Consider the following 72,089-nt stretch of genomic DNA (forward strand, 5'->3'; position numbering starts at 1 on the left):
GCCCCTCCATTGGGTATGCCTAGCACAATTGAGCTGACAGAACAATCACACTGCGTAATCGGGCTAACACAGCAAAACTGCTTCCACATGAGTTGAAAAAAATAGAATTACACTACCCAACCAACTCCTCCCTCCGACATACCCTGCATTGTAAGCTCAGATCTGCCCACCTTCCATATTCCAGAGCCCCAGTCACCCAAACTGTGAAATGCAAAACATTGGTGTTAGTCTGCACCGCCCAGTGAGACCGGACACATAAACGTGTAAAAAACTGTACATACCCCTGTGTTATCACATATCATGTCAATATTTCTACTTGTTCATGGAGGAGCTCCCCGTCGAAGGAGAGGCACCGGCGCCCTGCGCAGCCTCTCAATAGTGAAAATGTTTGATAGGCGCTTGGGTTTCAGGGTGTTAAGTATGAGATCTTCCAAGAATAATTCAACACTGGGAACCTCAGCACCCTCAGGGACCCCCACAACCCTGATGTTGTTCTTGTGTGCCTTCCCTTCCTGATCTTCCAGTTTGGCGTTCATCATGACATTTTGTTTGGTGAGGTATTGTACTTGCTCCTCCAGCCTTTTGTTAATGGACTGCAAGGTGGTAATGCTAGTTTCAGCATTCAAATATTGTTGACTTTCTCCAATATTTTCTTAAGGTCAGTTCTCAGGAGTGTAACGTAGACCATCACAGCATCTAGTTTTGGTTCAATGGTGCTCTTTAAGTCTTTAATGATGGCCATTATCTCCAAGAGAGAGGGCTTTGACGCATCTGGGGAGGCCTAGCGGCTGAACATTTGTCCATCTTATTTGATTGGGAAGGTGTCCTATTCCTCACCATTGTGCCAGGTTAATAGATCAACGTCCTCACTTGGTCAGAGTCACACTATAACCCTAAAGGAGTCCGTATCCTCTGCCGATGTCAAAGTGGGGGCCCTGTCTACCAGCAGAATACCCACTATATGGATGTGGGTGTCACGACAGGCGTCTGGAAATGTCCCCCTATAAAGGAAGGATCAAAGTACAGAGGAAACTATCCCCCTCTTGGCAACAGTCCAGTAAGGTCCCTCAGGGCCCAGCAAAACATTTCTGAAGCACCCTGCACAATGCAGCATTCACACATCCCCTTCAGTTCTAGTATATCTCTTGGCTTTGGTCTGTATGGTAGGGGCAGGAGGACACATCCAGCATCACCAGCCCCCTACTCACAGCCACAGTTGGGGGATCAGGGGCAGTATAGTCAGCAAAAGAGGAACCTTTTACTCTGCAGATCACCGTTTGCCAGGCACTTGATTGGTCACGTGGCAATGTGTCTTTGCCGCCAGATCACTGGCACTCCTCTCCGAGCGGTCACCAATAGATACAGGTCCTCCCGCAACGCTGCCAGTTCAATCCTGTAGCTGATACACAATAAGCCCTCTCCCACTGACCTCTCCCTTAGAGATATCGAGCTGGTGCCCGTACTTTTATGCACTTCGGCTTTGGCGGTCCAGCTGCTTTTGAGGATGGGGGGCGGAACAACAGTGTCTACGTGCACTGCAACTGGTCCCCAAGCCTTTCAGTCGGGCTTGTCTAGTAGCCTAACCCTGGTCTTTGTGCAGTGCTGCAGGTGTCTGTCAGGGCCTGGTCCCCGTGCATGACCTAGCGGTCTCAGTGATGAAGGTGTGACCCTGCGTCGGGCACAATGCAGTCCGCCCGGTCTTGCTAATTTTGCAGCTGTCTCCCAGGATGAAGTGGCCTGCCTCAAGCTACCCACTTAGTGATGCTAGAGAGAGCCCGCTTCACAAGGCCAGTTATGGCCTGAGGGGAACAGAGGTTTGGTGGGGTTTCATGGATCCGAGGTTGCAGAGCTCAGCTAGTGACAAAGGCAGTACTTAGCCACTCCCCCCCACCCCTCCTGTCATAAACCATAACAGAGATTATCATTTATCACTTCCACAGTTGTCAGGTCATGGTCTGGGGACTAGATAACGTCATTCAGGAAATGTTCAGCATACTCCTCCACTGATAAAAGGAGGTTATTTAATTTTTTGGAGTATTGCTTAGGAAAGCCCATTCCATAGTTCTGTATTCCCCATCTATGTGTACATTTGTTTATTAATTTGGTCTTGATTTGTCTTCTATAGTCATTAAATTATGTGTTTAATTGATTCCTTCTTATTCCTCAAGCAGGCAGTCCTTCCAGAATTTATATTCTCTTATTTATTTCTACCTTGTTCCATATGCCAGTAGTCAGTTCCTCAAGCATCTTTATTTCTCTTTATAACCAACTCTCTGTACTTCGATAGGAAACTAGGAACTCCTGAAAACTAAACACATTTAAGAGTAAGTATCTTTAAAACACATGTGCTCTACCGCATATTCCAATGTTTTGATTAACTATCTCAGGCTTTGTAACTGTGTACTCTTTTGTGGAAGATGAGTATCATTTATATTAGACTTCTGTAGAACTGGAAAATAATGAATGTCATTAACATTCAGTGCCTGTTATACGATATTCATAAATATATGCATGCACACATTTCCTTTCAAGAATCCTTTCTGTCCCTTTCAAAAGACTTTTATTAGAATACACAACCTTGGCTTTAAGAATTCAAATTACTATTCAAGAAATAGTTCAAAAGTTTGTTCTCATGTTCTCATGAACACATGACTTCTGGATACTTCTCTGTAATCCCTAATGCCCATGTAACAATTTGTGAGGAAGCAGTAGGTCTTAGCAACTGAAACTTGAGGTCTACATAGCGCGGTCCTGGCCCGTAGTACAATTTCCTAGCAAAGGACGGTGTGAACCATAAGTAAGTTATACCTGAGGATCCAAGATAGTTGCAGTCTCTCTACATACACTGGAGTCTATGGCCTTCTGGGAATCATAATTCGCTGTGTACCCAAAGGGGCTCAACGTGAACGTCTTCAGCCTTGGTCAGGACAGTTCCAGCAGTTCGTGATGGCCGCCTCTCAAAATACTGCTTCCCACACACCAACCACTCTAAGGGGTAAGCATTAACTCCAGGCCTCCTTTCTCAATAAAAGTTTCATTTTTCCCAGGGTGTATGCGAACTGCAGTGGTCAAATGCACCAACTATCACCCATGCTACGAAATGTTTCACCTCTGCCGAGAGTTGGCTGGAGAGCAGCTCTCAGAGCTTACCAGAGAGTTCATGCATTCAGAGGAGGAAGGAGCACTCCACACACTGCCGTCGGCACGTTGGAATCCAAACCCAGTTCATGTTTGCTTGACTGTTCTGTTGTCTTACCTAAATATTGTCTCAAGTATTAATCCAGTTTGTATTGCTTCAGTTTGGTGGTATTCTGGTGTTTGAAAAAACATTTACAGAACATCAAAAACAAATACATTTGGAGTTCTGAAGACCTCAGCAACATCAATTGCCTTATGAAGCTGAGAAGTGTACGCTTGAGAAGGAAGAAGTTCATAAACTTGGAATTCAATCGAATGCCATGGGCATTCCCACGGATCCCAAAGTGGTCTCAGCTATTCTGGGTTGACCCACTAAAGTTAAATAAAGCTCACTGTTTCCTTGAATTTGCAAACATTTATCAATAATTCAGAAACAACTTTGAAAAGATAACTTGTGATACGTTTTGTAAGAGAAAGAAATGAAGATGGAAGAAAGAGTTTTGTCGGGACAGTCATGATGATGGAGTCTTTTGTACACTCACTAATGTTTACTCAAGTACCACGTTTGTGTAATCTTGATTCCTCAATTAAGTTTATTGACAAATGCATCTGAGAGGGCAGTCTGAGTAGTTCTGTTAAAAGAGTGAAAAGATGATGGACAAATCATCCTGACTTACGAGACTGATCAGTACTCAAAAGGAAATTCTTAGTTGTGAATATAGCATGTACTCAATGTTGATATTTTATGATGGGCAGTACTGATCCATTTGAAATCCAAATGGATTACCAACATTTACAGTATCTGATAAATATTCAGTGCAGGAATAGCCATCAAACTAGAGGGGCATTTTTCTTTGCAGGGTGCAATTTTACTGTCACGTATAACCCTGGTTCAAAGAATGCTAAATCACTTCATTATCCTGAGTCATCACTTACGTTCAGTGTGTATTCCACCTCAAGGTATTTTTGGAATATTTGAGTCTGTTTTTTTTTTTTTTTTTTTTTTAGTAAAGTCGAAATGGTTCGAGAACAGATAGACCCAGAGGAATTAGATGAGATTCGTCTAAAGGCCCCCCTACTTCAACAACGTTCCTTGCCGGCAAAACAAGCTACTTCAGTTACTACTAAGGAATTACAGTTGCATGTGATGCAAGTGCATCACAACCTTGTCCCTTCTGGTTATAGAGGAGTTAAGACTACTTTGGATTTTAGTTTTACAGTCTTTCTGCTGGCCAGCTCCTCATTCTGTTGACCAACAATATGTTATTTCCTGTACCTTTTTGTGCACAGTATAAATACTTGTATTCTATGCTTAATTGATTTTTGTAGTCATTAGAAGTGGCTTTTGAACGTTGGCTTACAATTTCTACAGATTTCTTTTAAACAGATTTTATTAGTTTAAATATACATTGCACAGATGACAACAATGCAGTCAATGATAACTGCTGAATACTATTTTGCCACAAACAGTATTACAGCCTTATACAAGGAGAGATGAAGCAATGTTCAGGGTCTTCACCATTGATGGAAGTAATACAATACTTATCATTAGAGTATATCACAACCAAGGTAGAGCACACCCCATTTAACTGACAAAAACTTGCTGGGAGATACCATGTGGGAGGCCATTGTACAGCCGGTTGTTCAGGAAGGGAAATGATTCTAAGATAAGGTGGATAATCTACTCGTAGAGATTGTGGTCGGTGGGGGGGAGTTGAGAGTGGCATGGAATGTGTGACCCTATTGAAATACAGTAAGGAAGAGGGTGGTCAGGTACAGTGTAGCTGCATGCATGATCAGTCAGAGTAATCTACCCCACTAGCGTTATCTAGCTGCGGACAGTCTTGCAGGAAAGCATCCCATGCTTGAGCATGGTCAAGGGGCTTTCCAAGCCATTGCTAATTGAAGGGCGGGTCTATAAATTTACCAGTTCGATAAATTTAGTCACAATGCATTTCAACCACTGAATGGTAAATAAACGAGAGGACAGAATAGTGGGGATTTCAAATTCGGTCACTCATTGGCCTTGGCAACATATTGGGTCGTAGTAGCCCAGTGATGCCAAACACCGTGTGCATGAAATCTACCACCTCAGGGAACATTGCATTTATCCTCCCCAGAGTAAATATGCCCTTTGGAGGAAATAATGTTGGATAAGTCGGAGACAAGTGTTTCTTGTCCTTCGTGGTGTGGGTAGTAGGATGTTGGTCCAGTAGGATGTTGGTCCAGTACGTGTCTGTGATTGGGGTGCCCAGATCCTCCGACCAGCTAGTCTGGAGTCCTCAAAGGTCCACCTTGACCTGCTAAAGTAATGCATTATATAATAATAATTATATAATTATATAATAATGTGATTGTTTGAGTTTGCCAAACGTTGTACAGATGGTCTGCAGGGAAGTGGTGTACTGGCGGTGTCTAGCCTCCAATGAGCCCGCAACATGTCCCTTACTGAGTCATAGAGAGAGAGGAGAGAGTGCACATGGGGCTAGATATAACATAATGTATGGAGAAGGATGCCTCCAATGATGTCAGTATGATACCGCTCCGTATGGAGTAGTAGGCGAAACAGGGTATCTTGACCGGGAATATCCACAGACTCGGCCTCTGGTGTAACCCAGCTGCCTCCCTCCCCCAAGCTGCCCAGACTAATTTGGCAGCAAGTAATAAAAAGTAGCATGTTCCGTGTCCGGGCTGCTAGGGAGGCGTAGGATCTTTCTCCTGCTGTGCTTTTCTGGATCTTGGATACGGCTGCAAGGGAGAGCTGGGAAGAATGGAGATGTCTGTTGGGTACGTAGAAGGCGAGGCGGTGGTTGAGGTATGCCGGTCCTCTGTTGTGCTGTGCCTTGTAGGTGTAGATCAGGAGTTTGTATGTGATGTGCTTGTTAACTGGGAGCCAGTGTAAGTCTATGAGTTGGGAGGAGATGTGACTGTGTCGGGGGATGTCCAGTGTGAGTCTGGCTGCTGGCTGCTGCATTCTGGATTCTTTGTAGCCTTGATTGAAGTTTCTTGGTGATGCCGACATAGTGTGCATTGCCGTAGTCCAGTTTGCTAGTGACAAGTGTGTGGGTGACTGTCTTCCCCGTGTTGGAGGGAATCCATTTGAAAATCTTCCACAGGAGTCGGAGGGTGTGGAAGCATGACAAAGAGACGGCTGTGACTTTGCGGGACAAGGACAGTGAGGAGTTCAGGATGATGCCTAGGTTGCATGTGTTGTCCATAGGAGTGGGGTCATTTCCCAGTGTGGTGGGCCACCAGGAATCATTCCAGGTGGATGTGGTGGAGCCAATTACAAGGATATCTGTCTTGTCCGGGTTGAGTTTGAGGCTTCCATCCAGGCAGTGACTGCTCTCATCCCATTGTGGAAATTTCTCTTGGCCTTTGCAGTCTTTGGACGGGGAAAGGATCAGTTGGATATCGTCGGCATAGGAGACTATGGCCCTCATTACAACCCTGGCGGTTACCCTGGCTGCTTACCGCCGTGCAGAAGACCGCCAACATACCGCTGCGGCCGAGGAAATCCGCTACAGCTATTACGACCCATAGCTTGGAATCCGCCATAATACAGACACCCACACAAGTCCGCCACACCAAAGGTCAGTGATAAACTGGCGATGACAAAACCTCGACCATCACACCAACAGGAATACGCCCACACTATCACGACCCATGAATCCAAGCGGCGGTCTTTCAACCGCGGTATTCCATTGGTGGTACACACCACATCGCTCAAAATACACACACATATACAAAACACAACCACATTGGACAATTCGAAATACACACACCTGAACACATACACACACCACACCCACACACCAAATCCAATATAAAACACACACCCACATCACCCAGAAACCCTTACTACCAAAAATTTGAAAGAAGGCCAGAGAGAGAGACTAATACAACACAAGCACCCACAGACAAACAACACCATCACTCACACAACATCCACGCACCTCAAACAACACACAACACATCCCCTCACACATCACAACACACACCACCTCACACATCACCCACACCACATCATGGCACCTCAACGACACCCCAGGTTCTCTGAGGAGGAGCTCAGGGTCATGGTGGAGGAAATCGTCCGGGTAGAGCCACAACTATTCAGATCACAGGTGCAGCACACCTCCATTGCAAGGAAGATGGAGCTATGGCGCAGAATTGTCGACAGGGTCAACGCAGTGGGACAGCATCCAAGAACAAGGGGTGACATCAGGAAGAGGTGGAATGACCTACAGGGGAAGGTGCGTTCCGTGGTCTCCAGACACCAGATTGCTGTACAGAGGACTGGGGGTGGACCCCCATCTCCTCCCCCACAACTAACAACATGGGAGGAGCAGGTCTTGGCACTACTGCATCCTGAGGGCCTTGCAGGAGTAGCAGGTGGACTGGGCTCTGGTAAGTCAAATCTTTACTACTATATCCCCCACCCTACCTGCATGCCATCACATACTCCCACATTCACCCTGACCTCCATCACTCCAACACCTCACATATGCCCCACTATCACAACCCACCCATCCCAATACCAAGCCCTGCATGCAACACCAAAGCATGGACACCCATCACCAAAGCATGTCCACTACAGATACCCACACAGACCCCAAACCAACTATCACACAAGGACCAAGACAAGAATGCAAGCACTGGAGTACAGGGTCACTCACCCATTGCACACGATGGCACACACAGATGCAATAATCATGCCTTTACACCCCTGCAGGACCCCAACCTAACGTCACCGGACAGGAGGGACCAGACATATCCAGTTCCCCCACAGTAGAGGCCCACAGTGATGACAGCAGCTCTGCACAACTGGATCAAGATGACCAGCCCAGCCCATCAGGGACCTCGGGACAGTCCGTTCCCCTGACACTGGCACAAGCCACCACAGACACTCCCCCCTCAGGAAACACCAGCACAGCACCCACCCAACGGGCCCATTCCTCTGTCCCCAGGACACGTCAAGCAGCAGTGTGCCCACCACTAAAGGGATCCCAGGCAAACCCTCCAACCCAAGAAAACCAGGGAACTCTGGGCAGTGGCAGCGGGCACACGGTTCAGGGGACAAAGGCTCAGGAAAACAGGGAAACTGGGAGGACTGCTGTGCGACAGGGGGAGGACAGGCCCAGGGAACCCACTCTCCACGAGGCTATCTCCAACATCATGGGAGCTTACCATCATTCCCAGGAGACAATGGCAACGGTACTGGCCAAGTTTCAGGAGACCTAGCAGCTGCAGGAGGAACACTATCTGGGGATCAGGGAGGACTTAAAGTCCATAAACAACACCCTGGTCACCATTGCAGGGGTGCTGCAAGACCTTGTCAACACCAGGAGGGACACTGTGGCACAACAAGGGTCCCATGACACTAGCCTGGACGATGAACAGCCCTCCACCTCCGCCGGCGCTAGTGGACAGGAGGCAATGCCACAGGAACACGACACCAGCACGCCACCCCCTGCAGATGTAGAACCACCCCGTAAACGGTCCCTGTGATCCAGGAACAAGACAGAGAACATTGCCAAGACCCCCGCCAGGAAATGAGACCCCCCTGAATGTCATCCTTCTGTCCCACTTTGTCACCCTGTCCATCCTTCAACTGCCATTGCTCCACTTCCTATGCCCCCATGGACAATGCACCTGTGAACCAAATAGACTGGACTCTGCCATGGACATTCCTTCACCAGCACCCTTGCCCATTTTACAACCCCCTCCACTTACTTGCACATAAATAAACACACTTCAATCACAAAACAATCTGGAGTCAGTCTGTGCTTTCACAAACGTGTAATTGCAATAACCATGGAATATAGCAATGTCAAATTACATGTGCACATACCGATGTAACACAGCTGGAGGGCTGGAGGAAATACAAAGTGGGACCCACATCTGTGAAATGGAAAGGCAAAGTGACAAGTCAGGGTCCATACACTGAGTGAAAATGACAGACTTATGCTAGCTCCAACAATAGTATGAGATGTGGGAGTCAATGACATCTTCTTACCTGTGTCTCACTGGAAATATTGCATGATTATGTTGTTTCTGTTGTCGATATCCTCTTCTTCTGCCTCCTCTTCTTCGCTGTCCATAGGCTCCACAGCTGCCACAAGACCACCAGCTGGACCATCCGCCTGCAGAAAAGGCACCTGCCGTCGCAAAGACAGGTTGTGCAGCATACAGCAGGCCACGATGATCTGGCACACCTTCTTTGGTGAGTAGTAGAGAGAACCACCTGTCATATGGAGGCACCGGAACCTGGCCTTCAGGAGGCCGAAGGTCCTTTCTATCACCCTCCTAGTTCACCCATGTGTCTCATTGTAGCGTTCCTCTGCCCTTGTCCTCTGATTTCTCAATTTGGTCAGTAGCCATGACAGATTGGGGTAACCAGGGTCACCTGCAAATGTCGAGGGACAACTGTTAGACACACACTAACCCCTAGGGACAACCCCATACCCAGACAACTATTCACACTGTATAGGGTCCTTGTCCTCACCTATTAGCCACATACGGTGCCTCTGGAGTTTCCCCATCACATAAGGGATGCTGCTATTCCTCAGAATGTAAGCGTCATGCACGGAGCCAGGAAATTTGGCATTCACATGGGAGATGTACTGGTCTGCCAAACACACCATCTGCACATTCATCAAATGGTAGCTCTTCCGGTTTCTGTACACCTGTTCACTCCTGCGGGGGGGGGTACCAAGGCCATATGTGTCCCATCAATGGCACCTATGATGTTGGGGATATGTCCCAGGGCATAGAAATCACCTTTCACTGTGGGCAAATCCTCCACCTGAGGGAAAACGATGTAGCTGCATATGTGTTTCAGCAGGGCAGACAACACTCTGGACAACACGTGAGAGGACATTGGTTAGGACATCCCGGATGCAATGGCTACCGTTGTTTGAAAGGAACCACTTGCCAGGAAATGGAGTACTGACAGGACCTGCACTAGAGGGGGGATTCCAGTGGGATGGCGGATAGCTGACATCAGGTCTGGCTCCAACTGGGCACACAGTTTATGGATTGTTGCATGATCAAGTCTGTAGGTGACTATTACGTGTCTCTCTTCCATTGTCGACAGGTCCACCAGTGGTCTGTACACCGGAGGATGCCGCCATCTCATCACCTGCCCCAGCAAAATTGCCCTATGGACGAGAACAGCAAGCAGAGAGTCAGCCAAAACTGAGGTATCACAACATGTCATTTGCACACATTTATTAATCCGCAATGTGCCTGTTACTGTGTGTATTCAAGGCCTACATTGGTGTGACGCAGTTGATATTGATGCCATGTGGCCCCCTGAAATGGCGGCTGCCTGACCTGTGAGGTGGGACAAGGGGAGTTGAGGTAACTGCGCTGGCGTTGTACACCGTTGCGGTAGGCGGTCGAAGACCGCGGCGCAATGCTGCATTGGTTAACATTGGACCCTATGGGTCCAAGGAGCTAATGACGATGTACACCGGCGGTGACGGTATGCACCGCCGTGGACGTGACCGCCATTTTCTGTCTGTTCTCTCACTTGATACCTGACCTTCCATAGGAGAGGACCTACCCTGCAATTGCTGCTGTGACCTCAGTCTGGAAGCGACCATGGCTCATTTGTTTGGGGAAAGGGCCCCTGCCTTCACTTCGGAGGAGTTGGCGAAACTAGTGGATAGGGTCCTCCCCCACAACACACAACTATACGGTCCTCCAGGCAAACAGGTGAGTACACTGTGAGCCTGCTGCATGGGCAATGCCTGTTTGGAGTGGTGTGGATGGATGATAAATGGGTGGGGGGACTGAGGCCTGTATGTGCGGACGGTGAGTGTATGTGCGTCAGGGCAAAGGTGGGAACGTGGGCCAATGTGTATGACGGTCTAGACGGGTAAAGATTTTCCTTTTCCCCTGTACTGTTCCTCTAGGTCAGTGCCCACTAGAAGAAGGATATTTGGCGTGCCATCACCAAGGACGTCCGGACCCTGGGGGTCCCCCACAGACGGAGCACCCACTGCCGTAAAAGATGGGAGGGCCTTTGCCACTGGAGCAAGAAGACGGCGGATGCCCAGCTGGGAATGGCCTCCCAACGTGGGAGAGGTACCCGTCGCACCATGACCCCCCTGATGTTCTGGATCCTGGCGGTGGCGTATACGGAGTTGGATTGGTGCTTGAGGATATCACAGCAGCCACAAGAAGGTAAGTACACTCTCATTCAGCTGACTCTGCGCGCATTGCGAGGTGTCTGGGTGGGGGAGGTGGGCTGTGGGTTCCCCAAGGCCAGGGCGATCTTGGTAGGCAAGGTCCCTTGTGAGGCAGGCTAAGTGGCACCCCAACCCCACTAGTGGTTACTGCCATCTGCACCTTGTCAGGCTCCTGTGACTTCCATGTGTGCAGCAATCGGGCTCAGGCCTTGTACCCCATGGGCATGTGAATAATCTAGGAACTGTAAGTGCATGGCGTAGTGCAGAGGGCTGCTGTGTCTGTAGTGTCCACCAACGGTAGTGGTGTTGCATGCACTGAACATGTTTTTCTTCTGTCTTCCCCCCCACCTTTTTGTGGTCTCCCTGTTCTTGTGTGCAATAGCATCATCAGGCAGAGGAGCAGTGGCACCGGAGCAGGAGGGAGCTGCATCCCACTTGGCCCTGGACGGCGAAACAACGGAGTCTGAAGCCACCAGTGGGATGGAGGGCGAGGGGAGCTCCACGGCAGGGACAGGAGCAGACAGCAGTGACAGCGACTCCTCCTCTGATGGGAGCTCCCTTGCGGTGGCGGGCCCCTCTGTGTCCTCGCACCAACAGGTACAGCTGCCACCCCCCCTACCAGCACCGCCCTCCCAGCAGCCCCTCAGCGTGTGTCCTGTGCCCGCTCACCCAGTAGGGTGGGCACCTCCTTCGCCCCAGGCACCTCAGGCCCTGCCCCAGTCAGCCCTGCTGCCCTCAGTAAGGAGGCTATTGACATCCTGAGATCCGTCACTGTTGGGCAGTCTACCATTCTGAATGCCATCCAGGGTGTTGAGAGGCATTTGCAACAAACAAATGCATACCTGGAGGGCATTCATTCTGGACAGGCAGCCCAACAGAGAGCATCTCAGGCTCTGGCCTCAGCACTGATGGCAGCCATTGTCCCTGTGTCCAGCCTCCCCACTCCAACTTCCTCCACCCAGACCCAATCCCCTGTACCTCAGCCTATCCCAAGCACACCATCAGACCAGCATGCACACACATCAACACACAAGAGTGGCTCAGGCAAACATAAGCACCACACATCCCACAGGCACTCACACAAGCATCATACCCATGCAGACATACCAACATCCAATGCCTCCACTGTGTCCCCCTCCTCCACGTCTCCCTCCTCCCTCCCAGTCTCGTTTCCACTCACACCTGCATGCACTACATCTTCATCCACTACCTCCATCACCAGCACGCCCATCACCACACACCGCTCACGTGCACTCACCACCCCCACTACCATGCACACATCCCCTGTGTCCTCCCCAGTGTTTCTGTGGGCCCTCCTCCCAAAGTACACAAACGCAGGCACACACCCACCCAACAGCCATCCACCTCACAACAGCCTCCAGACCATGCACCTTCACCGAAATTCAGCAGACGTACACCTCCTACAACCACTACCTCTACCTCCACTCCCAAACCCCCTCCATCTACCCGTCCCAGTGTGTCTAAAAAACTTTTCCTGGCTAATATTGACCTCTTCCCTACACCTCCCCCCCTGTCCTTCCCCTAGAGCCAGGCTTTCCAGGTCTCAGCCCAGCACCTCAGCCACCACATCCCCAGCCACAGTGGTGCTGGCAACTGCGGGTATTGGAGTGCCCCAACCATCAGGGCTGCCAGTGTGCCACGGAGCGAGGGCAAGGACATTCCGCCACCTGCCAAAGTAAAAAAGGTGCCCACATCCCAGAGGGAGAAGCCGAAAACACCTGCCACCAAGGTGCCAGGGAAAACAAAAGGGGACAAGACAGCTGCGCCACCATCAAAGGTGGGGAAGGGCCAAAAACTGAAGGACAGGTCAGGAGAGGGCATGGTGGCACCAACTGAGGGACCAGTGTCACACCTTCTGTCCACGTCAACGCCAACCTGTACAGCGGACAACACCGCCACCTGCACCGGCACAGAGCCCGCAGCCAGCACCGCCACCACAGAGCCTGCAGACAGCACCGCCGCCACAGAGCCCGCAGCCAGCACCGCCGCGACTGACACCGCCGCAAGCACCGCCGTGACTGACACCGCCGCAAGCACGGCCAGCAGCCCTGCGACATCCTCAGACAGTGGCACCACCGCAGACATGGCTAACAGCCCCAGTGGTCAGTCGTCCGAGGCTGGTGGTTAGTTCATGGACCATGGGCAGCTTCCATGAAGCATCACTGTCATCACAGTTGTCACCTGCATATGGAATGCAAAGCCGCAGCAGTGTGGGGTATGTCTCTGCCTCCATGGCGTATCATCCTACCTGTACCTCGGCAATCTCGTGGCAAACACACCCAGGCGAGTGTTTTGTTCTGGCAACAATGCACGTGGAGCACTCTGGGCACAAAGCCCCCTCCAGAACCAGTGGAGAGATACATCCACTACCTCAGTCCTTGGCAAGATGAAGCACTCTGGACACACATCCCCCTCCAGAACCAGTGGAGAAAGGCATCCACTACCTCAGTCCTTGGCAGGATGAAGCACTCTGGGTACAAATCCCCCTCCAGAACCAGTGGAGAGATACATCCACTACCTCAGTCCTTGCAGGATGAAGCACTCTGGGCACAAAGCCCCCTCCAGAACCAGTGGTGCATCACATCCATTACCTCAGTCCTTGGCAGGATGAAACACTCTGGGCACAAAGCCCCCTCCAGAACCAGTGGAGTATCACATCCACTACCTCAGTCCTTGGCAGGATGAAGCACTCTGGGCACAACGTCCTCTCCAGAACCAGTGGAGAAAGGCATCCACTACCTCAGTCCTTGGCAGGATGAAGCACTCTGGGCACAGTGCCCCCTCCAGAACCAGTGGAGAGTGTTATCCACTTGAGAGACTGTGGCTTTGCACTCCCCAGGATAAAGCAGTGGGCAAACTACCCACTGAAAAGACTTGAGAGACTGTGGCTTTGCACTCCCCAAGATAAAGCAGTGGGCAAACCACCCACTGAAAAGACTTGAGAGACTGTGGCTTTGCACTCCCCAGGATGCCGCAGTGGGCAAACCACCTGTGAGAAGGTAGCCTCTTTCTAGCCTTGTTACCCCCACTTTTGGCCTGTTTGTGAGTGTATGTCAGGGTGTTTGTCACTGTTTTCACTGTCTCACTGGGATCCTGATAGCCAGGCCTCAGTGCTCATAGTGAAAACACCATGTTTTCAGTATGGTTGTTATGTGTCACTGGGATCCTGCTAGTCAGGACCCCAGTGCTCATAGGTTTGTGGCCTATATGTATGTGTCACTGGGACCCTGTCACACAGGGCCCCAGTGCTCATAGGTGTGCATGTATATGTTCCCTGTGTGGTGCCTAACTGTCTCACTGAGGCTCTGCTAACCAGAACCTCAGTGGTTATGCTCTCTCATTACTTTCAAATTGTCACTAACAGGCTAGTGACCATTTTTACCAATTTACATTGGCTTACTGGAACACCCTTATAATTCCATAGTATATGGTACTGAGGTACCCAGGGTATTGGGGTTCCAGGAGATCCCTATGGGCTGCAGCATTTCTTTTGCCACCCATAGGGAGCTCTGACAATTCTTACACAGGCCTGCCACTGCAGCCTGAGTGAAATAACGTCCACGTTATTTCACAGCCATTTTACACTGCACTTAAGTAACTTATAAGTCACCTATATGTCTAACCTTTACCTGGTAAAGGTTAGGTGCAAAGTTACTTAGTGTGAGGGCACCCTGGCACTAGCCAAGGTGCCCCCACATTGTTCAGAGCCAATTCACTGAACTTTGTGAGTGCGGGGACACCATTACACGCGTGCCCTACATATAGGTCACTACCTATATGTAGCTTCACCATGGTAACTCCGAATATGGCCATGTAACATGTCTATGATCATGGAATTGCCCCCTCTATGCCATCCTGGCATTGTTGGTACAATTCCATGATCCCAGTGGTCTGTAGCACAGACCCTGGTACTGCCAGACTGCCCTTCCTGGGGTTTCACTGCAGCTGCTGCTGCTGCCAACCCCTCAGACAGGAAGCTGCCCTCCTGGGGTCCAGCCAGGCCTGGCCCAGGATGGCAGAACAAAGAACTTCCTCTGAGAGAGGGTGTGACACCCTCTCCCTTTGGAAAATGGTGTGAAGGCAGGGGAGGAGTAGCCTCCCCCAGCCTCTGGAAATGCTTTGTTGGGCACAGAGGTGCCCAATTCTGCATAAGCCAGTCTACACCGGTTCAGGGACCCCTTAGCCCCTGCCCTGGCGCGAAACTGGACAAAGGAAAGGGGAGTGACCACTCCCCTGACCTGCACCTCCCCTGGGAGGTGTCCAGAGCTCCTCCAGTGTGCTCCAGACCTCTGCCATCTTGGAAACAGAGGTGCTGCTGGCACACTGGACTGCTCTGAGTGGCCAGTGCCACCAGGTGACGTCAGAGACTCCTTGTGATAGGCTCCTTCAGGTGTTAGTAGCCTTTCCTCTCTCCTAGGTAGCCAAACCCTCTTTTCTGGCTATTTAGGGTCTCTGTCTCTGGGGAAACTTTAGATAACGAATGCATGAGCTCAGCCGAGTTCCTCTGCATCTCCCTCTTCACCTTCTGATAAGGAATCGACCGCTGACCGCGCTGGAAGCCTGCAAACCTGCAACATAGTAGCAAAGACGACTACTGCAACTCTGTAACGCTGATCCTGCCGCCTTCTCGACTGTTTTCCTGCTTGTGCATGCTGTGGGGGTAGTCTGCCTCCTCTCTGCACCAGAAGCTCCGAAGAAATCTCCCGTGGGTCGACGGAATCTTCCCCCTGCAACCGCAGGCACCAAAAAGCTGCATCTCCGGTCCCTTGGGTCTCCTCTCAGCACGACGAGCGAGGTCCCTCGAATCCAGCGACACCGTCCAAGTGACCCCCACAGTCCAGTGACTCTTCAGCCCAAGTTTGGTGGAGGTAAGTCCTTGCCTCACCTCGCTGGGCTGCATTGCTGGGAACTGCGACTTTGCAAGCTACTCCGGCCCCTGTGCACTTCCGGCGGAAATCCTTCGTGCACAGCCAAGCCTGGGTCCACGGCACTCTAACCTGCATTGCACGACTTTCTAAGTTGGTCTCCGGCGACGTGGGACTCCTTTGTGCAACTTCGGCGAGCACCGTTTCACGCATCCTCGTAGTGCCTGTTTCTGGCACTTCTCCGGGTGCTACCTGCTTCAGTGAGGGCTCTTTGTCTTGCTCGACGTCCCCTCTCTCTGCAGGTCCAATTTGCGACCTCCTGGTCCCTCCTGGGCCCCAGCAGCGTCCAAAAACGCCAAACGCACGATTTGCGTGTAGCAAGGCTTGTTGGCGTCCATCTGGCGGGAAAACACTTCTGCACGACTCTCCAAGGCGTGGGGGATCCATCCTCCAAAGGGGAAGTCTCTAGCCCTTGTCGTTCCTGCAGTATTCACAGTTCTTCAGCCTAGTAAGAGCTTCTTTGCACCAACCGCTGGCATTTCTTGGGCATCTGCCCATCTCCGAGCTGCTTGTGACTTTTGGACTTGGTCCCCTTGTTCCACAGGTACCCTCAGTCAGGAATCCATTGTTGTTGCATTGCTGATTTGTGTTTTCCTTGCATTTTCCCTCTAACACGACTATTTTGTCCTTAGGGGAACTTTGGTGCACTTTGCACTCACTTTTCAGGGTCTTGGGGAGGGTTATTTTTCTAACTCTCACTATTTTCTGATAGTCCCAGCGACCCTCTACAAGGTCACATAGGTTTGGGGTCCATTCGTGGTTCACATTCCACTTTTGGAGTATATGGTTTGTGTTGCCCCTATCCCTATGTTTCCCCATTACATCCTATTGTAACTATACATTGTTTGCACTGTTTTCTAAGACTATACTGCATATTTTTGCTATTGTGTATATATAACTTGTGTATATTTCCTATCCTCTCACTGAGGGTACACTCTAAGATACTTTGGCATATTGTCATAAAAATAAAGTACCTTTATTTTTAGTATAACTGTGTATTGTGTTTTCTTATGATATTGTGCATATGACACTAAGTGGTACTGTAGTAGCTTCACACGTCTCCTAGTTCAGCCTAAGCTGCTCTGCTAAGCTACCATTATCTATCAGCCTAAGCTGCTAGACACCCTATACACTAATAAGGGATAACTGGGCCTGGTGCAAGGTGCAAGTACCCCTTGGTACTCACTACAAGCCAGTCCAGCCTCCTACACCACCCACTGGAGAAACTTGAGAGACTGTGGCTTTGCACTCCCCAGGATAAAGCAGTTGGCAAACCACCCACTGAAAAGACTTGAGAGACTGTGGCTTTGCACTCCCCAGGATGCAGCAGTGGGCAAACCACCCACTGAATAGACTTGAGAGACTATGGCTTTGCACTCCCCAGGATAAAGCAGTGGGCAAACCACCCACTGAAAAGACTTGAGAGACTGTGGTTTTGCACTCCCCAGGACCAAACTGTGGGCATGGAGCCACCTCATGGAGCAGTGGCGTCATGTGTTCATCAGGCTGAGGTGCCCCCCTCCCCCTGAGGTGCCTGTATATTTTCTATCTGATGCCCCTCCAGTGTTCTCTCTGTTTGGAGTCAGGTATCTAGTGTGGGCCTCGCCCATGCATTTTGGGCCCAGTGGTCCACGGACAATGATTTGTGCACTATCCGGACTTGTGTATTTGGTGTGCATAATTGTATATACTGGATTTGGACTTTTGACTTACGTATTTTTATTGATTACAATTGTGACAGTCATTTCCTTTTGTCCTGGCGTTATTCAAGGGGGCAGAGGGGTGTATATGTAATGTTGCAGCATGTATTTGTGTGTATTGTGTTGTGGGTGAGGGTGGGGGTGTTGCGTGTTGTGGGTGAGGGTGGGGGTGTTGCGTGTGTGTGTCACTCTCTTTTCCCTCCCCCCTCCCGATGTGTGGTAGGTGCAGTACTCACCGTGGTCGTTGCCGCCGTCGTTGGAGCTCCTGATAGAGGAGCAGGAAGACCATCGGCAACAGTATCTGTAACTCTGGCTCCATGGCGTCCTGGTTCCTCGTAGGGTGTGGAGAGGTGAATGTTTTCCCTTCTGTGTACTGTTTCCGCCCTTTTTTTATATGCGTTGGTTCCGCCCCAGAAAAGGTGGCGGATTGCCGTGTTGTGATAGGGTGGGCGGTACATTGTCTTCCGCCTGTCTGTTGGCGGTGTCCGCCGCGCTGTTTGTTTGAACCCCCATGGCGGTCAGAGTGTTAAAGTGGCTGTCTATGTTGGCGGTTTCCACCACGGTCGTAATCCCAATTTGTTTTCCGCCGGCCTGTTGGTGGTATTACCGCCGCTTTAACATCGCCCGCCAGGGTTGTAATGAGGGCCTATGTTTAGCCATGTTGTTTCATTATATTGGCAAGCAGGCCATGTAGATATTGAAAAGTGTCGAGCTGAGTGAAGATCCTTGGGCCACTCTGCAGCATGTGTCTTTGGGTTTTGATGTGAATGGCGGTAGTCTGACACTCAGGCCTTCATTTCGACCCTGGCAGATGGCGGTATTTTGGAGAAGAGTACTGTCAACAGGCTGGGGGTACTCTTCCCCAAAATTTGACATTGGCGGTTTGGCTCAAGCCAAACCGCCAATGTACCACTCCGTCCGCCAGGGCGGGAAGAGCCGCCGGGCTGGAGACTTCAGTCTCCAGCCGGGTGGCAGTCACTGTCCCAACCGTGGAATTATGACCCCGCCTACCGCCATGATTTTCGTGGCTGCCTTACCACCACGAAAACCATGGCGGTAGGCACTATCAGTGACAGGGAATTCCACATTAACCCACGCATGCATGCATCCATTTACACACATATCCACACACACTGACATACATACATGCACCCGCGCATGCAGACAACACAACATACATGCACACTCACAACCATGCATGCACACACGCATTCCACACGCCACAAACCCGCATGCATGCACACACAAACATACACTCACAGCCCCCCCACACACAAAACCCCCCCCACCCCACTCCCCTGTCAGAGCACCCGACTTACCTGATTGCAGGGGGTCTTCCAGCAGGAGACAGGACGGGGCGCTGCTGCCAGCAGCAGTGTCCATCAGCTGAACACTGCCAGGCCGTTTCATGGTTTCATGGGTCATGATACAGTCTGCGGCATTCTACTGATGTGGCACTGCTGCTGGCAGCAGCGCCACCTTACCGCCGTCCGCCACCATAGCCGGAATTCCACCATCCTTCTGGCGGAATTCTGCTACGGTCATAATATGGCAGACGGCAGGTAGCCGCGGCGACGGTGTTTTGCCGGCCGTCACCGCGGCTGTAGGCGGTCAATACCGCCAATGTTATAATAAGAGCCTCAGTGTTCTTACCGTGAGGAAGGACCTGATCCAATCCAGTACTTTATCTCAGATGCCAGCGTCATGTAGTCTGTCACAGAGGGTGGAGTGGGAGACGGTGTCAAATGCAGAAGAGAGGATGAGGAGGCTGAGTGTGGCCGTGCCTCCGTGGTCAAGTATGATGCGTGTGTCATCAGTGACTGCTAGGAGTGTGATTTCAGTGCTGTGGTTGCTTCTGAATCTGGATTGGGACGGGTCTAGGATTTGGTTGGTTTTAAGGAATCTGGTGAGTTGCTGGTTGATGGCCTTCTCCGCTACCTTGGCTGAGAAAGGGATCAGAGAGATGGGTCTGTAGTTCTTCAGCTTCCTTATGTTGGCAGTGGGTTTCCTGAGTAGCGGGTTGATCTTGGTGTGCTTCCAGTCTGATGGGAAGGTGGCAGTCTCGAAGGATCGGTTGATAGTTTGGCAGAGCTCCGGTGCTATGGTGGCGCTGGCCAGGTTGAAGATATGATGAGGGCACAGATCCGAGGTTGCTCCAGATTGAATGGAGTTCATCAGTCTTTGGGTGTCAGGTGTCCTCTTTGGTGATGAGGTCCAGGAGTTCAGGATCTAGTGAGGTGCTAGCTCCGTGGTGGTGAACGATGCTGGTGGGTTTTGGTCCCTAAACCTTTGTAAATGTCCTGGATTTTTTGGGGAAGGAAGGTGGCGAGGTTGTTGCAGAGGTCTTGGGAGGGAGAGAGGAAGGCATGGATGGGGTGTCTGTCCCAGGGTTCGTGAACTCTTTGATGATAGTGAAGAGCTCTTTGCTGTTGTGAGTGCTGGTGTAGAGGCGTGTTTGAAATTGCAAGGGGAATATTAACCGGGAGGGCTACGAAGACATATATTAACTGAGGAAGGACCACCATCTTTGCAAGAGCCATCCAATCCATAACCAAAAGTGGCAATGTGTGTGAGAATGTGGCTTTCTGTTTTAGGGAGGACAACATCTCCCAGATATTTTCTTTAATTCATTGTGTTTCTGATGATAAATTTGTAACCCCAAGTAGTGGACGGTGTGCTCTTCCCAACTGATCTCATCACTAAATTCCCAGTGTCTATCCTCTGAGTCCCCTGGGCACAGGGAGTAGGGGCCAGATGTAGGAAGCCGTTTGCATGGTGCAAACTGCGAAAATCGCAGTTTGCGCCATGCAAACAGCCTTCTGCGATGCACATTCACAATTTGCGAGTCGGTACCGACTTGCAAATTGTGAATGCAACTCGCAAATAGGAAGGGGTGTTCCCTTCCTATTTGCGACTCGCATCGCAATGCAGAATTGCTTTGTGACCGTGAATGCGGTCGCAGAGCAATTCGCAGTTACCACCAGTGTCACACTGGTGGTAACTCATTTGCAAAAGGGAAGGGGTCCTCAGGGGACCCCTTCCCCTTTGTGAATGTTGCCAAAAAGTTTTTTTCAGAGCAGGCAGTGGTCCAATGGACCACTGCCTACATTGAAAAAACGAAACAAATTTTGTTTTTTATTTTGCAAAACGGGCTGCAAAATAAAAAATAAAAAACTGCTTTATTGAAAAAGCAGTCACAGACATGGAGATCTTCAGCAGGCCTCCATCCCTGTGAGTGCAGGCACTCGCAATGGGGTCGCAAAATGCGACCCACCTCTTTAATATTTATCAGGTGGGTCTTTGCGACCCCATAGCGAGTCGCAGACGGTGCCTGAGACACCGTTCTGCATCCGCATTTGCGATTCAGAAATTGCGAGTCGCAAATGCGGAATCTGCTACATCTGGCCCTAGGTGTTTTACTGTCTTATTTAACACTGAGCCCTGAACCCACGACAAAGTCAGCCAGTGCTGTGCAGACCCCGTTTATGTCCTCTCGCTCACCAAGGAGTTATAAAAGCATGTCGTTTGTGTATGAAGAGACATATTGCAGGGTGGCTCCCAGCTGTTGCCCCTGAAATGAAGTGCCCTAGCTGATCATTGCTGCCAAAAGTTCTATGGCTATAGCAAACAGCTACAGAGAGAGCAGACAGCCCTGCCTTGTAACTCTCTTAACCTTGCAAGGAAATGGAATAAATCCTCTGGTCTTGGGACACGCTGAATGGCATGTATATAAAAGTTAGTCCAATGAAGGAACTCGTACCCAGGTTCATGCCAGCCATAGCCATGTACAAGTAATACCAGTTTATGGAGTCAAAAGCTTTCTCTATATCAACCTCAACAACTATAGCTTTGGGATAGACATTAAGCAGAAAGTTTAGTACACGAACAAAGTGCCTAATGTTACCAATTGTGCTATGTGTAGGGATGAGCCCAGATTGATCTGGGTGTATAAGAGTTGGGAGGAGAGGCAGCACACTGGAGACCAATATCTTACTCTTTATTTCATAGTCCATGTTTAGGATGAAGAGCGGTGTATAGGAGGTTCCCTGGTCAGACTCCTTGCCCCTTTCCAGCAGGTGGAATTAGCAGACATTCACACATGGTGGCCCGGGAGGAAGCCCCCCATCCCTAGCTGAGTTGTGAAGCTTAGCTGGGGAGCTTAAATTTCCCCGCATGGTGATGAAAGTTCAGTAGGTAACCCATCCCTCCCTGGGACCTTCTCTCTAGCCGTAGATTTTATGACTTCCCTCACCTCTTGAACCTGGATTTCACCCCAGGTGGAACCACAAGTGTGTTGTATATATCATTCATAGCTCCTGGGCTGGGATGAGAGGAATATTGGGCGGTGTGATAATCATGAAACATGACATTTATGCCCCTCCTGAGTATGCATTTTATGCCCGTGGAGTTGACGAGGGAAAGAATAGGGGCATGCTGTCTACTGGGGCTAGCGATCCAGACCAACAACCTCTCAGCTTTGGTCTTCACACAATGCGCTTTAGAGACGTAGTTGCAATAGTCAGATCCTTGAAGAGCTCAATCAGTGGCCATAATTTATCCCATACAGTCCCTGCCATGCAGCTCGTAGTGGGATTGTGGGGCCCTTGCCTATCTAGCACATGAAGCAGTGTTTCTTGTTGCGTTATTTCTCTCAAAAGATCTGAGCGGATAACTAGTGAAGTGGCAATACAATGACTGTGCACCACCACTTTAAGCGCCTTCCATTAAGTCAGAAAGGAGGATGTGGAGCCTTTGTTTTCTACGTATAATTAGGCAAAGTGTCCCCCAGTGAATCTCAGATGACAGGGTGTTTAAGAGCTTCCGCACTTAGTTTACAGGTTGCTTTGATGGCGTAGGGGAATCCCAGCACAGTGACAAGAGCAGGGGATTGTTATCCAATTGAGTTTTTGCCAGGTATTCAGAATTGGTGGCTGGATCCCACACAAAACCATTACAAAGAAATTTGTTTAAATTAACAAACAGTTCATGAAGGCCTGACTAATATGAATATTCCTGAACAGCAGATTATGGTCCCTTCAGGAATCGACAAGGTCCAAGCCTCACACCCACCCCAAAGGAATTTTGTCACTACATGTGCAGGAGAGGTAGGGAGAGGTGGGTGACACCTATCCAGTGCAGTGTCTGCTATGCAATCAAAAACTGCTCCTCTGATCAGAGGCTAATGTAGTAGTGAGGAAGTGTGAACAGAGGGAAGGAGATAAAGACCAGTTTGTCAACATTTGGAGCAAACAGGTTAATCAGTGCTACATCTGTGCCTTCCAGTTTACTCAAAGCACAACGTATCTGCCCTACTTGTCTATCCTCTCAATCTGTGGGAGGGAGATCACCCTCAGCAGCACCCAAATGAGCACTCCACCGGAGAAGGCAGAGTAAGGTAGGTAGGTAGATGCTGCCTTTCCATTGTTTCTGCAGTGTGAACCCTTCCGATTTAGTGAGGTAAGTCTCCTGGAGGAATGCAAACTGCTCTTTCTGCCTCTTTACATACGCTTATGCCCTATACCTCTTAGTAGGGAAATTGAGGCCCCTCATGTTCCAGGTGAGTTCAGGAACAGTAGGTCTAGAATTAGATATAACACAGATTATAAAGGCTCAGTCAAATAACCCAGACCCCACCAAGTCACTCCACCAAAGAATACAGGACACTGTGCAATGCCCCAGCAGAAACAAAAACATAAACAAATCAACCGTCTCCCCCCAAAACTGACCCCCCCTGGACTGTGGCACAACTGCACCATGTCCAAGCTGTTCAAAGAACTTTACTTCCAGGTGCCTTTGTTGAGAACAAGGAGTAGCCATCATCCCAAGGAACTATGGGGGAAGTGTGAACCTGGGTATGCAGGCGCAAGCTATTCCACAGACCCCATACCAATGTATGAGACAGACCATCCAACCCGCTGAGCCATCCTAAACGTCTAGTTCAGGGAGGGAGAGGCCTGTAGTCAATGCAGGGTAATGCCCAATTATTTCATATGCTGTTACTGGAGGGACCACAGGGAACAGTTATTGGAAATGACCCTTTCTGCCGGGTTATCCCCAAACTCTTTGCCTTTCTCCTTCTATTTTTCTGACCTTCTTTTTGTTGACTTTAGCATTCTGGGCACTTTACCACTGCTAATCAGTGGTAACATGCATGTGCTCTCTCCTCTAAATCTTGGTATAGTTGGCTTACACCTCTTTGGCTTATTCAATATACCTATAGGCCCCTTGTAAAGTGGTATACCAAATAGCGAGGGCCTGTAAATTAAATGCTACCAGTGGGCCTGCAGCACACATTGCGCCACCCACAGAAGGAGACTTTCAAACTTGTCTCAGATCTGCCACTGCAGTGCCTGCATGCACTCTTTACTGCCACATTGACTTAGAAAGCCAAACTAAGGTAGGCCCTAGACAGACCTATGGGCAGGGTGCTGTGTATTTAAAAGGTAGGGCACATATGGTTATGTGTTACATGTACTAGTAATGACAAACATCCTATTATGTTTTTCACTACTATCAGTCCGCTCCTCCCATAGGCTTGCATTTGGAATTCCCTTATATATGTGTAAGTGGTCATTTCTGATCTGTGAGGAATAGCGTGGGCATGTTTGATATGTTTGGAAAGGTAGTGAAAAATCATGATTACTGGTGTTGGTGGATTTTTCATTACTATTTTAGAAATGCCACTTTTAGAAAGTGGGCATTTCTCTGTGCTTATAACTCTAGTGTTTTGCAGCCTGACTTCAATCCACGTCTGGGGCAGAGAGACAGCTCCACTTGGTGCATTTTTTCCAGAAGCCATAACACAGGAAGCGCTGGGTGTGACAGAAGAGGCATCTGTATCCTGATAGTCATCCTGGGCTGGGACGAGGGAGGATTGTTCGCTCTTTACATGTAATAGGCTGTGTCCTGCCCTCACACTGATTATCCACTACTGATGTCTGGAGACAGGGCTGGGTTAAAAGGCTGATGTGCTTCACTTAAAAGGACTTTTTTGAAGTTACCCCCTGAACAAAGGCATTTTTTTAGCATAAGTAAAGGGGCCTGACCCCATGTTTTTAGAGGACTTTTGGACTTGGGTTCGAACCTCTGTCAGAAGTAGTACTGGACTGCACAAAGAACTCATCTGGAGTGCTCTTCTCTTTATGGCCCTGCTGCCTGGTGTCTGCTGGGTGGCACATGAGACTCATCAGGATTGCTTTTCTGCTTGTTGCCCTGCTGCTAGCTGCTCCCTGACTTTTGGAGGACTGAGGCCCCACAGGGACTACTAGGAGGAACTGCTATTACTGGTTTTATGCGCTGGCCTGCCTGCATACTGTTCCCACTTGCAATCCCTCAGCGCTCTCAAGCGGCTGGTAGGCTGCTTCCCCCAACCTTGTTCATTTCCAAAACAGGTGTCTGAAAGGGCCCAGAGAGGCACCCTCCTTCCATTTCCAACTCTGTCAAGGACAAACTTGTGGTCAGCATTTTGATTCTCCTTTTATTTTATTGAAGGAGAAGCGTGTGGTGAGTGTGACCACTTCCACCCCTCCTAATGCTAAAGAAAGACTAGTGCCAATGTGCGCTCCAAATTTACCTACGATCTGGTGCCAGAGACTAGCGCATGGTGAGTGCTTGGTTTACCCCCAGCCTAACGTGCCCGGTCTACCAGAGCAGCACTCCTGCCTGCACAAGCTCTTGCAGGAGCAGCGCTCCACTCGTGAAGGAAGCCCGAGGAGTGGCATTTCTGGTGGGACGAGCAAGCCATTAGTGACAGACCTGCCTTCCACCTGACTTCTGCAGCAAGGCCACCTGGGCATGCCTGGGCATGCAGTAACATAGTGCTGGATGGCCACCTCGACTTGCAGTTGCTCCACACAGCTGCCTTTTGCACTTTACCTGCAGAAAGCAAAGATTGTTATGTCACATCCCAACAGCGGGTGAGTGCCCCCCACCTCATCTCCGTATCTGGGGAAGGCCCAGGGGACACCTCACAGTCCTGCATTGGCAACATGAACTCTAGGAACCATGGGGGAGACCTCCCTCCAGCGCACACACTCGGGAACCTCTTCTCCACAAGGATTTAGGGCCAGATGTAGGTAGGTTTCCGTTTGCGAGTTGCAAATTGCGAGTCCCAGCGACTCGCAATTTGCAACTTGCAAAAGGAAATGCAGAAAGGTGTCTCAGACACTTTCTGCGACTCACTATGGGATCGCAAAGACCCACCTCATGGATATTTATGAGGTGGGTCGCAGTTTGCGACCCCATAGCGAGTCTAGGCACTCATGGGGATGGTGGCCTGCTGGGGACAGCAGACCACCATGTCCGTGACTGCTTTCTTAATAAAGCAGTTTTTTTTTTCTTTTTGCAGCCCGTTTTCCTTAAAGGAAAACGAGCTGCAAACAGAAAAAATACCGAAACCATTAGTTTCGTTTTTTTCAGAGTAGGCAGTGGTCCATAGGACCACTGCCTGCTCTGAAAAAATATTTTTTGGGCATTCACAAAGGGGAAGGGGTCCCATGGGGACCCCTTTCCGTTTGCGAATGAGTTACCATCCACTTCAAGTGGATGGTAACTGCGAGTTGATTTGCGACCGCTTTCGCGGTCACAAATCAACTCTACATCGCGATGCAGTCGCAAATAGGAAGGGAACACCCCTTCCTATTTGCGAGTCGGAATCACATTTTGCGAGTCGGTACCGACTCGCAAAATGTGTTTCTGCATCGCGTGAGGCCTTTTGTGCCTCGCAAACAGCGTTTTTCACTGTTTGCGAGGCACAAAAGGCTACCTACATCTGGCCCTTAGCCCTTGAAAGTCATGATTACCGTATAACCACTAATAGCAGCGCAGGTGCTCCTGCGTTCCATGATTTTCCCAGATAGGGTTGCCCCGAGGGCTGCCCACTGCCTGAGGGTATCTCTTCTTCGGTGGCATGTAAGCTGTACCCAGTAATCATACTAGGAGGGACAAAGTAACTATTGGGTACATGAGAACCCTTAAGGCCTCACCTCATGGTGATGTGGTGATTCATGTAAGGCTGGTGTCCTGCAATGGTCTAGGCAATTATGATGATGAATGTGGATTCATGTGTCATTTCTAGCCTGATGGGTTGTGGCATCTGAATCTGCTGCATCACCCGAGGAGTAATTCTGAAATATGATGTTGTGGTCATGCCCTTAGGGTGACCCACAGTGATTTATATACTTACTGATACATGTTGTGCTCTAAAGTGATAATGACATTTGTTTTTGATGTTCACAGTCCCAGGATAACATGTAGCATTTGGAGCACAGTCAACATGGTTCAAGTATTTAATATATTTATGTTGACATAGAAAGTTATCATGGTCCACAGGTATATTTTTTAAGGGGTTATATCTCATGCTCCGAAGATACCCCCTGACAATGTGTTGTATACAATTAGGTGTTATGATGTTATTCAGGATTGCAGCAGCGCTCACCAGAAGTGGTGGTCCGAAGCAAAACAAAGTCTTAGGCAGGTCAAGTGGTCAAGCCCCCCTCTCCACTCCTCTAAATCCTTGTGATTACTCCATCAGCAGGGGGAGAGTAAGGGGTTCTGCACGGCCAAAACAGTCCTTCATTCTCCCAGTGGATCACCATCTAACTGTAGGGGGGCTAAGCAGGAGCACGTGACCACAGTTGTGCATCTGGGCATACAACTGGCGCAGTCAGTCCCACACATGCGCCACGAGGATCAATGCAGTCTGGACCCTGCTCTGCTCCTTGGGGGCCGGGGCACTCTGTCGGTCACTGTCCTGAAGGCAAAAGCAGCTGCTCCCCAGATCACAGCGAAACTGTGGGCCTCGGGAGCTCACCGTAGCAACTGACTATGCTCTTTGCCATCACAGGGCCAATTATTGCTCACCACCATCCATTCCAGTCTCTCTCTCCCTTTCAGGTGGGCACCATGTTGAATCGCAGTGCGCGGCCCTAGAAGCGGCTTCACCTCTTCTTTTCTCTGGCTATCCTAAACCCCTTCTGAGACCTGTTGATGCTGCACCCTGCGTCCCAAGTAAAGTATTAATCCAACAAGGTACACTGGTCAAATATTAATCAAGACCTAAAGAGACCATGAATGTGCTAGGGTTTGAGGGGGCACTCTATCAATGCTCTCCATACAGGGTGCCAGTTGGCTCTGCCCCCTACAATTTCTAGCAATTTTATCAAAGATCTTCCACTTATCGATCAATACCATGAATAATGCTTGTAGTAGATACTTTTACAAAAAAAGGCCAATTTTTCTCCTCTGTTAAACTATCCAGAGCAGAAAAAAATGTCCCTATGTTTTGTGACTGACATATTTTTTATTCATGGATTGCCTCCTACTGTAAGTTCTGAAAGAGATACTCAATATGTTTTTTGAGAGATTTGTATAAAATATTAGAAGTTGAATACACTCTTTGAGTTATCATTGCCATCAAAATAGTTTGGAGCAATTTCAATGGTGATAAGTAAATGCTATTCTAGATAGCTGGGCTTCATATTTCCCAATTTCAAAATGTTCTTATAGTGTTGAAATTCATAGAACCACCTTTGTTTTGTATTCAAGGATTTCATCCAGAGAGTTTTTTATGTTCTCCTTGTACTAATCCTTTGGTTCAATCAATCACAGAAAACTAGCCAACATCTTTAAACATATGCTTTCTGCTTTATGAAGTAAAAATTAAGAAATATGCTGATAAATCAAATTCAAATTCTACTTTTTTCGCTCCTTTCAAGAAGGTCTGGTTGTCTTTTCATTTACTCCTGGCTATAAGTTGCCAGTTACATTTCAGTCACAGTTTTTGGTCCATTTGTGATAGTTCATCCAATCAATCCTGTGGCCTTTCTGTTGAAGCAGATCAGCATGATGTGGCCAAGCACTAGGGAATCAGGAAAACTAGCCCTTGATATTGGGACAAACCTTGAAGTAGGAGGGGTAGTTAGATTTTTTTTCCCTAAAGCATTTCTACAGGGGGTACCAAAGCGTGACTGCCAAGATGGTTGCATCATGTAATCGCTCATGCATTTGGAGCTGAAGTCTGTTAAATAGCATTTGCACAGACTGGGCATTGCACAGATATCATATCATGCACATGATCCACACAACATGCAGAACTAAAAGATATGTTGAATTCTGCCCGGGACTGACTAGGCATTGCGGAAAAGCCAGTGGAAGGAAGACCCACCCTTGAAGCCTGTGCAAGCCCTGGAGGCCATAGAGGTTAGATTGCAAGACTTACACCAGCAAAAACTTCCAGCAAGGAAGGTGGCGATGAGTAGAACAGAGCAGGAGCAGAGACTGTGTTTGGTGTTACACAGACATAGCAGGCAGCAGCACTCCTTATAACAGGAAAGTGAGGAAAAGATATGCCAGCGACGGGCAGGTAACTGAAGTCAGTTAGGGACAGCCTGCTGACCTTGCTGAGGTGAGCAGATTCAACATATCAAGGCTAGCCAAATGTGCACACCTGATAATATCAAAATATAAAGCATCAATCATACCAGACAAATGTCTGGAAACGTAATACTGCTTACTTGCAATAGTAGAGGCACTAGGGGTGAGGGGGAACATCACTGTCAGCAGCCAAGTGCATCGAAGGTGTGGCAAAGAGTGAGAGGCTGCATCAGGTAACCTCACCCAACCAGAGATTGTGCAGTTGAGACTGCATGCCGGCCAATGCATAGCTGCAAAAAACACAAAGGGGCAGATTTAAGAAAAGTGGCACTGCATCTAGTGCAGTGCCACTTTCCTTGAGCCCCTTAGCGCTCCCCTACCACCACCATGTGTGCGCTGAATTTAAAATACAGCACACTATGGCGCAAGGTAGGGGGCAATAGCGTATTTTTTCTGTTACGCTATTGAGGTACTCTGCAGGAGTAGCCAAAATGTTGGTGCTATTCCTGCAGAGTACATAGGGACATATTATGAATAGTGGAAGCCCCCTTTTAATGCCTGCTCTGGCGTGCGTTGAAAGTGCCAACAAAAATGGCGCAAGTAAATCTCTTAGATCTCCTTGAGTCATTTTTCCAGCCCTCCTAATGGGGGAACGTCCCCCCTTGCATACATTATTCCTGGCGCAGGCATGATGTGGCACATTGGTTTACAAAGTGGCCCAATGCATGCATTCCACCTCTTTGTAAATATGGCGCGGGAAAAAAATTCCACTTTTGCGCCACCTTAGAATAAAAAAAAAGACACTATGGTGGTGTTAATGTGGCACTAGGGGCTCTTAAATTTGCCCCAATGTACCTAAGGCAGGGTGGCTACATGCTGTATATAGCCTCTACGGAGAGCAATAGCTTTAAAAGACTTTGCTACATGACATTCTTGTTGGTCTAAAATAATCGTATACCACTTATTTAGCACATAAAGCTATTGGTGGTTTATATAAAAAGAGAGATCAGGTCTGCTAAGAATTGGAGGGTGTAATTTTACAACATGTACACCACCACTGAGCATTTTTTCATGGGTAGTACAGTAACACTCGAAAGAGCATTAGATAATAAGATGATCCGTCATTGGTATACCTATAAAAAGAGACTTGCCAATGGGAAGATGGCAGTGGGTAGCTGCGCCCATGACAAATATGGACTAACAGCAAAGTTCCAAAAAATCCACACTTGGGTAGTTTTTTTTATGTGTAAGAAGATGTAAAGTACACAAAAATGCAAATTTAGTGAATTGATGTAATTACGTTTTATCAGAAGTATATACAGTATATGTCCTGAAGAAGAGGGGAGTCCCTTGATTCCACCGAAACACTGCATGAACATTTTTCATTCCAAGTACATCTATTAAAGAAGTTCATACAATCCATCCATTTTGTTACAGCTCATACAATAGTTATTGTATGAGCTGTAATGATTTTCATGTGAGACAGCAGCTATTATGAATTCCTATTTTTTAATATGTATGTTTTTAATTCGGATGTTTCTATGTATTATAATGAAAAACTTTTTAAAAAGAAGCTTGAGGCTAAGTTGAATTGAAACTAAATATTGTTATTCATTCATATACCATTACTGATGTATTTTTGTAATACATTTAGTACAAAATGTACTAGATTGGGTGCAAGAATGTAGTACATTTATGAGAATAGAGGTTTTAGAGGTCGAAGTGGAATTACAGTTTTACACACAACATACAGATCATTGTAGAGCTACACCAAGTCAATTACTGACTATAGTTTGGTGATTGAGGACACAGACACGTTAAAATTATGCTTGGGCATAACAGTGAGATATCAGCACCAAATCAAAAATGAAAAACAGATGGTCTAGACTTATCTCTGTTACAAAAAAATCCCTTCAGGGCACAAGAATCTGTGAAAAACTCCGATGAAAGTGTAAACGAAGGACAAAATAAAGACACATAAGCCAAACATGGTGTGAAAAGACGCTGAATGGAAATAAAAATTAGCCTTTCATTGATCTATACAAAAATTGATAATTTCACTCAATACCTATATGACATGTTAGGACAATTAGATAAACAGAATGCATGTATGGATGCAGTGAAGCAAAGAATATCAGAGGTAGAGAACAGTGATGTTGCTTAGACAACACTCCAAAAGGACATGGCCAAATCAAGCCTAAACCAAAGATTTAAAAGTCAGATCCCACAGGAGCAACCTATGAATAGTTGGGATTCCTGTGACAACCAACATTAACCTCAAGGAGAGCTACATAAAAGTCATGCTTGTGGAGCTGTTTGATTGAACAAACTTCTCACAGATGTTTGTAGTGTAACAAGCACATCATACACTGGCTCCTAGACTGGGCCGTGGTGTCTCTCCACATCCGTAATTGTCAAACCTTTGAACAGCAGTGACAGGGACAAGATATTGAAAATGGCACATGAGAGATGCAACATCCCATATGTAGGCAGAACAATCACTTTCTACTTGGACTTTATACAAACTTGTATAAGAAGGAATGTGTAAATTTGATATGGTCAAGAAAAGACTGAAAAGTCTAGAAATTTGGTATGTCATGATCTATTCAGCAATACTCAAATTCAGCATCCTAGTGAAAACCTGCATAATGGCATGTAACATACAACTTCAGCATTGCTAAACAAATATTCTCTATTATATCACAATGGAAGAAGAACAGCAAAGTTGCCACAAGACCAACAACTTAGGGCTGATTTAGATATTGATGGTCTTACCACCAAGCCGTGCTGGCCACGGACTCAAAAAGACCATCAAGTCGACAGTCTTATGGCCATCATTTTTAGATTTATTGCAGCTGAGCTGAAGACTGCCACGATGGAGTCCACTCCGTCGTGCAAGCTGCATCCAACAGTCAACGAGGAGGGCTGACAAGTAGGTCCTCCGTTGCTGTCTTGACAGGGGGATCCCACAGAGCCTATTTAGATCAAACAGTTGTGCTTGTGGTGTTTTAGCGGCAGGCCTATTACGGCGGGAGCCCATCCATGGACCATTTCAGTGTTGTACTATAGCTGTGGCCATTGGTTGAATGCTAGTAGCCAACACCTGTTTTATATTGGACAATTGTGAACACTTGCAAAACAGACTATAGTGCACAATCCATTTCAGACTATTATCCTTTACCCTCACACTGCAGCAGACTATTTGGATGCAGAAATTGTCACACAGGAGCCAGTTTTTTTCTCTGTTTCTCTGCTTTTGTGTTTTTTTTAAATATTATTTTTGTGCATTATCCTTCATATTTTTGGGCTCTAGTTTTTTCACGTTCTTTCACTATGGCGGGGGTTGATCCACATTTCACAATGGGAGAGCTATCTGTCATAGTGGATGAAATCATTACAGTAGAGCCACAAAGGTTTGGAACACAAGTACAAAATACCTCAGAAAAGGCAACTGTGGTCCAGAATAGTTGCCAGAGAGAATGCTGTATCTAACAATCTGCGCACACAGGAGGAAATTAGGAAGAAGTGGAATGACCTGCAGGGGAGAGTCTGTTCTCTTGGTTCCAAGCATCACTTGGAGTCCCAGAGGACTGGTGCCGGTTCTGCCAGCCCCCGATTACAGCTCCTTACCTGGGACGAGAAGGTCTTGCAGATCCTACAGTCTGAAGACTTGCCTGGAATCCCTGGTGGAGTGGAGTCTGGTACATTGCACTTAGCAATGTCTCAACAATCACAAATGGAGTCCTGGCCTCAGGCTAGACATTTAGAATGGTTCAACACCATTGGCAAAACAGATATGACTAAACATGACTACACAAAATATCTTGTCTCATACCAATTATTAGCATCATGGTTGTATCTCTCTTGTTAACAATGTACAATATGCGTAGTCAGGTTGTGTGATGTCCCCCATGAATCATCCCTTCCATCAATGTACCTTGTTATTCTCCCATGAATAGGTCCAAAACTCCATCCATTTGCACATGAAGGTATAGTGTTTGCAAGTGTTTTTACACCTATTCACACCATACCCATATGTGTGTACATGTAAATGTGTTTTCATCTCAACTATAGTCATTGAAACAGATATGCATAGCTCATTTTTTAGACAAGTATTGTCTATGGTGTCAACGGATGACTACAACTGCTATGATGCCATGTTTTTGGATCTGCAAATCAATAGTGCTATGTAATATTGCTCCACCTTCTTGTACTTCCATATGTGCACACATCTCAAAAACCTGTGCATTAGACAGTCACCATGTCATGCTACGAATTAAAATGTCACTTGTTGCATTTCTTAAGCATGTTGACACCTTCTCATAGCTACATTGAAGTAATGTACGTGCTCACATAATTCATAGTCTTTTGAATCCAAGATTTCCAACAATGTGGTGTGGCATGCTGAATTGAAAATAGTAGCAACACACAATTTACTTTGCACTGTCTATATGATGACCAATGACAGTTTCAAATTTAAGTTGGTCAAAATGGATTCTAATGTGTCATTGCCTTCTAGGCTTCGGAATGGTCCAGTACCACAATCTCTTCACCACTTTATGGAGTTGAGTGTCTGCTACATGTAATATGCAATTCAGAAATAACACTTTTGCATTTCAGGACATCTCTACAACGTCAGCACTGTAGTTGTCATCTGTGTAAATCAGCCTGGATGTGCAAAAAAAATGAATATCACAGAAAGGCCTAATCAATCTTTCACTTGGTTTTTACTTTGTGAGGTTGCCCCATTTGTAGACAAAGACATATCAAATGCACAAACTATATATTAATTACATATTCTATGCATCCTTCTGAGGTCCAACTCCCCTGGACCAGTGGACTACCTTTCTGCCGCTCACGACACCTCTACTCGAGACTGGAGCAACTCTTCAGGAAGGACTCCACTGCTGCAAGTCCAGATGATTGAGAGCCAGCTGGTCCATTTGGTCTGTCTGGCCAGACAGCTCCAGTGAGTCACATTCGGTCCACACCGACACCTTCCACCCCATCTGCAACACCATCGCAGCAAGAGGACACCTCCACTTCCTGTGTACCAAGAGGATACACAACAATCCTGTGTCTTCCAGTCTTGGCTGCTGTTGAGCCAACACCAACACTGCCTCCAGTTATGCCAGGATCTGCTGGGATGTGGGACACTGCTTCAAGAGTACAGGGTAGTGGGGGTAAGAGTCGAGGGAGGGAATCTGTTGGCCAGCCACATGAGGCAAATGCGGTCTTTGGAAGCCAGACCACCATTGACCCAGTATTGGGAGCAGTACAAGGGTCCCAAGATGTGATGAACCTGGTTGTTACTGAGCTCCAGGACAACTAGGAGGTGCAGAGGGAGATCATGTTGGAAATGCACAACCATAATAAAAATATGAGCTCCTTGACTGGGCTGCTTTACAACATCTACCACTAGATGAGCAGGGCTTTTCCCATTCCACCTTCTCCTGTCTGCGTTCCCTCTACATCTGGCCCAAGAACACCACTACCGGTCACAAACAGGGAGGCACTGTCACATGAGGAGGCTTCTCCTCCCACCCCTGTCCCCGAACCTGTGCTTCCCCTCCTCCCTAGAGGAAACGGTCATCCAGACAGCCAGGTGAGGATGGAAAGACCATCATCACCACCTCCAAGAGGCACAGATCCTAATTTTGTCCAGTGTGTGCCTACCATTCACTCTGTGGACTATTTTAGGGTCACATTTACCTTTTCCAAGGACAGCTGTACTTTGTACATTAGACTCCAAACTATTTTTGGTTCTACTACCATACTTTCCTCCATCATGGTAGAAGTTTTTTGTTAATTTTCTCATTTTTGATTCACCTTTCTGTTATTTTGTTTCATGTAAATAAATGATATGGACACAAACTACAAGACTCTTACTGTATTTATTGTTGGATTTAATTTGTCATGTATGTCTTCTACCATCATGTTGTCAAATCTTTTTAACATTTATTTGCAAATGAAAAGTAAAAATGTCAAAGAGCTAATGTTTTACCCATTTCATTCAAGCAGAACAAAACCAATTCGTAATGCATTGGGAAATACATGTGCAGTTAACACCCCATTGAAGAAATCAAAGCTGGGTTTCACAAACCATGCCTAACCCCAATAGGCTGTGTCTTTCGGGGTAGACACTCCACGGCCTTGACACCATGGAAGAAAGGGAACAATGCATCAGATCAAATTAAATAGGCAAACTAATATTGATGCATGTCCTCAGTTGGAATAATATATCCAGTTGTTCATGGCAACCCACAGGGCAACAAGATAGGCTCAACTTGACTCCTGACAGCCCAAGTCACTCTACTGGGCAGGGGCATCATTGTGCACGGCAGGCACCTCAGTGGGCAGTGGGGGGGTGGGGGGATTTTCTTGGGAGGGTGGTTCTTGGATTTGGGTTTGGGAGGGGATTGGGCCTTTGCTTTTCTGTTTAGGGATGGAGGAGTGGGCTTGCAGCGGGCGATCACAATGGCTATCTTGTGCCCCTTAGTGGGAGTTTTCTCTGTGGAGGGAGGGACACATGCAACACCAGGAGGGTCATGAGAGGACTGGGAGCTGGAGGTACTGGACTGGGGGAGCGGAACCTTCCTTTTACGGACAACACGGGTGGGGAGGAGGAGGGAGGAGGTCAAGCCGGGCAAGGGAAAGTTTTTTGGTACAGTGGGCGGAATGTGGGAGGAGGTTTGGACGTGGAGGTAGATGGAGTGGTTGTAGGAGGAGTAGGTGTGCTGGACTGGGTTGCGGGTGCATGTACAGTGTGCATGTGTGAGGTGGATGGCTGTTGAGTGTCTGAGTGGGAACGCTTATGTATTTTTGGAGTGGGAAAGACAGGGTGGAAGAGGACAAACAGGTCGTGTGCATATATGTTGTGGTGGTGTGTGCAAGTGAGGTGGGTGTGCTGCATGTGGTTGTGATGGTGGTGGTGGTGACTGCACATGTGCTGAATGCTGTTGTGGTGACTGTGGGCAAGGCTGAACAGGTGGCAGGATCTGGGACTGAAGATGCAGTGCTTGCAGGTGTGAGTGTTGATGTTACTGTGAGGAGGAGGGGGAGACATTCGAGGCAGTGGTTGTTGTTGTATGCGCACCTGGGTGTTGGCTGTATGTGTACTTATGGTGTGATCAGAGGTGCTTGTGCTTGTCTTTGCGAGTCCTGTCTGTTGTCTTGGGTGCATGCTGGTCTGATTGTCTGCTTGGGATAGGTGGGGGAGATGGCTCTGGGACTGAGAACAAGTAGTTGGATGGGGTATGGAAGGACCAGGGTCACTGACTGCCATCAAAGAGGAGGCCAGAGCCTGAAACAATCTCTGTAGGGTAGCTAAGTCACAGTGAATGCTCTTCAGGTAGGCATTGCATTGCTGCATCTGGGATGCCAGCCTCTGGATGGCATTCACTATGGTTGACTGCCCACCAGAGATGGATCTCTAGAGGTCAATAGCCTCCTCAGTGAGGGCAGCAGGGCTGACTGGGGGCAGGGGCTGAGGTGCCTGCGGCAAAGGAGATGCCCACCCTCCTGGGTGAGTGGGAATGGGCAACTTGTTGGGGGGCTACTGGGAGGGCGGTGCTGGTACGGGGTGGTGGAAGATGATGTAGCTGGGGTGGTCCCAGAGGGGTCCACCACCACCAGGGAGCTTCTATCCGAGGAGGAATCAGAGTCTATTATTGTAGCTCCTGTCTCCCCGTGGTGCTCCCCTTGTCCTCCAACCCACTGATACCCATGGCATTGGTGGACCCTGCCTCCTGGGTCCCGTGAGCTGCAGCTCCCCCACTCGCCGGTTTCCCTCCTGCTTCGCCAGATTATGCTAATGCACACAAGGACAGGATGAGAAATGGAGGGAGGGTGGGGAAGAAAGAATGGAAGCACAGGGTCAATTACAGCAATAACAGGCACATATGGCATACACATCACAATGACTTACTGAGACTAACACTGTGCAGTATGAACCACAATAACAAACCATTGCTTGGGAATAATAGCAGAAATGAAGTCAGACACTACCATCTGCACTCCTACTGGGACTCACTAAGCCATGCCTGCCATGGTATGCCAGCTACTTGTCAATACCAAATGTACATTTCACTCACCATTGCTAAGCAGGACTCTACAAGATAAGGTAAACAGGCATATTGGGCCATACACTGACTAGTACCTTGCACCCAAACCTTCTGAGTGCCCATCCAAATTCTGATTGGCTACTGCCAGTATGCAGGCCATTAGGGGGGGTCAGGATCCAAGGGGCACCCCTCCCTTGTTGGGAGGACGTCCCCAGCTATGCGGTCTTCTGGGCCCAGCGTCGCAGGTCCTTCCACCTCTTTCTGCAGTTGGTGCTCTGCCGGATATGTACCCCCAGGGTCTGCACATCCTTGGCAATGGCACGCGATAACCCTTTCTTCTGATGAGCGCTGGCCTGCATAGGGAACACAGACTGAAGGACACCATGGACGCCACAATACATTTTCAGCAATGGCTTATATACTGCATAGATCCCACATTAACCTTACACATTACTCGTACCTCTGGATACACTTTGCATGCAGCAAAAATACACTCCCCAAATGAAACACTGCCAGCACATACATACATCTATATACAGCCATGTCGCATCCAAAGTACGCAAAAGATGCTCACCTGCCATGACGCCAAACGCCGGCGGAGTGAGGTAACTTCCTCCTGTCCCTGCATGCAGGATAGGCGTTTGCCATTTCCTGATACTAGTACTCATGGTGTTCAATTTCATGTGCGTCATAGTACCGATGGTAGGCACCAAGGCAATTCCAGTCCGCTACATACTTTGGTTTGGCAGTAGACTCTGGCACTCAAATTAGATCAGATACCACTTCACTGCTTGCAGATGAGTAGTTGCCAGAACATGTTAAATGGGATGCAACTAATCATGACACACAACTCCGACTACATCTGTGAGACACAATGGCAAATGAAAAGTATGTCATTTTGAGAAAGTCTGTTTGCAGTGCAACTTACAATCATTGCTTGCATGATTTGGATGTAACTGGTCTGTGTACTGTGATATTGTGTGTCCATCCTTCCTGTTGTCACACACTTCTGATGTTTGGTTTACTTAGATTCCAACCACTGCGGAGGAGGAGGTGGAGGCAAGCACCTGTGTACAGACCCCTAGTTGACTTGGCTACACTGGAGGAACCCCACATTATACTCTTTTATCGTCGAGACAGGGCCACATTTACTGAACTGGGTCAACAATTGGAGCTGGATCTAATTCCTGCTATTCGTAGCACTACAGCAATAACCCCTGCAATACAGGTACATTCAGTGTGTCACTTCCTGGCCAGTGGTTCTTTCCAGATGACTGTGGGCTTGGCTGCAGGTATGTCACAGCCAATGTTTTCAAATGTGCTGAGAAGAGTTTTGGCTGCCTTGCTGAAACACATGAACAGCTATATCTCATTTCCCCAAAGTGATGATTTGCCCACTGTGAAGACTGCATTCTATACCGTGGGACACATACCACTTGTGATTGGGCCCATTGATGGGACCCATGTTGCCTTGGTCCCTCCCAGGACAAAAGAACAGGTCTACAGAAATAGGAAGAGTTGCCATTCAGTTAATGTCCAGATAGTGTGTCTTGCTGATGAGCACATTTCCCACATTACTGCCAAGTTTCCAGGATCTGTGCATGATGCCTGTGTATTGAGGAATAGCAGCATCCCACAGGGGATGGCACGACAGAGAGAGAGTGTGGCTCATAGGTGAGCTTGAGGTTTCACACAATGTATGTCACTGGAGTTGTCCTCTGTGCTATTGTACATGAATAAAGTGTGTCTCTCACTACTTTCAGATGACTCTGGCTAGCTAAACCCATCCTGGCTGTTGACACCTGTGAGGAATCCGAGGACAGGGCCAGAGAATTGTTACAATGAAGCACATGTTGGACCAGAAGAGTAATTGAAAGGACTTTTGACCTACTGAAAGCCAGGTTCAGGTGCCTCCTTATTTCTGGTGGATCCTTATTCTACGCCCCTGGGAAGGTCTGCCAGATAGTGGTGGCCTGCTGCATGCTGCACAGTTTGGCCCTCAGACACCATGCGCCATTCCTGCAGGAGGAGTGGGGAGACAATGCACCTGTGGCAGCAGAGGACACTGAAGACAGTGATGAGGAAAGGGCGAAGGAGGATACATCAGGACACATCTGATACAGCAGTACTTACAATGACACTCAGGTAAGACTGTACTTCTGTTCATGCCTCCATTACAATTAAGTGCTATGTGTCTGCTGTGTTGTGCCAAGCACAAATGTGAGCATTATGTGACCTGACACTGTTCCATCTGTGGTCAGTCATGCCAGTGTTAAGGTGATAGTGAACAAGCTTATTTAGCCCACGCAATGTGTCAGTAGTTTCACTTTTTTAAATACATGCCCACTGAAAACTCATTCCATACAGTACTTAGTATATGTTGCAAGGAATGTCATGTGACTTACAGTGTGCATATACGACTGCTCTGTGACTTCAAAGTCCTTGACTGTGTGGCCCAGACTAGGTGGTTCAGAGGAGGGATTGGCATACTGACAATATGGCATAGCAAATGCTGTGGTATCTTGTATGAGGGCCTGAAATGAGTTGTTTCTCCTCACTTATGGTGTTTGGAGTCAATTGCTGTGCAAATTTCTGAGTAGAAGTGACCAGCTGCATGTAGACGGTTATGTTACTGGGGCTCATGTTGCTCTGCTTCCTTTACTTCTCAAATGGATGTCACTAATGTTTTCCCTTTTTGCAGATATTGGTGTTGTCACTACTGTCAACTCATGTAATGCCTACAGACTGCTTTCACACAGTTTGGTGGATGGTGACTTGTGGCATGCTCTCACACTGGTTATGTGTACCTCAAAATGACAGTCCATTTGATGGATACACACTTTACATAACATTTGCACAGGATAATAGAGGTCTAGACATTACATATTGTGCACCTTCAGTTGTGTTTAGGTGTGCTTATTGAAGTAACAAAATGGAAGGGATAGTGCAATAGAGTGGGGTGATTGTGGACGGAATCTTCAGTGGAGTGTCCTAGTTGGTTTGTAGCACAGGCCCAGTATCCATAGGGCCATAGGAAAAGGTGCAATGGCAGTCTAAAGTAAACAAGGTGTCTCAGTGACACACAAGGGAGACATGTTGATGAGGCTCACTTCCTGGCAGTGGTTTAGGTCTTGGCTACAGTCTCTGGTGTCTGTCTGGGTCTCAGGGAACATTTGCGGGGTGGTTCTTCTGCTGCAGAGGGAGGGGTGCTGGTAGTCTGTGAGTCCTGTGGCAGATCCTCCTGTCCACTAGCTGCAGCAGATGTGGAAGGCTGGTCAGTACACTTGCTAGTGGAAGGGGCCCGTTGGTGTGCTGTGTACTCACGCATAATGGTAGACATATCACTCAGCACCCCTGCAATGGAGGCCATGTTGGCATTTAAAGCCTGCAACTGCTGCATGACATCATGGTGGTGTTCCCCACTGCAGCCTCTGGTTCTCCTGCAAGATGGTAAGTACCTGCCTCATCCTGTCCTGGGATTTCTGGCATGGTCCCAGGACTTGTGAGAGTGCCTCCTGTGCAGTTGCTTCCCTGGTTTGGCCCACCTCTTGGTGCACAGCTATCCTCTCACTGACCCTTGCCCCCTGTGCCTGTGTCCCCTGAACCTTGTGCCCACTGACACCATGACCTTCATCGTCTTGCCTGTGTGGTGTCGACTCGGGTTCCTGTACAGGTGGGCAAACTGTTGATTGTCGTGTCCTGGGGACAGAGGTTTGTGGATGTTGGGTGTCTGCTGTGGTATTGGAGTCTGATGTGGTGGGCCCTGTGGTGGACTGGGTGTTGGCTGTGGTGTCCGACTGACCAGTGGTCCCAGGTGGGCCAGGAAGATAATCCAGATCCAGACGTCCAGAGCTGCTGTCATCACTGGAGCCATCTTCTGGTGGAGGACTGGGTTTGCCATGGCACATGCTGGCTGCTGACATTGGCTAGGATACCTGTGGACCTATATAACATTTGTTACAGTCACTGTCAGTTACATATTCAGCATTTCTGGCTTTCCCAATGGGATGGTCGTTGTCCTTTCACCTTTGGTTAGTGTTTGGTGATGGATTGTGGGATTGATAGTGCTACATGCTGACCATGCATTACTGTTGTGTGTGCATGCAAAGCTTGGAGTGATGTTCTTGCAGTGGGTAGGGCATGCAGGGGTACACAGTTGAGGGTGGTTATGGGGATGGTTCTCTATTTGGGATGGAGTGAGGTTCGGAGAGTCAGGGTCAGGGGGTGACATGCCATGCAGGTATCGGTGGTGATGGGGTGGTAATAGTGTCTTACCAGTACCAAGCCCTCCAGTGATTCCAGTGAGGCCCTCTGGATGCAGGATTGCCAAGACTTTCTCCTCCCATGCTGTCAACTGTGGGGGAGGAGGTGTGGGTCCACAGCCAGTCTTCATTATGGCAATGTGGTGCCTGGAGGCCACTGCACGCACCTTCCCCTGTAGGTCATTTCACCTCTTTCTTATGTTGTCCCTTTTGCGTGGATAGGTTCCCACGGAGTTCACCTTGTCCACGATCCTCCGCCATAGCTCCATCTTCCTGGCAATGGGTATCTGCTGGACCTGTGTGAACAACTGTGGCTCTATCCTAACAAATTCTTCTACCATCAACCGCAACTCCTCAACAGTGAAACAGGGGTTCTTTTGTGGGGACATGCCCACTGTGTTTTGTGTGTGTTGTGCAGAGGGTGTTAGGTCTTGAGGTATGGTGTGTGATGTATGGAGAGTGTTTAGGTGGCTGTTGTTTGTGTGTGCAGTTCTAGGGATATGTGGGCTGGCAACTTGTAGCTAGATTTTGGCTTTTGCAAAGACTTGTGGGTTGTGTGGGGGTGTGTTTTAGAGTGCTGTTGGTGGGTGTGTACGGTGTGTGTATATGTGTCAGGTGCGGGTTTTTCAATCTGGCCAATGTTGGCTTCTGTTGATGTAGAGTGGCCAAATTGACTGCGGCGATCCGCACCACCAATAGATTACCTCCGTTGAGTGACGCTGTGGTGATTTGTGGGTCATTATTTGAGGGTGGGGTGTTGCAGGCATGGTGGGGAGGGTGGTGGGACTGACTTTTTTTCGCCTCTGTTAGGTCTGGCGGGATTGTTGTTTTGGCTGCTTTCTGGCAGTTTTGTGCTTGTGTGTCCTAATCTGGCAGGCAGATTGCCGCCTCCACGGCGGTCTGTTAGTGGGCATCCCCACAGTGGTCTTCTGAAAAGACTGGCAATGTCATAATGAGGGCCATAGTCTGTAGCTATTTTTGTTGTTTAATCTTTATAATTTCCAGCAGTGTTGTACAGCATCAACATGACGGTTGACACATATCCAACACAGATGAGGATTTCTGGAGGTGTAAGTTAGAGAGCAACTGATGCTGTGTCTGGTGTATTGCTTTATGCTGAAGGTTGCCACTAGATTCCTCGTCACAAGCAAAGTACTGTTATGAGCAGACACCTGGCTGCATGCAAACAAAGGGTACCAGCATTTTCTATTTGTCATGAGGGACAATTGGACCAAACATGCCCCATTTAGTGATTGGGTCAGGTGGGATGCTCCATCACAAAACTGAGTAGGTCGTGTAGGCCCTTTTACTGGTGGCATGGAAAACTGTGTACTTATGATGCAGTTGATGTATCAAACTTGACATTGGTAAGTTGGTGCTATGACACAATGATAATGATCATCTGCTGTAAAAGAACTGGAAACGTGTACAGTGGCATCATTCCTTATCTGGAACATGTTTGAAACCTGTTTGTACAGCCTTTTTCTATTCAGTTAATGTAGACAGAAGCAGGTTGGCATAACACCTTAGTCCTTCATAAATGTGCATGTAAGGCAATGTGTGTGAAACAAAGTAAAATCGTATACCAAGCTGTATTGATTACAACAGACAGGAATATGTCTACATTGGTGAGAGATTTACACATCCCCCAAACAACATTGTGGTGTCCTTAGCGCTATCCCGATGAGAAATCAATGATGATGTGAAATGTGATAATTAAAGGGACATTTGCAGATGGAAGGTTGCATTACATAAATGTTTTGGTATCTCATCTTGAGAGGTCCATTTCAAGCCCAACACATTTCTCTTTTGAATATGTGAATATATTTTAGCTCTGTACTACAGTGGGTTAGAAATATCTCAAGGCTTATGTGTTTACTCACGCTGTTGAAGCCCTTTGTCATGGAGGGGACTACAAGTGGATAAGAGACAAGGCACACATGATGTGGGAGCTAGCATGGGGAATTTCGAGACTTTGAGCAAATGTGTGATCAAAGTTCATTTCCAATTGTGTTTGCACCACGGACACTGAGGAAGCCAGTGGCATGGAGGGTGAGGGGACTCACATGGAGGCCACAAGTGAATCTACATCTACTTTGGAGGACTCCAATGAGACCAGTTCCTAGTGGTGGTAGACCCTTGAGAGACTGGTGCATCTGTGTCATCAACCACCGCCCACATTTTGATCCTTCCCCTCTTACTCCCTCTAAATTGGCCGTAGCTGCCCCCCTAAAAGGGGTGGCATCACCTTTGCTGCAGGCACCCTACACCCTGGTGTCCCAGGCTGCACTCAATCAAGAGGCTGTTGATCTTTTAAGGACAATCACTGTAGGCCAGACCACATTACTGAATGCCATCCATGGGCTGGTGGGCCAGAATACCCAGATGCTGGCTTTCCTGGATGGCATTCACAGTGCCGTGTCTGGCCTACAGCAGTCATTCCAGGGTTTGGTCTCCTCTTTGAGTGCAGCCTCCCACCCACCCGAACCTCGTTCCTAGACTCCCACCCCTTCCAATCCCAAATCCCTCCACCCAGCCCTATCCTACGTACACTCACACATTTGCATGCACCCACCACAATGACCACAAGCAGCGTATCCTCACACCGACATAGCAAAAACACAGACACACACATACAGACACCACACACCCCACCATCACAACCACTACATGCATACCCACAGTTAGCACACCCACCACAACACAAACACACCCTCCTACCACCAGCACACCTCAGGTACCACATCCACCATGACACAGACTTGCACACTCAACACCAGCCCACCTACAGTCAGCACACCCACTACTACACCAACACCCACACACCACAAGCACACCAACAGGCAACACCCCACCACTACACCAACACCCCCACACACCATCAGCACACCCACAGACACCAAAAAACACACCCCTTCCACAACTGACGCATCCACACATACACACTGAACACAAATGGCCACACTCACTCACCCAACAGAATCCCAGTAAACACAAATAAATAGATGCAACACATACACCAGACTCTCAGGTGCCCACACCTTTAACAGACACATACAATCCCTCTACCTCCCAACCTGAACTCCCCCACCAACCTACCCATTTTACAATGTTGCCCTGGCCCTGACCCCTTCCACATCCCACCCTGCCTCTCCCAAACATAAATCCACCCCTCCCAAACATCTTTTCACCTCATCCAAATCCCAACACATCTCTTCCAAATTCCAACCAACCCCATCCAAATCCAAAACCACCCCTACCAAACCCACCCCTATTTAACCCGTAAGACACCCCTCCCAAACCCAAGAATCACCATCCTCCCTGTGACCTCATTGAGGTGCCTGCTATTTGCTCCATAGATGACCCTTCCAGAGGACGTTTACTTTGGCAGTGACAGATGCACCTCATCACTGTGGCCTAGAGGCCTAGTGCCTTTTTTCTTATGCAAAGTTTATTTAATTTGTTTATGAGAGAATTATCTCAGTTTTACAAAACATTTTTATTCTGAGACTACCTTTCGTCCTGGCCTTTTTTAATGAATATCACTAATTGTTTGCTGATAATGGTATTTCTGATAATGTATGTGCCATGCACTTATTCTCATTTGTGACAGTGACCAGCACAGTTTATGGATTTTAGTTATGTTTTAAAATTGCATACATTACTGTTGTACATTTGTGATGGACATGTTTATTTTGGTGAAAGTATTCATATTGCTACTGGACACTTACACCAAAATTAAATGTGTTTCTGACATTGTGACTGGAGAATGCATGTGTGTTTATTTTGACAAGATGTGTCAATGATATGCTCAAATGCATTACACAGGGAACCTGGCAGTTTACAGTTAAGTGACATCTAATGTTTGTGATATATTGCACACGCCAAGGTGACGTGTGCCCTTCATACATCTCTGTCATGTTTGCAGTTTAGATGTAAGATTAGTAGTGCATTCTGTGTACCCCCACTAGTAGCACGTTGTAGTGGAATTATTCCATTATCATGGGATTGTTTATTTTCTATTGTGGTTACTGTTTCAGTTAATGCTTTCAATTTTATTGTGGAATTATTGCACACACCTGTGTGGACTCATTCCTCTTTGTGATTGCTGTGACTTTTTGAGTAGGTGTCCATTGCAATGAAGACAGTTAGTACCAGATTGGTGGGTAATACTTATATCTCAAGGTTTCTTTTGATACATTTTCTACGTACAACATTACACACAAAAGCATTGTGCAGCATTATGGTGTTTGCCAAACATACGTACACATGTACAAGTCCAGTGCTTCTGTGAAGCAACAATTCTGAGGATAACAGGTATGACTGTGACTTACCTTCTGTTCCAGTGACGACAGGGTTGATTTCCATCTTGGCCCTGGCCAAGGAGCAATGGCAGGACTGGTATGACTGGGTTGCTGGTGAAAGGAAATGCGGGAAGTGTAAAAAAGGTGACTTTTGTCCTTTTATCCTTCCCAATCCACCAACTCAGGGGTGGAGGCTTATCCACCACAGTTGTGTCAGTGGGAATACACATAGGACCTCATTATAACTTTGGTGGTAACTGCCACCTACCGCCACGGTGACAGACACCAACATGCTGCCGCCGTGGCTACCAGCCATCTACGTGTATTATGACAGTCAACGGTATTCTGCCAGAAGGTTGGCGGAATACCGCCGACGGTCATGGTGGCGGATGGCGGTAAGGCGGTGCTGCTGACCGCAGCACAGCCATGCCAGCAAAACACAGCTGACCGTATCATGAACAACGATACGGCCTGGCGGTGTTTTGCTGGCGGACGTTGCTGCTGACAGCAGGGCTGTGACCCGTCTACAGCCAGAGGACCCCCTGCAAGCAGGTAAATCAGGTTCTCCGACAGGAGAGGGGAGTGTTGTGTGTATGTGGGGTGTGTGTGTGTGTGTATGTTTTGGTATGTGTGCTTTCGGGTGTGAGTCACGTTGAATGAGTGCGTGAATGACTGATTTTGAGTGCATGTTGTGTGTTGTGAGTGCGTGTGTGCGACAAAGTATGTTGGTGTGTATTGGGGTGTACGTGTGCATGCGTGGGTGGTAGTGGGTAGGTGTGTGTGCATGTGTGTATATGGGTGCGCATGTGGGTGTGTACCTGTGCGGGTGGGAGGAGGAGGCTGGGGGAGGACTCTGGGGATGGTGAGGGGGGCGGGGGAGACTCCTATCTGTGACAGGGAAGGGATTCCCTGGCAGTGATAGTACCTACCGCCATGGTTTTCGTGGTGGTAAGATTGGCACGAAAACCATGGTGGTAGGCCGGGTCATAATCTTGAGGGTGGGATTGTGATGGCCGTCCGACTGGAGACCGAAGTCTCCAGCCCAGCGGCCATTACTACCCTGGCAGTCAGTGTGTTAAAGTGGTTGTCTGTGATGGCGGTTACCGCCAGGGTCAAAATCCTATTTTGTTTACCACTGCCTAATGGCGGTTTTAGCGTAGCTTTAACACCGTCCGCCAGGGTCGTAATGAGTGATTGGCTCAATGGGAAAAGGGGCTGGCATCTGGCTGGTTTAGCCTATGGCGCCGTCGACGTGAGTGGAGATTCTTGTCAGTGACATCAGACCATCGGCTGCCTTTTGTCTATGCTCCCACTAACATCTAAATAGGGTGGGCAGACCTTTGTGGTGGCAGATTGGATTTTCAGATGAAAAAGCGACGGCGGACCATTACCACCAAGATCTAAATCAGGCTCTTAGGGGTGTGAAAAGATTTTAAGCAAAACTCAAGGTAGTAAAATACAGAGACTGGATTTTTAATTACATCTGGTTAAGAACTATTCACTGTGAGTGGCACAGAAGTAAACTTTCTGACTCATTCTTTCAAAGCTATTAAGAAGATGAGACAATGGATAAAGCAACATAAGTGAGTCACTAATGGGAGGACTGCAGTAGGGGTAAATACTAAGCTGCTCCATCAAGAAACATTAATACAGGGTGGATGGAAATAATTGACATGGCAAAACAACTGTTAGTCAGTACAATTAAGTATAAGCTCATAATATTTTACTAGAAGGTTTGGGTTCATCCTGGGTGGGGAAATGGAGAAGAGGTTTTTAAAGGCATTGTGGGAAAACACATCATAGATTTGGATATTGGCACGGACAGGCACAACAGAATAGAAACAAACAATATACAACATTATTGCAGCCAGAGAACATACAACTGCACAGGGCAATACTAACACCACAACAGTCCATGTGACGTCTTGGAATGTACAGGGATTTACATACTGCATGCAAGGTCCTTCAAATTCCACCATATGTAAACAGACACAACATAGATGTGGTCTTTCTACAGGAGATCTATCTTTCCGGAGAGCGCCACAGCAAATTTGCAAAGAAATGAGGGGTGCACAGATCTTTTTCATTATACTCCATAGATGCTCGGTCACCACCATTCTTTAAAGAAATCTACAATTTGAATATTTTAACACAGTTATGAACAGGAAAGCTAGATTTCTCATGGTATAAATGCAGCACTTGTAACCTTTATAAATGCCTAAGACTCCATCTACAGGACCTGGAGTTATTTTTTTCCAAAGTCATGGAACACTGCAGCATACTGATCCCTCAAACAATCACATGAGTAGGAGCTCATAATACCATTTTACAGAAAGAACTGGATAATATGGAAAGTAGCCCTAGACATCAAATTAAAGCCAGAAACAAATTAACTAAATTAAAAAGCAATATGGTATGCATGATCTCTGGTAGGTGAGACATTTCACTGATGGGGAGTTCAAATATCATTCCTTAGTTCACGGATCCTCATCCAGAATTGACTTCTGGCTAGGCATGAGAGGCACCTATGCTGGGTGAAAGAGATAAAACAAATCTTACCAGAACATCCAGCCACTCCCTGGTGGTTTTGATAGTCAGTATACCTAACAATTTGAATAGGCAAAGGATATAGCACCAACAGCCCCCTACACTATTGTGCCCGGTATTTAGTTAAGTGCTACAACAAGTAATTAAAGCATATTCCGTGATCGGTGAGCTCATGTACCACACTATGGAAGGCTTTCAAACCGGTGGTATAGGGAGAATGCATGAACAGTGGAAACTGCATTCTAAAATCATTCTAAAATGAATAAGAAGTTGTTTTAACATTCTAGAAAGGAAGGAAGAAACAGGGAAATTAAGTTTATTGATAAATACACAGTAGTGATATCATATAGAGGGGGCGAGCAGACAGGCTAACCTCTTGCTATACTGATCCCACCACAGTGGATGGCATCTGGCATCACTCAGATTATTTCACATAAGAAAGAACAAGTACACTAATCCAAAGAGTTTCGTACAGAGTTTCCAGAATTACTCACATATTTGTATAACTGAAAGAGACACAAACATACAGGGTATACATGAGTGTTTGGGAAGGGCAACATTGATGTGGGTAGAGAGATTGGAGAGAGAAGAGTTGTGTGGCCACATCAAGGATGAGGAAATTGACACTACAATGGCGAGTATGAGGAATGGAAAGGCCCCGGTTGGGGTTTTATAAGGTACATGCGGAAGAATTGAATGCATATCTTTTTTTTAAATGTATGAGGAATAAAAAGAGCAAAAGGTTCTACCTTCAACATTACACAAAGTAGTCTTCTCCTCCTCAGGTCAAGCAAGCATCCACATTAACCTAACTCTCATAAATGGGACAATACAATGGTAACTTAAACTGATAACTAATAGAATCCTGCAGTTACTACCTGGACTGGTTCACCCGCACCAATCGGAGTTCATTCTACTAAGGTTAATAGCAGACAATTAAAGGATTCTATCAGCAGCTAGACACCAGACATCCAGACTATAGACATATTTCAAGATGCAACTAAGACCTTCAATTTCATGGAATGGAGTTTTCTGTTATCAGTAATTGAATAAATGGGAATGAGAAAAGCCTTGGTATAATGGGTTAAACAGCTTAAACAAAAATAATAATTAATTATCCCCCTATACAAACCTATAAAAAATAGAGCAGGGGACCAGACAGGGTTGTCGCTATCACTGATGCTGGTTCCCCTGACTGCTGAACTATTAGCGTTCATCCTTAGAGAATTCTGCCACCAGAAAGGGTTAAAGTTTGGGACAGAGGTGTTTTGCTCTCAGTTTATGCAAATGACATCCTTTTATTAGTTAGAAACCCAGATAAATGTATTTGAATCCTATAATAACAGAGGTTTTACACTGCGGGAATTGATCAGGCTTGTTATTATCCGATCAAAATCAGTCATGATGACCCTTACTGGAGGCACTTAGATTCCTGCTTTATATTTCCCTATAAAATGGCAGGTCATGCCTGCCCGGGACCTCGGTATCCAATACTGCTGGTACATAGTCATAATCAGCTGACAAGCTATGGGAGATGTGTGGAGAAAATGACCCTACAAATAGAAAAATGGAACAGGTGAAAATGGTAGTATTGCTTAAATTGCTCTATCCATTCCAAAACATACTTATACCACTGAATAACATTTTTTTGACCAAGTAAGATCCCTTATGATTTAACAGCCTATGATAAATTGGAATATAATACCACTGCCATATAGGAAGAGGAATTTGCTGCCTCCACTTATGAATTATAATGTATCCTCTCACAATCAGTTTACAAATCACTGGTTCTATAACTCTAGGTGGGCTCCATACTCTGAGCTTAAGAGGGGCTAGTGACTCCAACTCCATGAAATACTATGCTTCTGAAGAAAAGAGCGACATAAGAAAATCACACAGTGCATTGTATGGTCAGAGTTTGGTCTAGACTGGTAGAGAAAAGTCAGGTCACACATTTATGCCCACCTCTTATGCTGTCCCCGTATAACCCATGCGCTGAGGTCTCCAATTAACTTATAGTAAACAACTATGACACATACAGACTCCCTTAAAGGCTAGTACAATATTATTGAAATCATTGTATAAGAAGAGTTCTCTGACAGAGGCATATGCACTCCACCAAACATTAATATATGTAACACCTTTTGCATAGTACAATAATCCCACCTCTGTCCAATGAACCAGAGGAGTGGAAACTACAGACAATGATTATGATCAATCTGTTCTCCTGAAAACTGGTCACTAAAATGAATAACACAGTATTAGTAGATCTGAAACTAGACCACTCTGGCATTAGGGGAAGATGGGCTTGGGACCTGAGACCCAATGTATCAGAAGAAGAATGGGAATACTGCTGCCAACATATCAGGGACATGTCCCACAATATGAGACACAGGTTGATCCAAATATAAATTCATCAAAATAATCTACTGTGAACCAGGTTGGACAGTAAAGTATGGCATGATATTCCAGGTGTTGGAGATGCGTGGCTCCCAAACCGGGATTTATACATTTCATTTGGGAATGTCTGCCTATTAGAAAATACTGGGAACAAATCGTAATAGCGCTCCTGAAGATGAATGTGAATGACTTTGCATTGCCCCTGCTCATTGCCATATTGGGATATGTGGCAGACACCCCCAAAAATACAGGGAATTTGTGGATCTGGCAATGTTTTTGGGTAAGAGAAGGGTGGCGATGACATGTGGGAGTAGCAGAACACTGTGGTTGGGGCAATGGCTAAATGATATATCCACATATTGAGTAAACTGAGGTAAACGCTAAGGGCCAGATTTAGGAGAAAATGACGGTGTGTGTCACTGTGCCAAATTTGACAGTGCTGCACACCGTCATTTTCAAAATGTAGGGATGCGCAGCATCTACTAGAACATGACACCCCCCCTGTGTTTCCCCCTGCGCCGGCACTAAATATGCTCCTGTGTGCCAACGCAGCAACCCTTGCACAATAGAGAACCATAGTGTCAAACTGCAATGGGTGCTGCTGCAACATTCATTGCACACCCCTTCCAAGCAAAGTGCTGCGTGTGAAGGGGCCGTATTTACAAGGTAATGCCACCTTGTAAATATGGTGCAGTGTATAGTGCCACCGTAGCATCACTAAAAGTGGCCCTTAATTACTTATATATGCACTGAAGCCAAAAGATATTTGGGGAACGTTGAGAGAGCACACTTAATGGGCCGGATTCAAAAAGGTATCTTTTGTGTAAATTTACAGTTTTGAGAAAGTTTACTACTTTTCGGTATTCACAATCTCGAGTGTAAGTTAGTTAAAAAAAAGTAATAAATTCAGCACTGTACATGGCTGACTACCTATATTGCAACACCCTTCCATAGAAAAGCATAGAGATAGGGACTTAAAAGAAAACCCTAATAAGAAATAATGTTAAATTAAATAAAGTAGCAAAAATACACATAAATACATATGAATGTGACACGTGTATAAATAGGATATATCTATTATTTGATTATAAAATATTTCCATAACATTTTGAATATAAAATTAGTGTAAAAGAATTATGATTATGAAATAATTGAATTTATTTTAATTAATTCTGTTTATCATTTTTAATGATTGTCAATGCACGGTAAAAACATTTCTTTAGATGGGAATTTACTTTTTTCATTTAAACTTCAGAAAAGTGATTTTAATTTAATATAGTTCTGTTAATGAGAATTTCTTTGTTGTAAAACTTCTTATTGATTTTAGCTTTAATCAAACCATTTCCACATTCAGTATAGTACACAAAGCAGACAGTACAAAATTATGATAACACGTCGTGGAGTAAATACTACTACGCCATGTCAAGCTATACAAATGAATTAAAACAGCGTTTTCCATGAAAGAGATCTCTAGTGGTTCGATCCCAATTTATGTACTCAAATTCTCCTCTGCTGGAGTGTGGCTCTCCGCTCACAGACAAAGGTTGTGGAGGGCGTGATTCTAGTGTGATGGCTCTAACGTCGGCCCGTCCCCTCCAACTTTTGTGGTGTTTTTTAAGGCACCCTGTACCAGGTATATTGAATGTTCTTGGCCCATGCAGTGGTCAATGCTCTTAGTCCATTTTGTAATGGACGGGCAGTTGTGGCTTTCCACTCCTGCACTGCTAAGTCTTACCACAACAGTGTCCTTTAATATCTATTCCCTTCGGTGAGCTCTGTTACATGTAGTAAGGTGCGCTTGGGACCTGGAATTTTCATGCCCAGGATCACGTCCAGGGTTCCTGGTGTGTGGTGCCATAAGGGAGAAAGGGTAGGGCATTGCCAGAATCTATGCATTACGTCTCCCTTGGGGTGGTTCCATTGTAAACAATTGCTCGAAGGAATCCGTTGTGTCTTGAACAGCAGAGCTCAGGTGAGGTATGTGAGTTGGGTCAGGCGAAACTGAAATGCAATCACTGCCTCCCTAGGGTCAGTGACCAATTTGATCCCGTTGGCTCAGATCACATTCCCATGCTTCCCTCATTCCCACCATAAAGTCTGGCATGTTACGGAGTAGCATATGATATATATCTGAAAGTTTGTGATTTATGATGTTGGTCAGGAGGTGTTTGGCCTCCAGTGGGGAATATTCGGGGATGTCCTCCACTGACCATATACAGGGTAAGGGGGCAAGCCGGAGCTGGAGGTATGGGAAGAACTGGGAGCGGTGGAGGTCACATTCTAAATGTACATCCTGGAAGGGCTTCAGTGGCCCATCGCACATGATGTCTCAGAGTACAGAGATGCCAATGTTGTCCTAGGCGGAGAAGGCGCAAAGTGCTGTGACTTGTGGAAGACAACTCCTCACCACAGCAGAGTTTCCAGAGTAAGCTTGCCGGCCCATCCTGTAGATTTGAGCCCAACCACCCATATTGTCAGCACAACTCTTGTGGCGGTGGGTGGAAGGCTTAGGCATGCGCTCCCATAGAGTAAATGTGGGAGATTGGAGTGGATCATGATGCACCCCTCAGTTGCATACGCCAGATTGTTAAATACCTCAAATCACCAGTCGTTTAGAACCAGAATGTGGGTGACCTGTTAGTATAAGAGTATCTCATGAGTAGCGATCCCTCCGCCGTATGTGGGATGACAGCACTTTTCCACAGAGTTTTGTGTCCCTCCCTGGCCCACCAAAGAGTTTGTAGCAAGGCATTAACTCTGGCAAAGAAAACACGACTGATTGGATAGGGATAATTTTGGAGCTTGGCAAAGAAGCCACGGCAGGGGCACCATTTTGAATATGGTGAGCACCCAAGCAGGTTCAACTGGAGAGTAGATCAGAATTTTGTGTCTTTGATGAGACCATTAATTTGGGATTGTCATTTGGATTCATATGAAAGGTAACAGCATCCCCAGGTATTTAAAACCCATCAGGAACATCCTCATCTTGAGTGCCCAGGGCAAAGACGGTGGGCAAGGGGCTTTGGGGTAAATGGATGATTTGGCCTCATTCATGCGGAGACCAGAGTGAGACCCAAAGATTTGAAGGATTTGAACGGAGTGAGAACCCGATTCCTCTGAGTTATCCAAAAACATCAAGACAATTTCTACGTAGAGGGATATTCTGTCATCTGTGGACCATTGAAATCCACAGAATAAAGCATTGTCTAGCTCCCAGTTTGCCAACAACTCAATGGTTAATTCAAACAGCAAGGGAGAGAGAGAGCAGCCTTGAGTGCCCCTCTCTATTATATACCAGTCATAAACTGTCTCCCTCACTCGTATCCTTGCCGTAAGGTTGTTGTAAAGCAGGCGTACATAGCTAAGAAGCGTGGGCCAAAGCTGTATCAATCCAGAAGAGCAAACAAATAATCCCAGTTGACTGAGTTGAATGCTTTTTGAAAGTCGACCATGAGCAGTGCCTGTTGACCCGGCAGCCTTTTGCTCAGCTCTATTGCATGGTAGATCCGCCAGATACTGTGTCTAGTGGCTCAGCAGGGCATAAACCTTATTTGGTCTAGGTGAACTAGATGGGAGATTACTCCAGCGAGCTGAGTAGTGAGTATTTTGGCTCAAATGTTCACCTTCAGTAGGGATGTCAACGGGTATTCTTCGCATTCGGTACCCTGGAGACCCTGTTTCAGAATAACAATGATCTTGGCAGCCCATAGATCGCGGGGAAGCCCCCCCAGCTCCAGGGGCTTCTTTGAAAGTGCTTAGTAGGAATCCATTGGGGACGGCTCTAAGCCTGTGTAGAGCTGCCCTAGTGCTGCCCCAAGGTGCCCCAAGCTCCTCATAGGTGACCTCCACCTCTAAGGATTTTCAAACTTCAGGGGGAAAGCGTGGGAGTGGCACATGTTTTCTCCCAAACCATTTGCAAAGCCCCAGTGGGACTTGCACTTGGTCTTGACTTTCCTCATGTTTATATCCTTTGAACCTGTGTTTAGTTGCTTTCTGCATCTCTTGCTAATGAAAACTGTCTCCCTCACTGTGATTACATTAGCTGTTGGTATGAGTGAGCTGCAGGCACTTTTAGTACAACCACCTTACACCACCTTATTTCCAGACAAGTTGATACTGAGGAATCGGGTGTCCTTCTTATCAAAGTTTGTGACAGTCTTCCGCATTGGGAAATGAAAATATCTGCCATCCGTCTTTGCTCACCTTCATCTCCTTGAAAGAGGAGGAGAGGCTCCATTCGTTGGACCCCAAAAGAGCTTTAAGTTTTTACATTGATCTTACCAAGGACCATCGAGTGCATGATCAGCTTTTTGTGGGGATTCTGGAGCAAAGAATGGGACGTCTATATAGAATTAGACTATGCGGAGGTAGCCAGTCCTCTTCATCAAGATCTGCTATGCACTAGCGAAGAAGCAATCTCTGGATGACCTGAGAGCCCATTCCACCAGGGACAATGCTACTACCACTGTATTGGTTTGAGGCATGTCTGTTATTAATATCTGCCAATCTGTAAAGTGAGGTTTACTGTATAGATTTATGAAACACTACTGCCTGCACAGCCAGGTCCACAGGGAAATACACTTTGGCCCTCATTATGAATTTGGCTGTCTCTAAGCGAAACCGCCAAAGCCACGGGTGCCAGAAGACTTCCAGTGCTGGTGGTCTTCCACCCGCCATATAATGACTACTACCGGATTTCTGCCACACTTTGGGCGGAAATCCAGCAGTAGCCATGCTGGCTGACGGCAGCGCACTGGAGTTGCTACCACCTGCACTGCCCCGCCAGAAGGACGACGCCAGCCGTATTAAGACCATTAATATGGCCTTGAGGTGTCCTGATGGTGGGATCCTGCTGGTAGTAGCAACGCCCCTTCCTCATCCCTGCCGGACGACCTCCTTGCCGGACAGGGTAAGTCGGAAGTCTGACAGGAGAAGGTTTGGTGTTGTGTGTGAGTGTGTGGTGTCTACGTGTGTGTATGAATGTGTGTGTGTGAATGCGACTGTGAGTGTTGTGGTGTATGCATGGTCGAATGTGTGTGAGTGAATGCGTGTATGAATACTGAAGTGCGTCCGTGTCTGAATGTCAGTGTGTATGCATGTGAATATACATGGTTGGATGTTTGTGTGTATACGTGCCTGAATCCGTGTGAGTATGTGTGATTGAATGGGTTTGTGGATGAGTGTGAGTGGATGCATGTATGGAACTGTAAGTGAATGGTGTATACGTGGTGCATGTGGGTGTATGTGTGCATGTATGCGTGGTGGGGGTGTCATGTAAGTAGTGGGGTGGCTCTGTGACTGTAAAGGGAGTGGGGGACGCTATGTGTGTAGAGGGGGGTGGGGGTCAGGTGCTTGCTGGGGAGGTGGGGGAGGCATCTACCGGTGACAGGGAACAAGTTCCCTGTCAGCGGTAGCCCTACCGCCATGTTCGTGGCGGTGCTACGGAAACCATGGTGGTAGGCTGGCACATAATGCCACGGCGGTCTGCTGTGGACTGCCGAGTCAGAGATGTACATCTTCGACCTGGTGGTTCATACTGCCATGGCAGTATGAGTGGAGATGTGGTGGGTTGGCAGCTGCCAACTTGCCACACTCATAATGTGGCGGTATACACCGCCAGCCTGTTGGCGGTGATATCGCCACATTAACCCTGACGGTCAAAAGCCCGCCAGGGACTTAATGAGGGCCTTTGTCTCCTGCGAGACATTTTGATTTGAGCCCATTCTACAGAACTTTCACCTTGGGAGCTACTTCTTTGGTATCTATTCTAAGTTGAGGAATATGTGGTTAGAATCATTCAACCAGTTAATTATGTTTGGTAACGCTTTATGGTGGACACTCTAACTCGATTCCTCACTGCCCTTCTATCTTCCCTTTCTGTGGAGTGCCTTTTTTTAACATCTAAGGAGGTCCCTAATTAGTGTTTGGCACACCATTGCAAATAATTGTTCATATTTTGCATCTGAGGGCAAGGAAAGGGAAAGAGATAAACTGACTGCTGTGTGTAGAGGTGGCACTTATAAGAAGCTCTGCTCCATCCTTTCTGGGAGCTGTGTAGCAGGACCACTGCTACAAACTTCTCAGGATCCAGTCAGCCACCTGGTGGATATTCTTATAAGAGGAATCTGCAAGTTAGTATCCACCAGAAAAATAATTACCCAAGGTAAGTAACTTGTTCATCTCCTTTGTGCTACTCCACTTTTTACATCTTGGTGGGATGCTGGTAAATTCCTGTGCATGTGTGGATGGGATCCCTGCACAAAATAAACCTATTGAAGAATTAATCTCTGTAGCTGAGCTTCACATAGCCAGGGCCAGCAGGGTTGGAAATTATTTGATTATTTTCCAATAATCTTTATCACCCAATCTTACTAATGTTGACCGCCGTTCTTATTTGTGAAGGATTCTCACCCCACCGACAGAAACATTTCTCGTTTGAAAAAATATTTTGAAGCCAACTTAATTCTTAACAGAATATCAACCTTTTATGGTATTGAACAAGTTTGAAAGTCAGAAGTTGTAGATCTTCATGGAGGGAGGATCGCATGTAAAGAACGTGAGGAGCAGGAGTAATCTAAAAGTAGAAAAACGTATACATAATACATCTTGGCCAAAATAGTGGCAGCACTCCTGAGGAAGGTGATTCCCTGATCCACCTGGAGCAATCAGGCTTTATGCCTAACCATAGCACTATGTTAAATCTCCAGAGACTATATGGAGTGCTGGGGCAGAGAGAGAACCTAGGAGAGTCAGCATTAGTGAGGTCACTGGATGCAAAAATGTTGTTGGCGGTGTTAGAAAGGCTGGCATTTTGCTTCAAATATGTCTGCTTTACGACAGCCTACTGAGCGGTGGAGGCAGGGTTGCCCCTTTTCACTAATACATTTTGCTCTGGCACTGCTGGTGTCCTGGATATGACAGGGCCCATTGGTTAGGGGACTAGACTGGGGTGGGGCCTGGGAGGATAGGATATCTTTAGATACAGATGATGCATTACTTTATATCTCTGACCCTGAGCCGACAGTGGCCAGAATAATGCATATATTCACAAACTTTTGCAAATGCTCAGGGTATGTCGTAAACTGCCACAAGTCACAATTGTATCCGTTTAGGGGTGCTATATCAAGGCTACCCGCCTGGGTGTGAGGCAACCAGAGTACAGACAGGGGTCCGCTGTTGGGGAATGTATGTAACAACAGATCTAAAACTCTTCCATGAGTGGTGATGTGAGACTTTAGCATGCTCTATTGCTCTCCCTATTGAGCAGGGCTGCCCTATTTAAAATGAAGTAATTGACAAGTTTCTTGTATATGTTGCAAAACACTCCCTATAAGGTCCCAAAGGATTATTTCAAAGCATATGGGGCAGAAGTCTGTCTACTAGTGTGGAATGGTGGCCCAGTGCAGTTACTCTGTCAAAACTAACTCGAGGTTGGTACAATGGAGGAATTACACTCCCTTATATTCTAAAGTACTATTGAGCTTTACAGTTAATTACAATCAATGACTGGGCCTTTATGCCACTGACTGAACTGGCACTACATATTGACAGACTTATGATGGGGGGCAAGGAATACCCCGGCGACACTGAATGGTGGGAGAAAGGTGGCCGGGCTTCCTGTCCCCACCAGAACAGTCTAACGTATGCAACTGTACCATTCGAAACACCATTTTATAGCTACGTCCCTCGGGGCACCCAGTGCTTCATCCCACTCCCCGTTATCAGTCGGTTGTTTTTATGGCTTGAAATTTAATATATGAATTGTATTGAAGTATGTTTCTTATGAAGCTTTCAATGATCTTGTATTGTAATGATCTGTTTAAAATCAAACAATACAAATTATAAAATTATTTAATTGAATTTACGTGAAAAATTGTCCATGCCCACTGCGCACCTCCCTTATTTGCCTGCTGCAACACGAAGATGCAACAGGGTAATTGTGTATCAGATACACCTTCCCAAGGTAGCTGCTGGATCCTGCTTATCTGGACCTGACAAAACAAATGTCTTGAACAGAGCATCTGTCTTTTCTAAACTCCCTGGTTCTGTCTAAATAGACCAAAACTGTATGCATTACATCAATAATTGTTTTCCATCTGAGCTCTACCGGATTGGATGAAGTTGAGCAAAAAGAGGATTAAGGGCCAGATGTAGGAAGCCTTTTGCGCCTCACAAACGGCTAAAAACGCAGTTTACGAGGTGCAAAAGGCCAAACGCGATGCACAACCGCAAATTGCGAGTCGGTACCGACTCGCAATTTGAGGCTGCGACTCGCAAATAGGAAGGAATGTTCCCTTCCTATTTGCGACCGTATCACCATGCTGAGTTGCTTTGGGACCGCGAATGCGGTCGCAAACCAACTCGCAGTTACCATCCACTTGAAGTGGATGGTAACTCATTCGCAAAAGGGAAGGGGTCCCCATGGGGGATGTCAATAAAAATATTTTTTCAGAGCAGACAGTGGTCCTATGGACCACTGCCTACTCTGAAAAAACCAAAACCAAATGGTTTCGGAATTTTTTCTTTTTGCAGCTCGTTTTCCTTTAAGGAAAACGGGCTGCAAAAAGAAAAAAAAACTGCTTTATTCAAAAAGCAGTCACGGACATGGTGGTCCGTGAGTGAATGGACTCGCTATGGGGTCTCAAACTGCGACCCACCTCATTAATATTCATGAGGCGGGTCTATGCGACCCCATAGCGAGTCGCAGAAGGTGTCTGAGACACCTTTCTGCATGCATGCTTGCGAGTTGCAATTTCCGAGTCGCTATGACTCGCAAATTGTAAGTCGCAAAAGATAACTTACCTACATCTGGCCCTAAATCTTTGGGTGAAAAGAAACACCCATCCTAAAACCCAGGACCTTCAGCAGGCGTTTCATTAGTTAAACAATGATTGTAGCACTGCCAATCAAAAGAATTAGCAAAGTATGTTGGTTACCTGCAACTGTATTTTGCAATACAATGGAGTATGACGTTATAAAGAAAACGTTGCCCTATTAGAAACCTACTTGAAATTATATAAATTCAGACAGGTCTTTCAGCCTGGATATTGCACCACAGGCTTTTCTCTTGGCAAATGAATTGGAAACAGTTTAAACAACTTAAAATAACAGAAAAGATGCCCAACAGTGCAATGAGAAGAGCTCTTAAATATGATGCTTGGTAAAAACTGGGCTAAAGAAAGATAATCAGGTTATTGTGCATGTTATAGTGAAAACCATGGGCCTTTGCCAATTTTTCACATTTTATGTATGGTGTGTTGTTTAAAACCACACAGGAAAACCTGAATTATTTCAGAACCAGTACCATGATTTTCATAATTGTTGCTAATTTAGGGCCAGATTACGAGTCACATGGCCTCAAGACCGCCAAATATGTTGTGGCGGTCAGGTTGCCGCAGCTGTGGTGGGCCAACCGCCACATTACAAGTCTGGCAGTCGGGCCACCAAAAGACCGCCATCTCTGCCAGGATCTCTGATCTTTCCGGGCTGAGGTGGTCTTGGTTGTGATCAGCCAGGGCAGTGCTGAAGTCAGCATCGCCCTGCTGATTACAGGCTTGTTCTCCACCAGCCTTTTCATGGTGGTTAAAAGGCTGGTGAAGAACAAGTACTGGGGCCACGGGGGCCCTGTACTGCCCACTACATTATCGCGGGCAGAGAGGGGCCCCTCTAGCCAGCACCATCGGAAAACGCACTATGTGCTCAGCAGACAGTGTGCATTCTGAGGGTGCTAGGGAGGCCCCCTGCACAACAGCATTGGACTTGGCTCCATGTGGAGCCGAGTCCAATGACGCTGCATGTTTTCCACTGGGTTGACACAGGCGTAGTCAAGGAAATGATATCCAGGAGTTTTTACATTTGGAAATGCAGCTTCTGGATGCGAGATAGTTTGAAGTATCAAAGTTTGGGAACGGACAATATTTTATATATCAGAGAATAATGTGTTGGGTTTTAGCCAACATTTTAAACTCATTTACCTAACAGTAACCTAAAATAGGGGGGAAGAGTTCCCCCTCTTATCAGAGAGAATCGTCACTCTGCATCTGCAAATGCGTTTTCATCCTTCGCAGGAATCAAACGCTTCACTGAAGTCAATGGGACTTTTGACACAGAAAGGAGTGTGGTGAACCGTACAAAAATTTATGTCACCACCACCCCAACAATTTAGACACCATGACCAATGTGGCCACGGAAAGACAAATCCAATCAGGAATAAAGTTCAAAGCTTTATTTTACAACCTCAAAGTTAGTGTCATAAACACAATGCATAAAATCAAATTGTAAGGATATATAATCACCATAGGTTGCCCAAAGCAGTGAAACAAGTTCAAACTAATTCGCATTAACACAATTAGGCATTCAAGAAGAAACATGCATATGAAAATAATTACATTATCTGAGAAACAGAGATATATCTTGAGTCAGATTGTATCAACATCATCAAGTTCAATTAAGTAGAGTATTACATTTTGGGCTGGAGACAGGTTCTCCCTATAACTAAGCCAATTATGGGAATGCATGTGTGGGGACAGACACATATGGGCAAAATACAAAAGAAGACAAAAATAATTTGGAAAAAGGTGTCTTGGGCTACGGAATACTAGCTATGAAAATTAAAAGAGTGAGTGTCATCATGATAGATTCTATTCTAAAAAAAGGGGCATGTCAAGAGGCAATGGCAATCAGCTAAGAGGGGTATATCTCTCAAAGGGATTCTTCATCAAAGAAGCGTGTGGACCAGCAGCAAAGTTCAGTTAAAAGTGTCATCAGGAAAAGTGCAGAAAGAGAACTAGCTGCTGAGGATTTGGGGGTCTCAAGATCTGCCCTAAACATTCAAAGTTAGTCCCTAATATAAATAAAATAAATCATGTTGATTCGTTGGTTTAATGGCATCAGGTTACGTAAAAGGGGCATTATCCAATCATCGACGTCTGGTATTCCAAATTTGCAACAGTCCATCAAATTCTCAGACTTTTCCTGAGAACTATCTTCCATCCATGTGAATACATGCAGTAGTGGCAACAATTTATTTCACGTTAAGTCCACAGGCTAGGATTTTATTTTCCAAGTCCAATAAACTAAAAGCCCCTGTTCAATTGACCAATGAATCTATTGCTATTGTCAGAGCTTCTCTTGAGAAGGGAACCTAGAGAAAAACTCACGTTAGAAAGAACAATAACTCATCACTTCTACATAATTTAAGCTAACATAAGAAAAATCAATTGCATTACAGTTTGCTATTGCAAAACACCTAAAAATATAAAATATAAATATATAAGCTCCTCAGTATTCATTGTTCTTTGGTATGAGCAATACATTTTACTTTTAAATGATAACTTTGTCAGTACATTTCAGTAAACGTGGCAGAAAAGTGCGATTATTACATTTCTGCACACCCCTTTAAACTCATACATCAAAAAATGTAAATCGCTTTTATGCTAGCAATTGGTCTAGAGTCTAAATTATACATCAATATCATTTTTATTTAATTAACATATTGTTTAATAAGGAAGGCTCAATTGTGACCACCATCAAATGAAAACATGAGCACATTTAATATATGTCAGTGCAGCTTTCTATGTTAAGCTGTCAAACGTGAGACAAACATCGTCACCTTCGGCTGGGTCACTAAAAAGCTTTACTAAAATTTACACTCCAACAGCTAGCTGTGACAGGGGAAAAGTGGCAGAGGAGGTGGTAATTTAGAAGTGGATATTTGTCCTGGTGCGGAGTTGGTTGGGTGGCTGCTAATGGGCCTGATGTGCCAGATATATCTATTGGTCAACAGTCAAGTATTCTCCATCTACTTTCCCAAATGTATTATTGCTAATGGCCCTGTTTAAGAGTGCAATAATACAGTAAATATATGAAGGGTATATATAAGGCTTTTCAGCAGAATGAGAAAGGAAGCCCATGTATTTGTACTTTTGTGCTCAGTGACAGATCTTGATCAATCTAGAAACCAAGATTTCCCTCAAATTTTCCCTACGCGGGTATGTTACCTAAAGAAGTGCACCGTGAAGAATCAGTTCGAGTTGTGGGGTTGCCTTCAGAGATCAGGACCTCCATCTTATTTCCATTAAGCCTAAGGAAGTTAGCTGATTGCTATGGCTGTATCAGAAGATTAGGAGTTAGGATAGTATCAAATGAAGGCACTATAAACATTCCTGCCTCTTTTTTGTTTTAGTTACTTATGCGTCTTCAGTCATGGTTAACTCATGTTAGCCTTAGGCCATGACCCAAAATTCACAGTGTTTTTAATGCTTTAAGCCCTTCTAGTGTTTTACTCCATTTGATGCACTGTTCGGAAGCTCCTGGTTCCTTTCATCCCACTATTGCAAATTAAATGATAATGGCCCTTACAGCACCCAGCACCCATGTATCTCCTACTGTCACAGTAAGATAATTAAAAAGATGTTGCATTAGCAGATATACAGATTGGCAACTGGCCTGGATCGACTGAGCAGCAGATTTGGTAGTTCAACTTCTAAAGCTGAGCCCCACTTCCAGTTCACACAGTGGAGGATTCAGGACACTTCCCCATCAATATCTTATGTGGTCCCTCACGCTGTTCCATTCCTTGGCTGTGGCCTTACTAGCCTCGTTCCAGCCTGTGAAAAGCTAGGAAAGGTTGTGGGTCAGAGCCTAATGCCAGAAAAGGGGACATTTCTTTCACTAAAACACAATGTCCATGACAGGACGGATTTTGCACTCACTTAGCTACCATTATCTGCACACCTCCACAGCTGTGCGTGTGTTTTGTGACATCTGGAAAAATGGAACACACAGAGGCACAGTGATAACAAAACCCTTTTACCAGAAGTAAAGTAAGGGTAAGCTCTGAAGCATCACCTGTCGACTGATCTCCAACAGCACTTGTGCACTAACTCAGCTCTGCACATCACAGTACAATCTCGTCCACGCTCCTCTATCATCAATGTGTTTTGAATTCCTTTTCGAGAGGACATGAGTGAGGGGCATTTTAATTGTTATACTCATTACGAGCTGCTTCTCAAACACGAGTGCTACTAAAAAAACCTTCTAATTATGAATGTTGATATCGTATTTTATTTTTGGCAGTGGACGTGCCCCAGTTTATGGAATATTGGCCTCCTAGTATTAAATCAATGATTACAGTTCGGGCTAATCTCCAGTTAATGACCTAGTGGAGTAAGGCTATTCGACTTTGCACATCTGGGAAAAACGGAGATTAATGGTAAAGCGAACCACTGAGTGAAGTATAATTCTGGGCAAACTGACACGTTCACCAATCTGGCACCCACCTTAATAGCAATGAGGGAAAACTAGATATGATTAGTGGAAGCAAAACAAAGTGAACAACGCAGATCGGGCAGCAGTACACCTACACAATCCAAAGGTGCAACTACTGAGTGCTTCAAATGATTCTGAAGTGTGCAATGGCTAGATCTTTGGACCAGGGAGCAAGAAGTTCTGAAAATGTGCTCCAAGTAAGTCGTCGGCCCTAGTACCGTCTGTGTGCAGGATACAACCTGCAAGCAATTCTATGCCAGGACACCAAATGTGTTGCTGAAAACCAGTACAACGAAAAGACAAATATATCTTTCTTAGTTCCATTCCCTTTGGCACGCTCACATAAATAGTCAGCTCATTGTTAGGCAGAGCACCTTCGTACCATTTGCAAGAGGTGTCTGTCATACCTTCCATGTGGATGATGTGTCAAACAGCTCGGAAAGGGTTTTTGTTTTGTGTTTTTTTTCAGAAAGCATGAAAACCATTTAACAAGCACAAGTTCATTACACCAGAAGAGATGTATTAGGGCTCTTTGAATAACTTCCCCGCATAACAAAACCGAGCTCCTGCTGATACGACATTTTCCTGCAAAGAAATCACTGCACAGCAATGAAACGAGGGGTGTTCATATTTCTGTGGCTTGCATGGTGCCATAATTTAAAGCAAAAAGGATTGGGGCATTGCTTTTGCTTCCTGATAGTGGAACTGCTTTGTGACAGGTTCTTATGCGCTCGTCAATGATGCTTTTAGACAACATCATAGAAAGTGCTTTGCATGCGAGCCAGTAGCATATCATTAATAGTGATTATTGCTTCAGACTCCTCCTGACATTTTGAACTGCCTCAGAAATGCCATTATCTTTCCTTGGAGGAATGGAGAACAAATGTAACAATTTCGTTAAGTAACGGAAAGGGCGGCCTTGCTTGCAAATGGTTGCTTTATTCTGCTACCATTCTAGTTTTGCACATTATTTTGTGATGGAACACAAATTCTAGGATGGCAAGGTCAGAACAAGCTGTACACAGCGGTCACATAATGGAAGTAGAAAGGAAGTGTATGGCAGCTGTCTTAAGAACCTAACAATAGCCCTGGAAATGAGCTGTCGAAAAAGACCAGGTAGAGTTTTAGAAAAAAATTAACATTGATGTGACACTTTAAGTTTAAAAACTGCGGCCCATATTTATACTCGGTTTATGCTGAATTAGGGTCATTTTTTGTAGGATAATTCAGCGCAAACCTAACTCCATATTTATACTTTGGCGCTAGACACATCCAGTGCCAAAGTTATGGAGTTAATCTCGTTTTCTGAACAGGAAAACCGACCTTGCATCAATTCGATGCAAGGTAGGCGTTCCCGTCCAGAAAAGGACGATATGGCCTTTGTGCCATATTTATCCCCCCGTAATAAAATCCAGCACGGTTGGCCTTAAATAATAGCGCTAAGCTTGCGTAGCGCAATTATTTAACGCCTGGGTATGGGCAGGGGCAAGGGGACCTGTAGGCATATTTCCATGGTCAGAGACCATGGAAAGTGCCCACAGGTGCCTTCCCTGGCCCCAGGGACACCCCCACCCACACCAGGAGGACACCTAAGGATGGGGGACCCATCCCAGGTAAGTCCTGGTAAGTATTTTTGTTCCCCCAACACAGCTCTAGGGCCCTGACTTGGGGCTCCCTGCACGGCGCAGGACATTTGTCCCCGGGGCATGGCCATTGGGGTGGTGGGCATGGCTCCTGTCTTTTCTAAGACAGGAGCCATGTCCATGGGGGTTGTGCACCAGAAAATGGCACCACACTGTTTAGAGGCAATTTTTTACCTCTAAACTCTGTAGCGCCATAATTCAGCGCACAAGCCCCGGTTCGCCCTACACCTCCCCAGCCCTCTTAGCGTCTTTTTCAAGGACGCTAACAGGGCATTAGTGCCAGCTAGCCGGCACTATACTTTTTCACGCAAAACTGCACTAAAGCAGTTTTGCGTGAAAAAGTATAAATCTGCCCCTGTGATTAATATAATCTCAGTAATTAAAAAAAAATTCAGCACATTTCCCTTCTGAACTTTGGTAAATCCCAGAGGTTTGTTTGTGTTACCTGTCTGTGTCTGAACATACAGACTCTGGTTAAAAATTAAATTGGTCCGTGGGGCTAGGTCCACACCATATAAATTCTGATAACACATAAGTTTAATAAAAGCGCATTGCATCTTCTAAGGGCTTAATTAGAGTTTGCTAGGTGGCCCACTGCCCAGCCAGGGTGGCCAGGCCATAACTTCTGCCACCCTGATGGATGACCATCCACCATATTTAGAAATGTTTGCCTCCCTGTCGGAGATCTTTGTACCTTCAGAAGAACCACCACCAGAGACTTGCTACTCAACTGCCATGTTTCACGACACTACTCAGGTTTTAGTTTTAGAAAAATAAACTCCCAAAGCAAGAGTTTGTTTTTTAAAAAGAAAACAAAGGCTTTGACTCTGTGTCATTTTTAGGTCGAGCGTGCAAGCGCTTTGACCTGTTGTAAGTATTGTGGGCTTTTAACCACACTCATCTAACACCCATCTTTTTGGGGCTTGCCTTTCGAAAATCATGTGACGTCATTGATAAATACTTTACGTTTTTGTCACGCCTTGCAGACTACCCCTGTTACATGGATTATTGCTTGATTGCTGATATACTTTAGCGTGGGTGAACCATTTTTTTTCTTTTCTCTCTCCCCCTTCATGCTGCAGGGCAGCTGGAACTATATGTCAGGAAAAGACAAAATTATGAGTCAGTGTTGACCAATTTATGTTCCAAGAAAAGTCCAGTTATGATTTTACAATGCCAATATCTCTAACTCAAGCAAATGTGAGACCTATTGCATTGCAAATGCTTGTTATTTTGTCCGAGACCACAAGGCTTTAGCAGTCTGAAACAGAAACCAAGCATTCCAAAAGCCAATAGGTCTTGGCTTCGTGACCTATTGGCTTTGGTAATGGATTTTGTCCATGCTGCACAACATCCTCTATGCTGTGCAGCATGCTAAAGTAAAATTTAGACAGCCGCCCGCATCATGTTGGAGAGATGCGTACGAATCGTGCACGTACTTCCAAAATGACAGGGTGGCTTTTTTTTGTTTTTATTTACAGAGGCAGATTTGAAACTAAAAGCAAAACCCTCAAAAGCGTTTTATAAACAAATTTAAAGAAGTTGGGGGAGTAAAAACAACAGGAGGCAGAAACAACAGGGGGGGAGCCGTCAACAGCAGCACAGGTTAGGATGGAGGACCCAGAAACAACACGTGGAGCATGGGGGACATGGAAGCAAAAAGGGGAGGGTGAGAGATGGGAAAGCAAAATGGAGGAGGGCAGGCGGACATGGAAGCAGTGCAGGGAGGTTAGGGAGAAGCAAATTGCAAGCACAACAGGGAGGTGGAGGGATAAGCACATGGGGAAAGGCAGTAGCACAAGTGGGGTAAGTAGTACATGAGAGTGATGGCTTGAAAATATATGCACTCTGTGAGTGCTTGCAAAAAAAGAAAAGATTAGTTTCATAACATCGAGCACAGACACCAGCCATATACATATATGGCAAAAAGGGAAAACTCCATAGGAGGGACAAAACCAAGTCTGAGAAACTTGGACACAATTAAAAAGCAGGCAAATGAGAGTGATAAGGAAAGCCAACCATGGTATGCAATGGGAAGGCTCCAAGCCCCTCTATGTTCATGGTAAGTCACAATATGCCTCGCATCAGTCAGTACATGCGCTATCTAGTAGGCTCAACCTCAAAATGATGTCAGAATATCCACAATAATAAAGCAGATGGTTTGACATCTATGGATTGATGAACCTATATCCGAAGGGCCGCCGCTCAATGGATTGTATGGTTGAAGCTAGTGGAGGCTCCTGAATCATACCAGTTTACCAGAGTCTTAAAAAGTGGGCAGAACGGTAATTTGGGAGACTGGTTACTCTGTCACATTTGTGGCAGAGTACCCTTTCTGCCAAACAGTGAGGCTGTAAGCTTTTAAATGTATTGTATAATGCATGGTGGTACAGTTGTGAGTATTTCACAGCTTCATGCCTGTGTGGTGTGTGCATTGATGTTCTTCAGCATAATATAGTCCTCTGAAATCTCAACAGTGCAGGTTTGGCCCACTGTCTTTCAATGCACATGAGACAGTCTGACCAAATCTGCAGTACCTAATGTTTGACGGTTAAACTTCAGGTTTTGGGAAATTTAAGGGAACCCTCTCACCTAACTTTGTTGCAGGGCACGGTTAGTAGTGCTTTGCATATCTCCATGAATAGGTGCACATGATTCATGTCCGACAAACTTGGAATGTTAACAGGTAAGATGAAATAATTCCTTTTTCAGTAATGTGCTGTGGAAGGATGACCTGCACTAGTGTTGTTGTAATTTCAGAACTTAATACACTTTTGTTACCACACATACTTTTTAGGGTTGAGCCTGCATCGCATGCGCTTGCCCATGCGTTTCACTTGCGAGACGCTTTAGGAGTTAGAAAAGAACTCGGAGACCCGTCCATGTCAAGTCAGTGTCTTTCATTGGTTCGTGGGTTTGCCTGTTAAAATCTGCTTGCTTTCATTAGTGTAAGGCATGCATACGTCATGCCTTTTCCGGTGGTTAGCCTTCCTCCAGCGCAGCGACCAAGTACTGAAAACATGCGAGGCTCGCTGTTTCCTGTCAGGTTTGTGGACTACATTTTATCTTTTGTTCGCAGCGCGATCTCGCTTGGTAGAAGTCGAGCGCTTTGCATAACATCGACTCTGTTACATAGTTAATTGCACTTTTGCCGGTTACGTAGATAATTGCACTTTTGCCGATAGGTTTTGCAACGAGTGAACTGTAGCAGCGCGATCGCGCTGTTTTTTTATGGTCGAGCATGCATTGCATGCGCTTGCGCATGCGTTTTGCTTGCGAGACAATTTAGGAGTTAGAAAAGGGCTCGGACCCCTGTTCACGTTACGTCAGTTGTCTTTCATTGGTTCGAGTCTTGCCTGTTGAAATCTGCTTGCTTTCATTAGTTGACGGCACACATATGTCATGCCTTTTCCGGTGGTTAGCCCTCCTCGAGTGCAGTGACCAAGTACAGAAAACATGCGAGACTCGCTGTTTTCCATCCGGTTTAGGGACTGTTTCTTATCTTAATGTTAATGCTTGTTTTAATTGCAGTAAGGTGGCCTCCTTTCGGCCAGCATGAGGCCCTTGGTGTACAACTTAGTAAATGGTTAAAGGGGGCTGTGTCCAACCTGTGTTATAGTTTTGCAAAAGGTTTACTGTTTAGTTATAATCTAGCATTTAAACTAGGGGGTTTTCAAAATCGCATATTTTTTCCCAAAAAAATCCACGAACATTTCACAAATTACGTTTCCAGACTGAAAGGTTTGCTGGTATGGAGCCTAATTTTTATGCGATTGCATAAAAAAGCCTTACAAGATACTGGTTAGAGATTGGTTCAAGCAGGAGATCTCTCTTTTGTGATATATTTCCTGCACAAACCGGTCTTTCTCGGGACAAACATTACATGAAAAAGTGTAATATGAAAATCAGAAATTTCGCCAGAGGAATTAAAATTACGCCAAGGCCTAGTTTTGGCAAAAAAAAAAGTTTAACAACATTATAAAATAGGGGCAGTCTGTGTGAAACTGCAACGATGACATGGTCACAATCTCATAAAATATTTTTTAAACCTTATGAGCTTCCCAAAGCAACAACACAAAATAAAAGAACAAAAATGGCGACTAAAATAGGGCTCTGGCTATGCCAAGAACTTCCCCACTGCCTTGCAGGACTGGCTACATCAGCCACCCTCGGCGCCAGCCTCACTCTCTGTCGCCCGTCCCCTGTGTTGGAAACTCTCTCGAGGATGAAACTTCTGAAATCAGGAAAAGGAGATGGCAGGGTTGAGTAACAACCGTCGTTTCCCAGCTGTCACTCCTGTGAGAGAGGGAAAATAAGCCAGTGTAAAATTATGACCATGGCCTCTGAATTCCTCAGCAGGAAAGCCTCAACCTATGCCGCAGGGCTGAATAAATTGTGTGGCAAGAAAGGTAAATTATGCGACATAACGTGGCACATTCCCTTGACAGGCATCTAGAATTACGTGGCAGAAAATGACCAAATAATGCAGCAGGGATGAATCATTTATGTTGCAAGAAAAGGCAAATAAAGCAACATTTTGTCTTATCGTGTCACTTCTGTTTTTTGTCACTTTTACACATATTACACTACCTGGGCAAGGGTTTCACATTATTAGTATCAGTTTAACACCAACAACATCAGCGATCGCGCTATGTAAAATGCAGCGCGGTGCATGGAAAATAAACAGATAAAGTAGTCCGGACCCCATGCTGAAAACATCGAGTCTCGCATGTTTTTAGTAGTTTATCGGTACTGTGTAGGTGGGCTAAACACCGGAAAAGGCATGATGTATGCATGCCTTTCACAAATGAAAACTAGACGATTTTAAAAGGCAAACCCAGGAACCAATGTAAGTGACTGCCGTGCCATGGGCGTGGTTTGAAGCCCAAAGAGAGATTACAGAATAGACGGAGCACTTTGTGCTCGCCCATAAAAAGAGGGTTAATAGTGGTATTATTGGTTGAACCTCCTTTGAGTATCCAATAGTACACAGGGTCAAGTCTGTAGATAAATGAACAGGATGTATGGGGAGTGTTGAATGGTGAATTATTTATGCCCCACTACCCGAAGGCATATCAATGTATCTGGCGTGGTACACTGTAATATCGGGTACAAGAGAACCCCAACACTCAACTCCAATGATCTAGTCCAATTGCAAAATGAGAGTTCAAAGAGGTTAAAATTTGATTCAATCTCTTTTATTGACAGGTGAGTATCTGTTCATTCCATATTCAATATCATCATCAACCAACACAAGTTTCATCACAACCTGTGACTTTTTCAAGGCTCCAAAGTTAAATACAATAAACAGGACATCCACAGGGAATGACATCGTAGCCTATCTCCAAGAGTTGGGTTGAGCATAAATTCTCGAGAGTCCTGAAAAGAGGACATAATCTCACAAAAGGTGGGTGAAGTTGATAGTTGTGGCCACATACATGACAAAGTTGGAAGGCAGGAATTTGTGAAAAGATGTAAACAAATTAAGACAGCACCCACACTTGTGCTCAGAATGGAAACTTCAAACAAACTAGTGACACTCCAGAGGTAAGGTGTAGAAGTGCGTGAAAAACGTACCAATGCAAAGCAGTCAGGTAAAGTTGGTGAGTAAGACCTGTTTCTCAAGAGTTGCTAGACCTCACTTACAAGGACAAGTAGGGCAGTGGGCATCAGCTCCTGACCTCGGAACTACAGAACTGCTGCCATTGGCTGAGCCAATCATAGGGGGATTGAAAAGTTTATCGTTCGTGACTACAGTGTTAAGAAACCAGTTTACGATCGACCTATTAACAGGATACACCAAGGATGCCCATAGGGAGCACTAGATTTACAGTTTTGGAGGAGGTCTTTAGCAGTGTCCCACCCCAACACCAGCCTCAGCATAGGTGACAGAATACAAGGGAAATTTAGGAACAAAGTGAAAGTTGCAGAATTGGAACACTGGCCTAAGCAGATGGAAGCTTTCTTCCATATGGATGGACTTTGCCATGGCTCACCGAAGTTCCCAGTCAACATATTATGTGTCTCACTGCACATACTTTGCACTCATAGTCGAGCATGCTTTATTCATAGCATATATGTCTGCTTTTAATCTTGGCTTCTCAGGAGACCATTTTTTAGGGCTTGCGCATGAGTATCGCTTGCGAGACGCGGTAGTAGTTAGAAAAGGGCCCGCCCATGTCATGTCAGTGTCTTTCATTGGGTAGTCGGCTTGATTTTTTAAATTCTGCTTGCTTTCATTAGTGGAAG

The sequence above is a fragment of the Pleurodeles waltl genome, chromosome 9 (assembly GCF_031143425.1).
Source record: "Pleurodeles waltl isolate 20211129_DDA chromosome 9, aPleWal1.hap1.20221129, whole genome shotgun sequence".
NCBI classification, from domain to species: domain Eukaryota; kingdom Metazoa; phylum Chordata; class Amphibia; order Caudata; family Salamandridae; genus Pleurodeles; species Pleurodeles waltl.